The 53,729-nt window shown below is 45.2% G+C and overlaps 3 protein-coding genes, 1 long non-coding RNA gene and 1 pseudogene across 10 annotated transcripts; 2 read left to right on the top strand and 3 right to left on the bottom strand.

The window, feature by feature from the left end:
• Positions 1–1,124: 1,124 nt before the first annotated feature.
• Positions 1,125–24,394, bottom strand: TNFRSF9 (TNF receptor superfamily member 9). Of its 3 annotated transcripts, none has more exons than XM_047728378.1 (9): positions 23,713–24,394; positions 15,721–15,832; positions 14,859–15,028; positions 14,017–14,124; positions 13,460–13,597; positions 12,956–13,022; positions 10,712–10,842; positions 10,056–10,190; positions 1,125–2,563 (listed from the first exon to the last, which is right to left on the bottom strand). In XM_047728378.1, exons 3-9 carry the CDS (start codon positions 14,971–14,973, stop codon positions 2,475–2,477), a joined length of 783 nt encoding a protein of 260 aa, XP_047584334.1. In that variant the 5' UTR covers positions 14,974–15,028; positions 15,721–15,832; positions 23,713–24,394; the 3' UTR covers positions 1,125–2,474. The 3 variants fall into 3 exon arrangements, with proteins under 3 accessions (XP_047584334.1, XP_047584336.1, XP_047584335.1); XM_047728380.1 differs by having other exon boundaries at positions 10,754–10,842; XM_047728379.1 differs by having other exon boundaries at positions 15,759–15,832.
• Positions 23,952–26,686, top strand: LOC125097428 (uncharacterized). Its single transcript, XM_047724957.1, has 3 exons — positions 23,952–24,125; positions 24,216–24,951; positions 25,143–26,686. The coding sequence occupies exons 1-2, from the start codon at positions 23,952–23,954 to the stop codon at positions 24,858–24,860; spliced, it is 819 nt and encodes a 272-aa protein (XP_047580913.1). The 3' UTR covers positions 24,861–24,951; positions 25,143–26,686.
• Positions 26,687–28,689: 2,003 nt separating this feature from the next.
• Positions 28,690–30,804, bottom strand: LOC125097940 (brain acid soluble protein 1-like; annotated as a pseudogene).
• On the top strand, positions 30,045–46,392 carry PARK7 (Parkinsonism associated deglycase). 5 transcript variants are annotated; one of them, XM_047726175.1, is made up of 7 exons: positions 30,045–30,193; positions 31,111–31,223; positions 32,767–32,868; positions 34,996–35,055; positions 35,876–35,945; positions 39,339–39,425; positions 45,821–46,392. In XM_047726175.1, exons 2-7 carry the CDS (start codon positions 31,134–31,136, stop codon positions 45,979–45,981), a joined length of 570 nt encoding a protein of 189 aa, XP_047582131.1. In that variant the 5' UTR covers positions 30,045–30,193; positions 31,111–31,133; the 3' UTR covers positions 45,982–46,392. The 5 variants fall into 5 exon arrangements, with proteins under 5 accessions (XP_047582131.1, XP_047582135.1, XP_047582134.1 ...); XM_047726179.1 differs by having other exon boundaries at positions 30,072–30,187; positions 31,133–31,223; XM_047726178.1 differs by having other exon boundaries at positions 30,077–30,212; positions 31,133–31,223.
• Positions 45,355–48,753, bottom strand: LOC125097942 (uncharacterized). The gene is made up of 3 exons (XR_007126656.1): positions 48,715–48,753; positions 48,244–48,246; positions 45,355–45,557 (listed from the first exon to the last, which is right to left on the bottom strand). It is a non-coding gene; the product is annotated as an uncharacterized LOC125097942 (long non-coding RNA).
• Positions 48,754–53,729: the final 4,976 nt, after the last annotated feature.

The following is a 53,729-nucleotide window of genomic DNA, read 5'->3' as shown; positions in this document are numbered from 1 at the left end:
GATGTTAAATTAAATACTTGTCCTACCAGGTATCGAGAGCTTTTATAAACCTACTGTGACAAAGACAGTGTGGTATTTGCATGGGGACAGACCCCTTGACCAATGGAACAGAACAGAGAGCCCAGGAACAGATGCGAGGACATGTGGAAACTCGGTGTAGGACAGAGGCGGCGGTACAGATCCAAGGGAAAAAGATGGACCTTGGAATGAAGGGCATCAGGTCACAGAACTCATAGTTGGACCATGACCTCAACAACAAATGCAGGAGACAGTTCTTGATAGATTAGACTTAAATAGACACTTAAAACTCCCAGAATAAAAGGTGAGAAAGTATCTGTAGGGTACTGGGGCAGGGAGGGGCTTCTTTAATCAGGAGTCAAAAAAAAATGTTAACTATATAAGAAATGAGCTGTACATTTAACCAAATTAAGGTAAGAATTTTTTTGCTTATTACTCAAAAGACTGAAAAAACCACAATGCAAAAGAGAAAAAGGTTACAAACAAAGCAGACATTTGTAATATATACAAGTGACCAAAAATTATTATTTAGACTATGCGAAGAACTATGACCCAATAAGAAAAAGACAACCACGTTTTTTAAACTTCCACAGGACACACACACACAGGAGCATTCATATCAACATTGTCTATAATTGCAAAAAAACCCAGAAACAACTCAAATGTCCTTTGGTTCAGGATGGATTGATAAATTATGGTATATTTATGGGGGACTTGAGTGGCTCAGTGGGTTAAGCCTCTGCCTTTGGCTCAGGTAATGATCCCAGGGTCCTGGGATCAAGCTCCACATCGGGCTCTCTGTTCAGCAGGGAGCTTGCTTCCCTTCTCTCTCTGCCTCCCTCTCTGCCTACTTGTGATCTATCTGCCAAATAAATAAATAAATCTTTTTTTAAATTATGATATATTTATAAAATTACACAATCATCAAAAAGAATGCATTCTAGTTATATACAATAACATGAATGAGTCTTTATAAATAGAATTTTGAGTGACTAAAGCAAGTTACATGCAGCATAATACCATTTTCATAAAGCTCAAAAACAAGCAAAATTAAATAACATAGTTTTGGGGTACTTAAATATATGAGCAATGATTTTCTTTTTTTAAAGCAAGGGAATGGATGGAAGGGACGTTCCTGAGGAAGGTGCCTGGGGGCCAGGTGGGTATGTAGGCAGATGAGGGAGGAAAGCAACACACAGATGGATGTTCTGATCTTGACTCTGACCCTATGAAAGGTCAGATGTTAAACACTTTAGACTTCGTGGTCCTTACAGTCTCTTATCTCTACTCAACTCTGCTCTTGTAATGCAAAAGTGACCTGAGTGTGGCTGTGTGTTCTAATAAAACTTTATTTATGGACTCTGAAATTTGAATTTTACATACTTTTTCATGTCATGAGATATTAGTCTTCTTTTGATTTGTTTTTTACTATTTAAACATGTAGAAATCATTTTTAGCTCATAAGCCATACAGAGACCCATGACCGCTCAAATCCGGCCTGTGGGAGTTTGATGTACCAGATATTATTTTTAATGTTCTTAAGATTTAAAAACACATAAGCTAAATCTCAAAACTGGGCAAACAGATGAAGAGGATTAAGAGACACAAACTTCTAATTATAAAATAAATAATTCAGAGAGATGAAAAGTACAGCATCAGGAATATGGTCAGTAATACTGTAATAATGTCGTATGGTGACAGATGGGGACAGTACTCTGAGCGAGCTCTGAGTAATGTGCAGAATTGTGGAGCCACTATGTTGTACACTTGAAACTGATATAATGTTGTTTATCAATTACACTTCAGTAATAAATAAAAAAACTTTAAACAACCACAAAGAACCAAAACATGAGCCCCAGTTCAGAGAGGAGCAGTACAAAGCAGGAGATGTGAAGATGGAGGGGACCACAAGATGTGCAAAGACATTGGAACTCTTTCCAAAACTCTTCCTCAAGTTCTGAGCTATTTTTCCCTTGACCTCAAATCTGGGCACTGTCATAATATCCCCCCTCACATCAGTAGAACTCATTGTGTTGAATATCTGAACCAATGGAAAATTTGGTTGGCCGTTTTTCTTGCATCTTACGGCTTCTTGTCATATGTTCTATTAGCACTCAAAAAAATGGTATTGATTTTGGACTGTCATTTTAGCCAGACCATTGGGCTACATGGTGTGATTTTAAGCATAATTCTCTTTGGATTTCAAAAACAAACTAGTGAAGCCTATTAAGCATTATCTAGAAAATGCCCCTTTCCCACCAGCTCTGTCCCATACATATGCTAAAAGGGGTACATTTTTAAAGGCCAATCTGCTAACATTTTGAGGAAACTTAGGGGTAATCCTGAGTCTTATCTAGGATGGTATCTTTGATTTAGAAAGATATGATGGTGGGATCACTCATGTTTCTCCTGTGATTCTTCTCAAGACAGGCCCAGTGGCGGTTTGGATTTCTGCTTTACAGCTCACATTCTCCTTCTTCTTCTTCTGGAAATCGGCAACTACAGGCATCTTCCTCTTGGGCAGTTTGTACTGGTCTCATAAATGCTGAAAAGTAATTTAAAAGCAACTTATCTTTTGCTGTTTGTTTTAACCATTTAACATCCAATTTCTGTAAATCACAGTCACAGGACATCTCTAAGTTGCAACCATGCTCAACTCTAATTTGAGCAAGTTTATCAATAAGAGAGATGATAGCAAATAGGAACTTTTTCCCAGGATTATTTACAATTTCTTCTTACCATTTACTCTTACTTGTCCTGGAAAGCAATTTTCTTTATTTTCTGTGATGGCCCAAAATCTTGAGCATGAATCACTATAGCACAAAATTAGTCATATCCCAAACATAACCATAGTTTCAATTCAGCAGTATGGATTTTAATCTTGAGGGTTACTCACATTACACACTAGACAGTTTCTTTTGAGTGAAATGCTTATGGCATCAAGATATTAAAGATACTCCCACTACTTCCATCTATCGACAATTAAAGAAGTGATTTGTGTGTTGGCTTCCTGGTTTCCTTTCACATGTTAGCATGAAGTATTTGTGTTACTGTTGAACAATTTTTCATCTTTTAAAAAAAGATTGTATTTATTTATTATTTATTTGCAAAAGAAAGGGGGAGAGAGAGAGTGTGTGTGTGTGTGTGTATGTATGTGTGTTCAAGTGAGGCTTGGGGGAAGAGCAGAGGGAGAGGGATGAGCAAACTCTGTGCTGAGTGTGGAACCCAGTGCGGGCTCAATCTCAGAGCTCTGAGATTATGACCTGAACTGAAATTAAGAGTCGGATGCTAAACTGACTGAGCCACCCAGCCCCAAGCAACTGCTCATCTTAAACAGATTTTTTTTTTATAGCCCAACAAAGCAAAAGGGCCTGCCTCAATATTACATGCTTCTTACTGTAAAAAAAAAATCCAAGGGGAGTAATATCACAAGAAGGCAACATGACTCCTTCATGAGAAGAATAACTAACAACTATTCAAGAACAAGACACCCTGGCAGAATCCTAGAACATGGGGATGAGGGCTGCAGAAGCCCCACCTCAGCACTACAGAGACCAAGACAGACTGTATTAGGAAGTTAAGAGAAGCAGTTACCATTGACCATGTTGCCCCTCCTGCAGGCCAGTGCATCACCATACAGAGAGGTCTCCCTGAGCCTCTGGCTCCTCCAGTGGGAAAAGAGAACTCAAAGGGAACCACCAGCTTCTCCCAGCATGGGGGGGGGGGTCCCTTTACGGGAGCACCCAGTCTGATCTCACACCACAGGAAAGGTAGGGGAATATATAGGGTTCAACTACTAGGAATCTGACCATGGTGAAGGGAGAGGAGCTTGCAGCAACCAGCACACAGATCTTGGCAGACTGAGTACATACTTGCAGTGTCTGAGGAGCAATCTCGGCCAGAAGCTTTGTTTATCTTCAGAGCCAAGTTGAGGGCTCACCCTGACCAGGGAAGTTGATGGTGTGCAAATCTGCCTGCCTCAGACCCTCAAACAAGGAGTTTTGCCCACCATAGTGCCTGGTTTGCCCAATTCCAGGCAAGGAGCTGAATCACAACCCCACCTACTGTGTAGAATGTCTTCCAGCCCCGTCTAACCAGAAGGGCTGGTGGCAACTCTTGGAAGCCCAAATTCAATACCTGGTGAAAATATCTTTCAGGAATGAAGGAGAAATCAAGACGTTCTCAGATGAAAACTTAAGAGAATTTGTGTCACCAGAAGGCCCACCCTAAAAGGATGGCTAAAGGAAAGTCTCTAAATAGAAGAGAAATGATAAAAGAAGGAATCTTGGATCATCAGAAAAGAATAAAGAAGAAAACGAATGAACAAATATATGGGTAGATACAATAAACTTTCCTTCCCTTGAGTTTTCCAAATTATGTTTGACAGTTGAAGCAAAAATTATAACAGTGTCTAATATGGTTCTCAAAGTATGTAGTGGTAATATTTAAGATAAGTATATTATAGGGGCGCCTGGGTGGCTCAGTGGGTTAAAGCCTCTGCCTTCGGCTCAGGTCATGGTCCCAGGGTCCTGGGATCGAGCCCCACGTGGGGCTCTCTGCTCAGCGGTGAGCCTGCTTCCTCCTCTCTCTCTCTGCCTGCCTTTCTGCCTACTTGTGATCTCTATCTGTCAAATAAATAAATAAAATCTTTTTAAAAAAAAGATAAGTATATTATAAATTGGAGGAGGTTAAAAGGATGCAAAAGGAGGTAATATTTTTATACTTTATTCAAAGTGTTACAATGTTTATACTAGTAGATGGATAAATTATGTATAATAACTAGAGCATCCACTACAAGATTTATACAAAGAGATACACTCAAAAAAACTATAGGCAAATCGAAGTGGATTTCTAAAAAATGTTCAAGTAATCCCAGGAATGCAGAGAAATGAAAACCAGAGAAAGCAAACAGAAAACAAAAAATAAATTGTATCTTAAGTCCTAACATATGAATAATTACATTAAATATACATGGCTTAAATATACCAGTTAAAGGGCAAAGATTAGTAGAGTGACTGATATAAGTTGTCTACAAGAAATTCACTCCAAGTATAAAATGGGGGCACCTGGGTGACTCAGTTGGTTAAGGGTCTGACTCTTGGTTTCGTCTCAGGTCATGATCTCAGGGTCATGAGATCAATGTCTGGATCTGCAATCAGTGTGGAGTCTGAGATTCTCTCTCTCCCTCTCCCTTTGCCCCTCCCTTCAGTCATGTGCATGCTCTCTCTCTCTCTCTCTTTCCCTCTCTCAAATAAATAAATAAAATCTTTATAAAAACATATAAAATGTAGTTAGGTTGAAAGCAAAAGAATGCTAAAAGGCAAACCATGTATACATTAACTTTTTTTATTTTTTTTATTATTTATTTATTTATTTATTTATTTTTTTAAAAGATTTTATTTATCTATTTGTCAGAGAGAGAGAGGGAGAGAGAGCAAGCACAGGCAGACAGAATGGCAGGCAGAGGCAGAGGGAGAAGCAGGCTCCCCAGTGAGTAAGGAGCCCGATGCGGGACTCAATCCCAGGACGCCGGGATCATGACCTGAGCCGAAGGCAGCTGCTTAACCAACTGAGCCACCCAGGCGTCCCTATTTATTTATTTATTTGACAGAGAGAGATCACAAGTAGGCAGAGAGGCAGGCAGAGAGAGAGGGGGAAGCAGGCTCCCTGCTGAGCAGAGAGCCTGATGCGGGGCTCGATCCCAGGACCTGAGATCATGACCTGAGCTGAAGGCAGAGGCTTTAACCCACTGAGCCACCCAGGCACCCCCATTAACTTTTTTTTTAAAGCAGGGCTATATTAATATAAGATAAAGTAGATTTTAGAGCAAAAAAAAAATGATCAGCATGGAGAGGGAACTTTTGTAATTTTAAAGAAGTCTCTTTACCCAGAAGACCAGGATTTACCCAGTATTTAGCAATACTGTGTGTACCTCAGACAATCAAGCTGCAAAATAGATAAAGCTAAACCTGATAAAACTGAAAAGGAGAACACATAAGTCCACAATTATATTTGGAGAATTAAGTAAATAATAAGGGAATACTATGAACTTAAACACATACATTTCACAGCTTAGAGGCAATGGACCAATTCCTTAAAAAACATGAACAATCACAACTCGCTCACTATGAATAACCTGAACAGTCCTGTAATTATTAAGGAAATTGATTTTGTAATTAAAAATCTCCAAAAAGAAAGTCTTTGGGTCCAGACAGTTTCACTAGAGAATTCTACCAACTATCTAAAGAAGAATTAATGCCAGTCTACACAATCTCTTCCAGAAAATAGAGAAGGAACACATCCCAACTCATTTCAGGAAGCCAGTATTACTCTGATACCAAAATGAGACAAAGACAATTCTAGAAAAGAAAACCACAGTCTGCTATCCTTCATGAATATAGCTATAAAAATTCTTAACAAAATATTAGCTAATAGAGTTAAGCAGTATATAAAAAGGGTTATATACCATGACCAAGTGAAATTTAGTCCAGGGATGCAAGGCTGATTTAATATTCAAAAATGAATCTATGTAATCCTCCATCTTAGGCTGATGAAGAGAAGTCACATGATCATATCAATTGATGCAGAAAAAACATATGACAAAATTAAACACTCATTCATGATTTTACAAAAATATTAGAAAACTAGAAATAGAGGAAGGACTTCCTCAACCTGATAAAGAAGATCTACTAAAAACCTATAGCTTACAACATACTTACTGGTGAAAGACTGAATGCTTTTTCCCTAAGAGTAGAAGCGAGGCAGGGATATTCAATCCTGGTCCTGTTGAATAAGGATATTCAATCTTATTCGACATAGTGCTGGAAGTTCTAGTCAGCACAGTAAGTCAAGAAAAAGAAATAAAAGAAATGCAGATTGGAAAGGAAACAACGAAACTGTCTCTATTTGCAGATGACACTATAGTCCATGTAAAATCCCAAAGAGTTTACAACACACTCCTAGAACTAATAAGTGAGTTCAGCAAAATCACAGAATACAAGATCAATCTATGAACATCAGCTATCCCCATAGAATAACAATGAATGGGTGGAAACCAAAATTTAAGATAAAATGCCACGTGGAATTTTTTTAAAAATTTACATGCTAAAGCCTAAATTTAACAAAATATGTACAGGATTGGTGTGCTGAAAACCACAAAATGCAGATGAAAGAAATAAAAGAAAAAGAAATAAAAGAAATGTCTTTACTATGTTAAGACATAAATACTTAACATAGTAAAGACATCATTTCTCACCAAACTAATATACAGATTTACCACGGTTGCTATCAGACTCCCAGCTGACTTTTTCTACTTACAGATAAGATTATCCTAAAATTTATTTGGAAGTGCAAAGGAACTAGAATAGCTAAAACAGTTTTAAAAAAGAAGAATGAAGTGGGAAAAAGCCTCCTACCCTCTACGTAATTTCAAGACCTGTTTTATGGCCACAGTAATCAAGACAGTGTGGTCCCCGCAGAGAATAAACACCCAGATCAGTGGAACAAGAGGGAAAAACCAGCAATAGCCCCCGCACCAGTATAGCTAACTGTTTTTCAAGAAAGCCACAAAAACAATTCAATGAAGGAAGGATGATGTTTTCAGCAAATGATGCCAGAACAACTGGACATCCATAGGAAAAAAAAATTCTTGACCTACCTCTCACACCTTATGCAACACTTAGCTAAAACTAAACCACAGATTTAAATGTAAAACATCTAGAGGATGACACGGGAGAAAATAAAAATCTTTGTGATCCGGGACTTGAAGAATTCTCAGACATGACTCCATCCATAAATGGGGAAAAAAAAAACAAACACAAAACACCTGGCGAATTGTACTTTACCAAAATTAAAACCCTTTTCTCTGCAGAAGACTCCATGAAGAGGAAGGAAAGTCGAGCAACAGAGTGGGCAGAAACGCAAACCACACACATGCTGAAGGACTCATCTAGCTGGTACCAAGAACTCTCCAATGTCAATAGTAAAATAAACAAAAGTCTAATTAGAAAACAGACCAAAGACCTGAAGGAACATTTCACTGGGGGAAAACACACAGGTGGAAGATAAGTACGTGAGAGATGCCTGGGTGGCTCAGCGGGTTAAGCATCTGCCTTTAGCTCAGGTCATGATCTCTGGGTCCTGGGATCGAGCCGCGCATCAGGCTCCCTGCTTAGCAGGCAGTCGGCTTCTCTCTCTCTCCCTCTGCCCCTGCTTGAGCTCTCTTGCTCTTTCTCTCAAATAAGTAAATAAAACCTTAAAAAAAAATAAGTACGTGAGAAGATATTGTACCCTTAGGGGAAGGCAGATGACCAGAGTGGGCTATCACTGTACTCCTCTCCAAATGGCTGGGTAAGAAACTGTGGCGGTAGAAAATGCTGGCAAGGGTGAGGAGAATTGATGGCTCATATGCCATTGGTGGAACGTTAAATGGTACAACTCCTCCAGAAAATAGTTTGGCAGTTTCTTAAAACAACAAACCACGTGGCCCAGAAATTGCATTCCTGGGCATTTATGTGAGCAATATGAAAATCTCAGTCTGCACATAACCTCTATGTGATTATTCACAAAGGCTTGATATTCAACAGTTAAAAATTGGAAACAATCAAAATGTCCCTTAATTGGTGAATGGTCAAACAAACAGAGGTTGGTTCAACGATGCCACAGAATGCTGGTCAGTGGTAAAAGGGAAGAAAAAAGAAAATAAAAGAAAATTTAAAAAAAGAGTCCACTGTTGAAGCCTTGGGAGGATCTCAGTGGCATTAAGCTGAGTGAAAAAAGGCAATCTGGGGACGCCTGGGTGGCTCAGTGGGTTAAGCAGCTGCCTTCAGCTCGGGTCATGATCCCGGTATCCTGGGATCGAGTCCCACATTGGGCTCCTTGCTTGGCAGGGAGCCTGCTTCTTCCTCTGCCTCTGCCTGCCGCTCTGTCTGCCTGTGCTCACTCTCGCTCCTCTCTCTCTGACAAATAAATAAATAAAATCTTAAAAAAAAAAAAGGGCAATCTGAAAAGGTCACATGCTTATAATCAACTTATACATTGCATGCTTCTATTTATATAACATTCTCTAAGTGACAAAAGTGTAGAGATGGGGGACGCCTGGGTGGCTCAGTCAATTAAGCGTCTGCTTTCAGCTCAGGTCATGATCCCAGGGTCCTGGGATCGAGTCCTGCCTCGAGGTCCCTACTCAGTGGAGAGCCTGCTTCTCCCTTTGCCTACCATTCCCCCTGCTTGTGCATTCTCTCTCTCTCTGTCTCTGTCTCTGGCAAATAAGTAAATAAAAAAAAATTTTTTTTTAAGTGTAGAGATGGAAAACAGACTTATGCTATCAGGAAGAACAGGGAGGGAGTGGATGTGACCCCAGAGGACCAGCAGGAGGGGATCCTGGTGGGGAGAGAATACTTCTGTATTGGTTGTACTGGAGGTTATGCCAGTCTACACGTGTGATCAAATGACATACAGCTTGACACACACAACGTGCCAATGTCAACTGCCCGGTTTTCATATTGTGCTCTAGTTCCAGAAGATGTACCCCCATGAATGACAACTGAGACTTTTCTGTACTGTCTCTACAACTTCCTGTAAAACTTGTAATTATTTCAAAATAGAAAGGGTTTTTTTAATGGTCTAAAATATTTTAAAAATGCATTACGCCTTCATCACAACTCACTAATTACTCATCACCACTCTTGGCAAGGCATTTGTGTTGTAGGTGGGGGTGAAGGAGGGAAGGACAATTCTTTAAATCATAGATTTTGGTGAAAGCTGGAGGGGGGGTGGGTAACTGTTTTCCTGTACATTGTAGAATTTAAGCAGCATCTCCAACTCCTTTGACTAGGTGCCTTCCACACCCCCAAGGTTGTGACCACCAAAATGTCTCCAGACATTACCAACTGTCCCGTTGGTGACAAAACTATCCCTCCTTGATAACCTCTGTGCTATACTAACCAAAAAAAAAAAAAAAAAGAATCCTTTCCTTTCTATCGTAAAAAGTTTTGCCTCAAAAGAGCTCATATAGAATATGCTTATATTGGTCTTACGTTGTTTGAATAAATACTGGATTTTCTTTCTGCCACATTTAAGGATAGAGAAACGGAGCACTAGAAACAACACCAGGAACAGCACAGCAGCCGATGTCAGTGCAAGGAAGGAGACGATGATCTGGGGCGTACGACCTTTAAAAAAAGAGCAAAAGGAGAAATGCATGCAGATATGTAGTTTTGCAAATATGCGTATATTTATAGTTACATTGGTAAATCCCTAATCGCAAGGAGAAGTGGTGCCTTGGGCATCTCTAACCAGCTAACTTAATAAACTTCCCTGCATATAAGAAAACTTAAAAAAAAAAAACCCTAATTTTTTTTTTCCAGAGGCCCACAAAAATTAAGTGGCTTGGCCTCTCTAGAATATGGAAAATATGGGACTCTATAATCCCCTTAATCTGACATTATCAAAGGTGGAATGTTTGTCTGCGTAGTTTCACCTTGTTCTGATAACTAACATGCTTCTCAGATTGCGTGACAAACACTTGAAAAATTTTGATGGGTTTCTTGATCCCAGAATGAAAGAAGAAAGGCATGCAGGAGGTGCCCATTGCAGGCAGAGATGTGAGGCATCATAGTATTGGGGTGATATAAATTCCAATCAGAATAGCCATAATACATCCACTCTGGTTTGATAACAATGAACCAGCTACCTGGATCTCTTGCAGGGGCAGGCATGGTGGCAGAGGTTGTACCTGGAGAGAAGTCAGCCAACGCCGGTCCACATACTGCATCACTTTCCTTCGTCCCATTCACAAGTACAGACTTTCCATCCAAGGAACAGCTTAGACCGCCCAATGAAAAGAGTTTAAATAATTAATTTAGGTACAGGTCATTCTAATTAAAAATATTGACATTTTCCATCCAATAAAGTAGCCTAGTGACAAAGATGTGTGGGTCTGGGTATAAAGATATTATGGAAAACATACACTTGGCTGGCTCGTTTCCTCCAGCTTTCACAGTTCCGTAATTCACCCTATTCTACCCAACTCACTGGATTCTTCTTTCTTCCCAGGCTGGGGAGCCCTGTCCCACAACTCTCCCCAGACTGTTTTGCCTGGCTAGTCTCTCACCCTTGATTTCTTTATAGATGTTTTTTTGTTTAAAATCTTTTAAAATATTTTATTAATTTATTTGACAGAAAGAGAGGCAGGCAGAGAGAGAGGGGGAAGCAGGCTCCCTGCTGAGCAGAGAGCCCGATGTAGGGCTCCATCCCAGGACCCAGAGTCCATGACCCGAGCTGAAGGCAGAGACTTAACCCACGGAGCCACATAGGCGCCCCTCGCCCTTAATTTCTTAAGCATATTTGACCATATATGAAGAACAGACAACCTAGGATAAGGGTTAGGAGTTCCTAATCCAATGATGTGTTGGCATCAGACCGATGTGGGCTTGAGGCCGGGGTCTTTCCCTGTGCAGAATGACCATGGGCAGGTTAAGAAAATCTCTCTAAGCCTGTTTTCTCATCTGTAAGAGAAGGTGTATTTACTCCCAAGGACTGTTGTGAAAAGTAAACGAATGGTCCCAAGGACACACTTGCAGGGGCTGGGCTTTATGGAACCAGACCCACACATCCCAATAAATGGTAGCTATCATCACCATCACCACCACCACCATCCCCGTTATCACCACCATCCCATCACCGATGCCATCACCATCACCGTTGTCCTGTGTCTTTTCCCTCATCCTGTTACCTAATGCAAACTCACTCTCCCTCTGAAACAAGTTCAATCCCACTTTCCATGCAGACTCATTGACCTCTCTGAACTAATTATGTTAAAAGACCTTAAAAAAAAACCTTTCCCAATCTGTACAAACCAATATTTCTGTAAAACCTAAGAATCTAAATGTAAAATAATAATCAACATGATTTTCTAATAAGAAAATCGAATGAAAAATAGAACGAAGGCATACAAAATACAAGACCTCAATCTTTATGAGTTGACAGCCACACAGGACTCTGTCCGTTGCCTTACACATTTCTAAACGCTCACTCTCAGAGTGTGTCGTGTTCCTGCCACAGATGCCACAAACTGTCAGTGTACCAGCACCTGTTCTCAGCACCACACTCTGGGTAGCTCTGCTCCTGATCACACAGGTCAACAGGCCTATTTCCAGGGATGCCGTTGGCTGTTTTACTTCCGTGATGATCTTGTTTGCCCAAGTAGGTGTTGGGTTTTTGAGGGTAGAAAACATAGTTTACCCTTCTTGTATCACTCTCAGTGCTGGCTTTGCACCCTTGAAGATGGGCTCAGTGATCAGTGAGGAAAAGCAAGAGGCAGCAAGGAGATTGGAAGGAAACAGAACGGAACAGCTGGGGCAGACAGTAGCAAAGCTCCAGCAAATTTGAGCTAAGTGCTCTGGGCATTATATCTGGAGAAAATGCTCACTCTGTGTATCCAAGTACTACGACCTCATACTGTTCACACGCTGCCTATTTGTATGCTGTTCTATGCCTATACTTGATAGACTTAAGTAGGTTCCACGTCCACGTGGGACTGGAATTCATGACCCTGAGATCAAGAGTCACATGCTCCACTGACCGACACCAGCCAGCGCCCCAGGCAGATTTTTTTAAAACTTCAGTGATAACATTCTTTGTCTTTAAAAATGTTAACCCAGGGACACCTGGGTGGCTCAGTCAGTTAAAGCGTCTTCCCTCAATTCAGGTCATGATCCCAGGGTCCTGGGATTGAGGACCTAGTCAGGCTTCTTACTCAACGGAAAGCCTGCTTCTCCTTCTGCCTTCCATTCTCCCTGCTTGTCCTCTCTCTCTCTCTCTTCCTGACAAATAAACAAATCTTTAAAAAAAAAAAAACTTCATAAAAAATAGATACATAAACCAAAAAGGTTAACCCAGATTCTCTATTTTGAAAGCAAAAGGAAATTATATGTACTTTGTCCAGGGTTGACAGCTGCCATGTTTCTGATCATTAAATGTCCCAAAGCGACAGTCTTTACAACCTGCATAAAAATTAAAGCAACAATTAAAAAGGGGAATATTTTTAAGATTTCATAACTTTTCCTGTGATGAACATAATCACACAATAATAAAGTCATTTACAATACAATCGCTACAGTCTGTTCAACAATGCCTCTGGAAACGAAACCCGAAGATAACTAAAGTTGTTATTCTAATCGTACATAGACGATTGTGTATAAATGTATGAAATGTATGAAAATGCATGATCCTGGTGAATAACAAATGTTGTGGTTTCAAATTATTTCCATTGATCGAAAAATAATTCTGTAAATATATGCTTGACTCAGTGGTTCATTGCATGTTACTTTAAGGTTCTACTCATCTATGTGTTACTTTATAGTCAAAGGACCGAGACCTAAACTAATGACGTATGTCTAGATAAGCAGACTTGCCCTAGATTGAAGAAGAGCAAACCTACCCTCCTTGGCTAATTCTTGACCTTGTTTACAATCCGGTTCACACATGGCACATCCTGTCCCCAAGCAGTGGAACCCTGAGATGCACTCACATTCCGCATTGCTGATGGGGGAACACACCTTCTTGGTCCTGAAAACACCTACAAAATTTCCCAAGTTATATTACACTTGACCTCTGACTCCAGGAAGCAAATTGATGTTCTGCAGTAAAAATCATGCTAAAAAAAAAGAAAAACAACCCTCCCCCGCAAAAACCATGCTCACTCCTACAATGTTCTTGTTGACCTTAAAGTATAAAGTTCATTTTTAAATCTCTATAGAAGACATTTTTATATTTTCCTAATTCAATGCTTCTTTCTCATCAAATGAGTGTGTCCTCTAATATTTAAAAGGTCAATCTACAGATTATTGCTTTTACAGCAGATTATTTTACTGGATCTGCCTTGTGACAGAGGAGCCTGTTAATACTTAACATTCTCCAGAGAGGTCAACACACTAGGGAACAAAAACCTGTCATTCCAACACATGTCTGGATCAACATACATCTTTTAAATCATACCTTCACACCGCCTGCATATGACACAGGACTTTTGTCCACTGGTGCTGGAGAAACTATTTGGAGGACAAGGAATGCAGATCTGACCTTCGCTTTTCCCACAGAATGTCCCTAAGAAGGTAGATAATAGGTATACTGTTTGATAATGCACAGTCATCGCCCAAAGCATTCTGAAGTTCACAAGAAAACTAGAGTAAGAAACAATGATTAGTTTCTAGGTGCAGTGATACACTTTATTTCGATTGACTTTTATAATTATAATTACACTTTTGCAAGATTTCCCTTAGCATAGCCACAGAATTATAAATAACAAAGTATAGATATTGCAATAAACCAAAAGAAAGAAAACTGTTTCCTTTAACTATTGAACAAAAATGAATTTCTCTTGATTGATCCAGGAGACCCCTGTGATGGGATTCAGGAGATCAGCACCCTTCATCAGGATAGTAAAATGTACATGTGTCTGCTTCTCCCCACTCTGCGAAGCCCCCTGCCCCTTCTTAATCCCTGCTGTGCTCCCCAGGCTGAGCACAGGTCCTCACAGATAAGGCTGACATTTACTGAGGTCTTGCCCTGTGCCATGCACTGCTCAGAACCTAGCATAGGATCCTCCCAGCAGAGCTATAAGATAGGTTCTTTCATGATCCCCAGATCCCAAAGCTGGGGCACAGGGGATTAAGTGACACAGCTGCATTCACACAGCCAAGATACAGCATGCAAGGAATATTTGTAAATGAATGAATAAAAAAAAAATCAAAACAGAACTTAGTAACCCTGACTACTAGACTACCTGAACCATGAGTTCAACAGAACAGATCAAGCACACATATTAATTTGGATCTTACCAGCTGGGCATTTACTACAGGAATCCTGTATTGATCTTGTCCTCTCAAAATTCATGACCAATAATACAGCAGCCACTATGTTGTAATAGCCACTGCCCATGGTGAAATCTTGCATCGATAGGATACGACCAAAGAAGATTCCAAGGGTAGCTGGTGTCACAAATACCGGTCTGCAAAAGGTAAAAATTTCCAGGAATGAGGTGGTTTCTCCTTTTAGGATTATCTACATTTCAACCATTACCTATGCCATCCAGAGGATAACTCGGGGATTTTCAGAAACAATTAATGATGGGAGATTATGGAAAAGCTGGCAAATGCATGGACAGTTCTATGATAAGACAAACCTGACTACACACATAGCTTTGTGCAGGTTTGCCAAAATCTAAGCGTGCACTTTCCAACATGTTTTGCCAAAATGGAGAAATAACCATAACAAGAATTTTTGGGGACTTTCATAGACACTTAGCATTTCTTCCAGATTTCAACAATGCCAGCTGTTTGCTGGCTCTGAGATAGGGTTCTTCAAATGACAATCTGTCAGTCCTATCTAACAGTCTAGCTCAGTGGGGAGATATCTCATGACTCTTTCCCCATTGTCAGAACAATATGTGAACATTTCAACACCCAGTTGTTAAAATGCTGAAGCTCCGCTCTGCTCAACTCAGGATCACATTTTCTTAATTGGCATATATTTGCCCATTTTGAGATTTGAAGCTCATATAGTAACAGAACTAAGAAGTAAGAAATCTCTTTAGGCCAGGTGCTTGATCTTTATTTAATAGGCTATGGAATAAAACTTATTAGAAATTAGAAGGGCAAAAAGCTTAGACATGGAGAAACGGAATAAAGCGTCTGTCCTTACCCCAACTCCGTTCCCCCGACTGGCCCAAATGGACAAACCTTGAGGTCTCAGGGCTGGTGAAGAACTTTCCACTCCTTCAACTTCAGAGCAGTGAGGTTCTGCCTCTCGTTCTCTGCAAGTCAAACACAGGGGTTTGGTGACTCAGCTGGGGGCGGGGCCTCATGGGAAATCCCCAACACGACTCTGTGAGGTCGCCCATTTGTTGTTTGCTGACCCCAAAATCCCCAGAGCCCCCACCCCCCCTTGATAATGGCTCTTAAAAACCATTTCTTGGAAGCAGGTGTGTACTATTAGGATATCTCTCAGATGACTTTGGGACCGGGATGTTGTCATTAAAATCCTTGTCAAAGCCTTTCATTCGTCCTACACATATTTGAGATTTGAGGGATGAAATCCACTTCTAAAGAAATGTCAGTACTTTTGCCGTACCCTACCCCTGGCCCTATAATAATATGATGCTCTAGCCATAATCATTGAGGCTGCTGATGTACCAGGCATCACTCTAATAAGCACTTAAATGAATACTATCCTCAAAAGAACCCCAGGAGTTGACATTATCATTATCATTAGAGTAGCATTATGCAAATGAGAACATTATGCCTATGAATCTAGCCAGATAATCAGCAGGATGGGGAGCCGGGATTGGAACCCACGGCAACCAGAGCTCTACTGAGCTCCTTGCTCTGTGGGTGAGATGGGGAAAGAAGAAGGGAGAAATGAAGAGAAGTGGAGTCAAGGAAGACATAGAAACTTATATGGCGGATGGCTTTGGATAAAGTTGAGACCTACGAGGGTTTTTTGATTTTTTTTTTTTAAAGAAAACCATTGTTTCAATTTAAAAAGGTGGGGGGAGAAAAGGAGCAACTGGCTGGGCCAGTTGGAAGGGTATGCCACTCTTGATCTCGGGGTCCTGAGTTCAAGCCCCATGTAAGGTGTAGAGATTGCTTAAGTAAACAAATAAAAACTTTAAAAAATTGAAAAGGAAGAAGAAGAGGAAGAGTAGTGCAGGAGAAAGAGAGGAAGGAGGGGTGGAGAGGAGGAGGGAGGAAGAGGAGGAAGATGCTCTAGGGACACTAAGATAACCTGTCCAGCATTGAGAGGCTAGGGCATCCTTAGGAAGACAACCAGGGAAACTATAACAAGAGTGGTTTCAACTAAATCAGGTGGCTTTCCATTAGGATCCAAACAGAAAAGACCTATTTTCTCCCAGGAGACACTCTAGGGCTTAGTGTCAAATTGGGGAGGAAGAGAGGAGAGGAGGGAGCTAATGTTTATTAAACACTTGCTCTGCGGTAAGCACTTTACATGTTTCCACAACCCCTATCATGCCACCATCCTCCTTAGAAACTTTCAGTGGCTACCTGTTGTCCACTAAAGGAAAGCTAGATCCTATAGCCCACTATCCAGACTACTGGGACCTCACCAGAAGTCACCTTAAAAAAAATTAAGATATAACTCACACAACATAAATTTTATAATTTTAAAGTGCTTGTTTCACAGAATTCACTGATATTCACTATGCTGTACAACTATCATCAGGATATCATTCCAGAACATTTTCATCACTCCCCAGAGATACCCATGAGCAGCCACTCCCCACTGCACCCTAACCTTGACCCTGGTAACCACAAGTTTGCTTTTTGTCTCTATGAATTTACCTGTTCTGGACATTCCACATCCATAGACTCATCCAAAAGACACCTGGCACGTAGGTCTCAAGAAAACAGTAACTGTTATTACAAGACTTACTGCTTTAAAATTTTCCTTCCCTAGCTCTCAGGCTGGTGATCAGTAAGGGAACCAGGGCAAGTAGCCAAAGAGAAGGAAAATGCATGGGTTGTCCACAGAACTTATTCCCAAATCCTGATAGTCCTCGGAGACTCACTTTACCTGTGATAATTATGGGATCTCCTCCACTGGTTTCAGGAGAATTGGCCTCATGTAGGAGTTTTCATACCATATAAAAATGACATTGCTGATCACCTAACACTTTCAAAGTCACCCCTCTAACCAAGGTGCCTCCTCATTTACATGTGGTCCTCTGTTTAGCTTTGCTGTGTGACATTTAACTGGACTCTATTTTCATTTAACTAAATGTTACTAATGTTACTTACTAATCTACCTTTTGGATAGTCTGTGGGCGGAGACATTACCTCCTCTGAAAGTGACGTCTGTCATTTCCCAGCACAGTAATTAACTCACTTTTTCAGGCAGGGCTAGTGACATAAAAGTCTTCACCGAGAGGAAAGATTCTCAAGATTAGTTCACCCGCCTGTGTTACACAAAGTCAACTGCTTCACAGTCTGCTGAAGGCTATGCACAGTTCCATTCGAGGGTTTAAGGAGTTGTATACTGTTCATTTAACATACTCTTGTTTGATAAAATCATCACAGGAAGCTAAGGCAAATTTTGTAGTTAACCTGAGGCACGTGCTATCCACACTAACCAAAGGTAAGCGTGGCTCTTAGTCTCTGGCCTAGAAACACATGGTGATAGCATCTCTGTACTGGGCTGTGGCCTCGGAGTGGCAGGTACAGTGTGAGCCCCAGAGTGCTGCAGCTGGGAAAGGCAAATTAGTTAGCCACATCCTTGGAGTATAATAGATTCTCATATAATCTATTGTTTTTGCAATACCTGGGATGTAACAGATTCTCATGTAACCTATTATGTTGCAAGAATTTTATGGCAAGTAGAGTTTCCAGAAGTCCCAAGTGTCCATCTTCTTGATCTTATTAATGTTCCTGTTTGCGGTTCTGGGAGTTCTTGTGGATTAGTGTGGAATTCACAACAGTTGCACATGAAGTCTGAGGATCCCTTTGCAATATTTATTCATAATACTTTTTTTTTTTTTAAGATTTTATTTATTTATTTGGCAGAGAGAAATCACAAGTAGGCAGAGAGGCAAGCAGAGAGAGAGGAGGAAGCAGGCTCCCCGCCGAGCGGAAAGCCCGATGTGGGGCTCGAACCCAGGACCTGGGATCATGACCTGAGCCGAAGGCAGCGGCTCAACCCACTGAGCCACCCAGGCGCCCCTATTCATAATACTTTTAAATATGTATATGCAGATGGGGGCGCCTGGGTGGCTCAGTGGGTTAAGCCGCTGCCTTTGGCTCAGGTCATGATCCCAGGTCCTGGGTTCGAGCCCCACATCGGGTTTTTGGGGCACCTGGGTGGCTCAGTGGGTTAAAGCCTCTGCTTTCGGCTCAGGTCATGATCTCAGGGTCCTGGGATCGAGCCCCGCATCGGGCTCTCTGCTCAGCAGGGAGCCTGCCTTCCGCCTCTCTCTCTGCCTGACTCTCTGCCTACTTCTGATTTCTGTCAAATAAATTAAAAAAAAATATATGTATATGCAGAGTAAGTAACATAAGAACTGCAGGGTTGGGGGCGTCTGTACAGTCTGTATAGAATGTGACTCTTAATCTTGGGGTCATGAGTTCAAGTCCCATGTTGGGTACAGAGATCCCTTAAATAAATAAACAAATAGGGGCACCTAGATTGCTCAGTCACTTGAGTGCCCGACTCTTGATGTCAGCTCAGGTCATGATCTCAGGGTCGTGAGAACGAGCTGCGCGTTGGGCTCCATGCTGAGTGTGGAGCCTGCTTGCGATTCTCTCTCCCTCTCCCCCTACCCACCCTAGCCCCGCTCACATGCTTTCTCTCAAAAAAAAAAAAAAAATTAATGAAACTTAATTACATTTCAAAATTAAAAGCCTCAGATAGATTGAAATAATTTTGGCTATTTGATATTTATCAATTATCTTTTTTTAATTTTAATAGATAATTTTAAAGCTTTTAGTAGAATAACTTTTTAAAAACAAACATGAAAAATAATTTTATTTTAAAAAATTCTACTTGCATTTACATTTTACACTGCATGCATACAAATCCCGTGCGCTTCGAGTACGATTATACGGCTTTTCACCCTTTTGTCAGCTCTGGTGACAAGACACAAATTATGTGAATTTCTCAATGACAACAAATGAAATAAAGGCAAGAAAAAAGAAAATTTTATGGAGCAAATACATAAAACTTATGAATTATCTGTCTTTACCACCCATTTAAACATTCCCAGACCATCCAAGTACATTCAGTTAACTGCAATAATTAAATTCGGTTATCATTGACATTTTCCCAACTTTGTGACATAAAAACAATTACTATTGTTCTTTTGAAGACATCTCTGTTGGAGTAGAAAAACAGAACACATTTAACACATCTTTAGCTTGATTTGCCACTGTTAAATATTCAGACATATGGTATGTGAGTTCTATTTCTACTCCGGCTCCAGACTCCACAAGTGTTAGCAAAAGCGTTGAGAGGCCCGTGGGAGGCATTCAAGAAACCTTTATTGAATGAATGAATGAGGACATGAATGCATGAGTTTGTTAACTCCAGTCTCATAGCCCACCTACCTCCTCATGCCCTAACCTTTTCTTTCTCTCTCTCCCTTGGGAAATCATTCTGGTATGTGTACCCCCACCTTCCTTGGGTCTCCGGTAAGATGCTTTTCTGCTGATGGCTGACATTTACAGAGTGCTTACTCCCTGTGAGGCATTATCCTACATGTTTGCATCATTTTCCCAATTATACCTTCTAATAGCCTTTGTCCTTACTTTACAGATGAGAAAACTGGGGCAGAGAGAAGCTGGGTAACCTGTCCAGTGTCACCACGCTGGTAAGGAGCAGAAAAAGGGTTCACCTGACTGGCTGGCTCTGGAGTTAATGCTCTTGACAAACATTCTTAACCTTTTTTTGTGCGCGGTGTCCCTTCATCCTGTGCTCTCTGTCTGTGTTTACCCCTCACCGGATAATGTTCTTAAGTTTGTAAAATACGATACAAAGGATTACAGAGGAAACTAAGTGTTTTGAAATCTACTCACGAAACACTTAAAAGGCCAACTTGCAATGTGGTACTATGTGGACTTCGTCATTAACACACACCTGTCACAATTTCAAATTAACCATGAGTCATAATTTCAAATTAATCATGAGTGTAAATGGTATTTGGGTATCTGCAATAACTGTAACGTGATATGAAAATAACTGATTTCCACTGGTGTGATATCATAGATACCATGCCTCTGGCTATGCTCTGTTGATTTTTAAATTCAAGATTGAAGGAAATGCTAGATTTCTGCTGGAAGTTAGTGAAAATAAAAGATGTAATTTTTCCCATCCAAGTTCACAGACCCCTGAGTTTTATCAGTGCCCCTTGGTCTTCCGCAGACCCCAGGATCACAAGCCCCGTACCTAGCCTCCTTGCAGCCTTTCATACCTTGCATTAAGACGGATATACTCAATACTTAGTTTTAGCTCTGGGAACTTGCTTAGTCTTCAATTCATTCTTCTTTTGAATCCATCCTGTCACTGCAACTTAAGGCAAGAGCTCATCGATCTATGCAACTTGTATCCCTCATGATCCCCATCAAGATGGCATGTTCTTATGGTCTATCACTTTCTATGTTCCTCTCCTATGGGCCCTTCCCCAATGAATTTAAACAGATTGTGACCATGACAAATGTTTTCTAGTACTTGATAATAGCCAACACTTACTGGTTGCTTCCTGCATTTCAGACGTTGCACTTAGCGTACTATTCAGCCTCTTAGCAATTCTACAAGGCAAGAACTATTGTTACTCCTCCAGTGTTGAAGCTGGAAGAAATTCAAGTGACCAAGCCAAGTGTCAATGACAGCCTTGGAGTGTCTACTACGGGCCACTGTTGTAACTTCATCTCTGTTAACGCCTTTCACCCTCAGAATAACCCTGCGAAGTTATCCCCATTGTATAGGTGGGGGCCGAGGCATGAGGGTCAGCTGATCTGTTCAGGATCATCCAGCTAGCACGGGGCAGAGCTGGGCTTAGACACGGACAGGCTGGAATCAGGACAGCGTATCTACTCGGCACACCAACAGCCGCAGTTAGGCAAAGAAGCCAGGGCCAGAACCCTGCTGTTCTCACTCCGACATTGGAGTCATGACTAACTCGGGAGCTACTCATTCCTGTGAATGAATAAAAAGATCTGTTGACTCAGCAGCGGAGCCTGAGACTGCCGATGTCGTGGTTTGAGAGCTGAGTCGGAAACCACATTTGAGCTCGTCTATGTGAATGATTGCCAATAAACTGACAGTCGATTTCAACTTTGAGAAAGGTGATGAAGAGTGCAATCAGTAGTAGCCACTTTCTGGAGGAAGCTAGATTGACTTCTAAAAATTTAAGAACATGTAACCAAAAATTATTAACTACACAAGTGTTCCATATTTTAAAATCCCACTGAAGATCGCTGCCACAGGCCACTTAGGGGGAAATGTTCTTTGGGCTGCAAGTGACAACTGTGATCAAAGAAAAATCATCCCAGCAAGCAAAGCTGTCTTGAAGCTTATGACGTTCTGCTGAAAGCCAGCTTCTGCATGTGACCACTCTCCCTAGCATTCACCTTAGCCCTGGGGAAGGATAGTGAGGTGTTTTTGTTTTTGTTTTTTTAAGGATAGTGTTTTTATAATGAACAAATACACAAATATATCCAATTATTTCACAAACTCAACTTTTGTCAACTAATATACAAGTTTTCTTTTTCTTCCAAATCAAAAGCAAGACAACATCAGAAGATGGATTTTGTTTCCTTCTGAACTTTTTTCTTTAAGATTTTATTTATTTATTTATTTGACAAACAGAGAGAGCGCGCGCGCACAAGTAGGCAGAACAGCAGGCAGAAGGAGAGGGAGAAGCAGGCTCCCTGCTGAGCAGAGAGCCTGACCCCAGGACCCTGGGATCATAACACAAGCCCAAGGCAGACACTCAACCAACTGAGGCACCCAGGCATCCCCTCCATCTGAACTTTTCAATGGTGATCGCTATTCTCTACCAAGTAACTCCAGTCACATGTTAATCTATTTCCTCCTTTAAAATCTGTGTCCTTTTCTTCCAGATTGCCATTACAACGGCAGACTGCTGCATAAACCATCGGTTTTCATTGAGATATTTTCAGTTTCAGTTAAATGCCACCGCACTAAGTAAGAGTTCTAATGGACACACATGTAAGTTGCAAACGCCTAGTATGTGCCTAGGAGGTCTATTCCACTCTAGCAATTTCCAAGTCTTGATGTTACTATCATTACATTATTCTCTATCCCTTATCAAGTCAATAAATTAGATTCAAAGCATTTACTGAATGTCTGATGCAAGCGTGCACAGGATTTGACCCGTCACTTCTCCCACTTTGCGTCCTTCCACTCCCCTCAAGGGTGCCTGCCCTGCTGTTCTTTGATGGAGGGGACACACACTAGCTTCAGGGCCCTTCTTTGCTGCTCTCTCATCTAAAATCTCATCGTCTCACTTTCTAGATGACTTGTTCCCCCGTCTCACTTAGGTTTCCTCCTCTCCCTGTTACTCTCCGTCTCCTTTCATCCCTCTACTTTCCTTGATTGTACGTATCACCACATGACACACAGTTATCGGCACATTTGCTTATTTTCTCCCTCTCAGGGAGGTGAGTGCGGTCGGAGGATGGGGTTTTTCACTGTGTCCCCAGCTCCCAGGGCAGCGCTGGGCACATGACAGGCACTCAAAGCTTCTTGAATGAGTTTTGCTGTCTTGTGAGGTGTAGCTAGGTAAGGCCCCATGCCAACAGCCTTCACACCCTAGTGAGGGAGGAAGTTCGCACAGATAACTATAAGGCCGCCCAGCCTTACAGGTACTGTAACAGGAGAACAAAGCACTATAGAAATACTTTAAATGGTCTCCTGGATCGCTCTGCACTGCAACTGGGTTTTGCAAAATGGAAAATACCTTGAAAGGCTTGTAGGGACGCAGATGCACTCCAGTTAGAGGGAACTGCTTTGTGCCAGAGCATGGAAAGGACAAAGTACAGGGTACCTTCTGTACCAGCAACAACAACAACAACAAAAAATGAGTGAGGGAGAGTAAGAGATTAAGAATGTGGAAGATAAGGAACCCCAGCGTGGAGGGAGAGGGACTGGAGCACCGTTGCATACCTTGACTGAAATCCCTTGCTTACGCAGGCGCTGCCCAAGCCGGCAGGTCCACAGCACTAGGCAGCCACGCCAAAGGTTGCCGGGAAGTTTTCACGGTGGGTGCAGCCCCAGCTTAACACTATGTGCAGTAAGGGGGATACAGGATACAGGCAAAGGGCAGCAGCAAGGACTCAGAAAGTTCTACTAGATCCCAAGGTGTGCTGCTGGCGGAATACTGACCGCTTCGACCACTGAGAAAAATGTCGCTGTGGCTCGTGGATCACCGTGTTGCCAAGATCCCTGGGATCTGGAAACACCGCAGCAGAATTAGAATAAAGGACCACGGCACGACAGAGCCCGATGGAACCCCACATTTCAGTTCCTCGGACCTCTTGCTCTACGCAGGATCTCACGAGGACCTCACCAAACTGCGGGCATTACTATTCACACTTCACACATGAAAGGTGTTTTTAACGCTTTTGACAACCCTATATCGAAATCCTAATCAGACCCTAATCCGTTAGGATGGCAGTGAACAGCAGAGCAGGGCGCGGTGTTCCGCAGAGCGCCAGGGAGAGAGGAGAGCGGACGGGGCCCACCGCACGGCCGCGTTTCCGACGCGGGGCTCCGCAGGCTCTCCAGAAAGCCGCCGCTGGGCGACCGGCCACCCGCACGCAGCGGCGCTCCCAGGCGCGGGAACCTGCCCCGCCTACGCTAGCCGCAACCTCGCCCGGAAGTTCGGGGGGTCGCCGAGGAGTGACGGCGACCTCGCCGCGGCCGGGAGGCCGTTGGGATACTTCCGGCCGGCAGGGCCGACCGAAGCGGGCCGCCACAGGCTCGAGCGCGCCGCACGGGTGGCTGGGAACGCGCGCTGCCCCGCCCCCTGCGGCGCGGCTCGGCCAATCCCGGGCGCCGCCGGGGACCGCCGGCCACGGCCGCCGGAAGCGGGCCTAACGTCACTGCGATCGGCAGCCGGCCTCTGGCCCCCGGCCGGCCGTGGGGGTGGTGCCGGCTGGCCCACGCTCGGGGGGCTTTCACACAGTTTGCGAGCAGAGGCGAAGCCGTTCCCCAAGGCCCCTCACACACCTCGGTGTCAGAATTTCCCCCTTGCGCCAGCGCTGCCTCAAATGTCAGGGCTCGCCCACTCTTCTCCTGTCTCGCCGACCTAACCTTTTGGGGGCTCAGAGGGGAAATTCGCCGTTTCTGCCGGACCTCTCCGAGGCTTGCCCGCGCCAGCCTTTAGTGACAGTCGAAAAGTACCCTCAGGGGCGCCTGGGTGGCTCAGGGGTTAAAGCCTCTGCCTTCGGCTCAGGTCATGATCCTAGGGTCCTGGGATCGAGCCTCATATCGGGCTCTCTGCTCAGCAGGGAGCCTGTCTCCTCCTCCTCTCTCTCTATGCCTACTTGTCATCTGTCAAATAAATAAAAATCTTAAAAAGAAAAGAAAAGTACCCTCACTCACTGTGGCAGAGGCCTAACTTATACCCAGAAACTGCAGTTCAGCCCCTCGCCCTTTTCGGTGAACCTGGGAAAGGATGAAAATAGAGGGACCCTATTCGCTGCACATAAAATTTCCCATTCGGTGTCCGGCGAAATGAATTTAATGTGGAAAAGAAGATAAAAAAGGAATGAGAAATTGGTTGGAGCCCCATTGTAAACTGTAGTGTTCTACAAATGTAAACCGTTGATCTATAGCGATAGTCGAAGGAACATCTTTAGGGTGAAACTAAGACACGGCTTAGCAAGTATTTACTGAGCACCTGCTCTGTGCCAGGGGCTGTAGCAGATGACAGGGATTCAGCAGTGACCAAGACAGGAAGGTCCTACTGAATTCACAGGATTAGAGGGAAACAGATAAGTAAACAGAAGACAAAATGCTAAATAAGTACTATCAATGAGGAAAAAGATACATCCACATTCATAGAAAATGAGTATTTCGTGAGATGAGATGTGAAATGTTAAGTGATGAGCGGAAAAGTAATAAGTAACCCAGCGCCAGTTTCTTTGCTATTTATTGTGATCAGGCTACTTTGGGGGAGGGTTGTTTTTTGGAACCAGGATCAGAATGGCCACGGGTGGCTGTTGTTAATGTAGGGCAGGCAAAAACTGTATCTCTATTTCCTTAGGGTGTCTGGCAAAGTCTGAGAATTAAATGGATATAAAAAGGTTAACAGAACAAAAGCGTACAAGTTATTTAAGTTTTAGGAGACCCAGGAGCCTTCATAAGAAAATGAAGACCCAAAGAGGTGGCAAAAGGTAAGCGTTTACATACGGAGTTGAGCAAAGAGTGGCAACTATGGAAAAGTAGCTAAAGTAAAACAGAGAGACTGAAGGAAGATAAGGGTTATTGTAACAAGGTCTCCATGTGCAAATTCTTCCAGACTCAAGTGCTTCTCTGGTGGTGGCTCTTTCCTCTTGGCACTGAGAGGGCAGCTCTCACCTGAGAGTTTCCTCTTCTGCTTTCAGGATGAAAAAAATGGGAATCTGAGTGCCTTTCTTGCACCTCTTGTTTAAAAAAATGCCTTTAACTAAAAATAATATGGCAAGGTGACATTTGGAGGTAGCATGTCCTGAACTCCTTCACACACATTATCAGTATCATTTCTCCATTGCTGGATGAGGAGCTCATCAAGGCAGAACAGTATCTTTAAATGTTTCAAGCCCTTCAAGAAAAAGATTTCAAGCTCTCTGAGAACAGCCAGAGACTTTTAGTTTGCACGTCCTGCAATGCATAAAGACTTACCAAATGTAGAATTAAATAGTGAATAGGATGAGGTTTTCCTGCCTGGAAATCAGGGACTGAATTAGAAGGTGTCTTCACTGACAGTAATAAAGCTACATTTTTTGGTGAATGGTTGAATTTTTTGTTTTATTTTGCAAATTTGTGATGAGAAATAGCTATGAGCTAGAAAGTTAAGATGAGTGTCATGGGTGTTATGGACTTATTAAGAAATACTGATAGAGTTTATGGTGGCTAGAGTGTGAATTTGGGTATCAGAATATCTGAATTTGACCAAGACTGTGTAGGACCTTTTAGTCATTTCACCCCTCCAGACCCCAGCCTCTGCAGCTGTGAAATGAAAAGTATGTTTTCCAGGAAGTTAATATACAATGTCTAAAACCAATAAGGAAAAATTACAGTATAGAATATTGTTTAAAAATACACTTGACTCTTGAACAATGTAGGGCCAGCAAACACTCTCCCACCCACCAGCCTGTGTAGTCAGAAATTTGCATATAACTTTGACTCCCCCCACAATTACTAAAAAAAGTAATTGTCCACTGCTGACCGGAAAGCATACCAATAACATAGTCAATTAACACACACTTTGTTATATTTTATATATACTGTATTCTTATAATAAAATAACCCAGGGAATAGAAAATGTTAAGAAAATCATAAGGAAGAGGGACACCTGGGTGACTCAGTTGGTTGGGTGTCTACCTTTGGATCAGGTCACAATCCCAGAGTCCCAGGATTGACCCCCATGTTGGATCTCCTACTCAGTGGGGAGTCTGCTTCTCCCTCTGCCCCTCTGCCTGCTCGTGCTCACTCTCTTTCTCAAATAAATAAAATCTTAAAAAAAAATCCCAAGTAAGAGAAAATACATTTAGAGTACTGAACTGTGTTCATTGAAAAATATGTGTGGACCCATGTAGTTCAAGCCTATGCTGTTCAAGGGTCAACTATTGAGACAATTACAAGAACTAATTTTAAAGAGCTGAAAATATTTGCCTCTGGAAAGCAGGGTTGATGGGTAGGAAGGACTGAGTCAGAAGACTGCTGTTTTTCATTATGAGCCTTTTAATGCCATATCACTGAGCTGTTATGTCATATCAAAATCTGAGTACTACAGTCTGCCATTTGGCTGTGGTGACTGCCTTGGGCACAGGTACAGCTTGGCCGAGGGAGCACATGTGTTCATTCTGAAACCTAGGTTGAATGGGCAGGAGTAGCAGCCCTGAAGGAAAGTCCTTTATATGACAGTGCAAATGTACAAGAGAGCAAGCCTGGTCATCAGGTCAATGCTTTTCAAGGCTTCAATCAGGTCTCATCTGTTAAAATTCTTAGCTAAAACAAGGCCAGCCCCAGGATGCCTGGGTGGCTCAGTTGGTTAAGTGTCAGCCTTCAGCTGAGATCATGATCCCGGAGTCCTGGGATTGAGCCCCACATCAGGCTCCTTGCTTAGTGGGGAGTCTGCTCTTCCCTCTGCCCCTCCTCCGTCTCAAGTAAATAAAATAAAAATCTTTAAAAAAAATAAATAAAACAAGGTCAAACCCAAAGTCAAGGGGCAGGAATTATCCACCACTCATGCAGATGAAAGAGGAAAGAGTGGATATTTCTAAAAGATAATCTACCATAAGCAATACTTGAGTTGTAAACACTATGTGCAATGTATTCATTTGATAAAAATCAATGCTGACCCAGGTCCATTTCAGATCTTGATGGTGATGCAGATGTCTCAGGAGTGTTAAGTCAGGTTTGTTCTCTCTCTCCCTTTCACCACCAAGACCATCTGTCTTGCCATTGTTGTTCTATGCTGGCTATCTCGTGCTGCAGCAGGCCACCAGCACGGCTGCCTCCTTCCAAGAGTTTACTGGGGGCACTGGAACACAACAGCCCATCTTTGCTTGGTCTTCCTTCATCTACCTAAATTCCTCCTTGGTTTCTGAAACACGTCTGACCACTTGCCTATTTCCCACCATACTTCAAAACTGAAAGGGGGTGGCTTTTTCCTGCTTCCTCTGTAAACAGCCGAAGATAAAGTCATTCCAGAACTCCCAAAATGCTTTCTTAGAATGCCAAATGATTATTTAAAGATACTTAGGAATTTTGCACAGTGCAGTGTTGCAATTTATAAATCTATGTACAATTCTTAGCAAAAACCACTCTCACCACCATTGTAAGGATCTCATGAAATATACTAAAGCACTTTGTAAACCAACAAAGGCACGCAAGTTATTTCTTGAAAATACATGTTTTTAATAGCTAAACTGAAACTTCAAAAACACCCAGTGTATTTAAAATACTGTTTGAGCTCACATATTACTGGCGAGAGTGATAAGTGACTTAACTTGTATGGAGTTGATGGATGTATCCACCACTCCTGGGAATTTACTCTCCAGTTTTGCCTATACAAGTAGGACATATGAATAAGGTGATTCAGCGGTTAAGCATCTGACTGTTGATAACATCTCAGGTCTTCTTCATCTCAGGGTCGAGAGTTCAAGCTGCAGGGGTTTGGCTCCATGCCGGGCAGGGAGCCTACTTAAAAAAAAAAAAAAAAAAAGTTGGAAATAACCTAAATGTTTATCAGTAGGGTACTGATAAACTCTGAGACATGTCACAGTGGCATATTATCTGGAAAAAAAAAAAAAAAAAAAGGAAGTTCCTTTTGAGAAGGAAAGGTCTCCAATATAAGGTGGTGGCAGGGAGAGAAGGACAGAACAATACAGTCTGCTACGTTTCTGTTAAGAAAGAAGTAAAACTGTATTTGTTTGTGCTTGAACAAGGAAATCCTGGACAGATGCTCAGGAAACTAATACGTTACCCGCAAGGGAGCCTGCGAGCGGGGACGAACTGGATGGGGACAAGGATAGGAGTCCATCTGTTCAATGTAACTTTTATCACTTTGGTTTCTGAAAGAGGTGCAAGTATCAATATTCAGTTCAAACTTTTAACAAAATTTGAGTTTCTAACTTAAATAAGTGTCACCGATCAGGTCCATGTACTCAGCAGGGCTCGAATCCTGTGGCTGCAGCAGCAGCATCGGGATCTTGGGGGAAAAAACAACTCTGAGAAACTAACACACGTGAAATGCTAAGAGTCGCCCAGGACTGGGGGACGAGTGGCCCACCGTGGGGACACGAGCGGGAACAGGTCGGAGGGGACACAGAAGGCGCTCCAGGAAAGGGACCTCGAGCGCGCATAAGAAGCGTGAGGACTCAACTCCGCTCCACGAAAACGCCTCTTCACAGCAAACCGCTAGAGCTCCCGAAGGGAGCGCGCGCCTCCGGGCTGCGGCCACCAGCTAAGGGTTAACTTCGTGAGCATGCATGAACCAGCGGGATTCTCGTGATGCTGGCGGTGCCAAATGGAAACATCCCTGGACTCACAGGAACGACTCGGAAACGCCGGCCATCCCCCCACGCCGGCTCTGGGTGGGTTCAGTCGGATGTGACGTAAGCAAGCGAGAGGCGCCAATCTGTGCACAGCAGGAGGAGGGGAGGCCGGGGCGGCGTGCGTCTGCGCAGTGCAGGGCCGGGTGGGGGGCGGGTGGAGGTGGCGGGAGGAGACCACGGAGGGGTCTGCGCGGCGAACGTCTGCGCAGAACCGAGGGGCGGGGCAGAACGAGAAGCCTGGAGGCGTGCGTCTGCGCAGTGCGCGTCTGAGGGCCCGAGCTCGGATGACGTGCGTACGTGCTCGTGTTCGTCCGCGTTTAGTCCGCTTGTGGTTTGGTCGTCCCCGGCGGGGAACTGCTGCGAAAGGGGTTGAGGTTCGGCAGTGTGGGCAGAGTCGAGGTTCGGGTTGGGGGTTGGGGAGCGCTGCGGGCGGCGAGGGGGCCACGGGCAGCCCGGCGCGGGCTTCGGAAGGGGACGGCGGAGGACGGGGTCCCGCCGCGCCTGCTGCGCGGGCGGCCTTCGGGCAGGAGCAGACGGGACGGCCTCGTATTCTCCGGGTCGTGTGCACGGCATCCCGGCGCCTGCTGGTCGATGCTGTGGGGGCTGAAGTGCTTTCATTAGCGCGCGTTTTGCGTGGATAGCAGACTCCACAGAAAGCACAGGCTAAAAACGGCTCGGACCACCGCTTGGCAACTGCCGTTTGCAACAAAAGAGCCAAGTGCGAAGAGCGGGTCCAGTTAGGTTGAGTCTAGTGGGGGAATTCCCATCTTTCTTCATCATTTTTAAAAATGTGAAATATTTAGCACTGTTAACTTTCCAGAAATTCTTAGTGCACTTATTGGAACTTAAAAGAAAATCCCCTCCAAAAATCTCACCGGCTAATTGCTAAAGACTGTGTCTGTAGCTTTTTGCACGTGAGATTAAGTTTAGTCGTTTCTCTGAAATAGTATTTCCAAAAATAAGACTTTCTCCCCGCATTGTGTGAAACGCAAGACCCATGTATTTGTGTTTTAGAAAATTTTAGTTGCAATAAGTCATTGTATACTGGGTTTTAAAAAAATGGTAAAAGAGAATCCGAACAGTACTAACGTGTTAGCAACCTTACCATGTTCGCATCTCAAAAAGTACAGCATTGAAGTTCTGTGTAAACCAGTATTACCCCAAAGTGCTTCTTTACGTTCTCTTTATCAGTACCTTTTCCCTAGGAGGCACTTAGTCACTTTGCTTACAGAACCTGAACTTTTGGGCTATTTTAGGGTTGCACTGCCAAGATTTTTGAAATTCTTCTTCTTTTAATTCTTTTAAAAATACAACATAAGAATGGCTTCGAAAAGAGCTCTGGTCATCCTGGCCAAAGGAGCAGAGGAGATGGAGACAGTCATCCCCGTAGATGTCATGAGGCGAGCTGGAGTAAGTCCCCCAGTGTTTTCTACTCTCACCTTTTTCAACTTTCTGGGTTTTAAAGTCATTCTTAATAAATAATACTTGGTATACTTTATAAGATATTTCAAACACACAAAAATAGAGTGTGTAATAATTACCTGCTTATTCTCTGTCCACATTTAATGCTTATTAACATTTTGCCATATTTCTCGTAGACCCACTTCTTGAGGAACAGGTGCATTAAATAAAGCGTTGCCCAGCCCTCTTTGTATATTTCCCTGGTATTATTCCCCTTCTGGCCCCAGAGATAACTGTCTGCTCATTGATGTGTATCCATCCCATGCATGTCTTCAAAATAGCGTTAGACTGCATTTGCATGTCTGTCTGTCTGTCTCTCTATATATATGTCCATAGTGAGCACTTAAATAGCAATTACTGATCCTAGATGTCATTCTAAGCACTTAATAAACTTGCTTAAGTCCTGTAACAACCCTGTGAGTTACTGCCATCCTCATCATACAGTTGAAGAAACTGAGGCATACAGAGACTAGCTAAGGTGTCCACGTCGTAGACTTAGTGAGGATAAGAGCCAGTACTTTGACAGTCCTAGCAGTCTGACCCCACAGTCTGTTAACCCTTCATTTCTCTGGTTATCATGAATGAAGACACATCCAGATCCGGTTTGTTTATTTAAAATTGCTGCTTATTTGGGGGCACCTGGGTGGCTCAGTGGGTTAAGCCTCTGCCTTCGGCTCGAGTCATGATCTCAGGGTCCTGGGATCGAGTCCCGCATCGGGCTCTTTGCTCTGCAGGGAGCCTGCTTCCTCTTCTCTCTCTCTCTCTGCTTGCCTCTCTGCCCACTTGTGATCTCTCTCTGTCAAATAAATAAAATCTTTAAAAAAAAAATTGCTGCTTATTTTTATGTTCTAGGAATATGCGCTAGTCTACCCATTCTTCTGTTACGCTGCTTCAGGACATTATAATACTTTAATAGTCTTGTACAGGTTTCCTTATGCAAACGTGTGGATGTGTTTCCTGATTTTATTCCTGAAAGTGGAATTGCTTGGCCAAAGAACAGCCCATAGGTGACATTACCAGATTTTGGCACATGGTTCCCCAAAGTACCAACACGTGGGCCCACCAGCAGTATAGGGAAATTCCCATTTTCCCAATACCAGCTCTTGGTTTTATTAACTTCATAAATTTTTGCAAGCTAAAGTAATATTTCATTGTTTTAACTTGTCTTTCTATCTTTAGGAAACACCGTGATATTTAAATAGCAACAATAACTTTGTAAGATGGATTATTAACATGATGATCGCCCAAAGCAGAACACTTGTGGGAGAAAGGACACTAACCAGACAGGGTTTACCAGGACAGCATCTGTAAATCAAGACTGTCCCAGGCAAATGGGGACAGACCTAGTTATTATATTTAGCTAACTTACTAACTTAAAGTCAACATGGTTTTGTTGCAGTATTTCCTGCCAAGTTATTTTAAAACAGCAGCTATGAAAATGTTACTCTAAATTTATGTTTGAGTGTTTTATCTGATGCCCTCTTTCTCTTAGATTAAAGTCACCATCGCGGGTCTGGCTGGGAAAGACCCAGTACAGTGTAGCCGAGACGTCGTCATTTGTCCTGATGCCAGCCTGGAAGATGCAAAGAAAGAGGTTTGTTCTCCGTACCTGGAGTTACTCCTTCCTGTGGCTTCCTTATCAGGTTCTTCATATGTCTTTTGATTACATCTCAGACTGTTAGCACTGACTTATTTTTAAAAAGTTACTTTGGTTGGATGTCTTCCCCACTATAATAAGCCCTGGGAAGTCGAGGACTGCCGTTTTTCGCTCTGTATCCATGGAAGTTGGTAGTTCCTTGCTGCCTGTGCTCAGTGAGTAGGTGCTGTCATCAGTGTTCCTCGGGCCTCGAAGGCTGCTTTGCTTCCTAATACATCCTGATTCATCACCTGATACAAGGAATCACCTGCCACATTTCCTGTTTCTTATTTATTCAAAAGTTGCTTTTTGCCTTTCCATTTTCAGTGACACGGACGTAATTGTGTGATTCATTTTACGTGGGACAGCTCATAGTTGATTAGTGGTGGGGTTAAGGGAGGAGTAAGAATTCTAGTTAAATTGTGCAACTTTATCGGCACCTAACACTTGGGAATCTTTGAAGAGCTAAGGTCCCTTTCCTCAGAAGCAAGGCCACCCAAACATGCACAGGAGCTTTGGCCCACCCTTCCTTGTGGTTCGCTCCTTAATGGCCATGTGATGGGGCTGTGGGCCATATACTCTTGGAGCATAGACGTGGCAGGAAAACCAACAGAGGCAGCTCATCGATGGCCATTCGTGCCCTGCCAAGGAGCCCAGAGTGTGATTGCTGTGCTTGGCTGTCCTCCCTCAGAGAATGGTTTATTCCTGTCTGATAAGTTCACATATTTCAATGCCAGATTGTGGAGGATAGGAATATTGGTATATATGTAGGAGGTGTTGAGACGTTCTAAAGAGCATATTCAAAGTGGCTGACTAGAAGTAGGTACTCCCTGTTATCTGTTCTGTTTCATCTTGTGTCTGGGTGTCTTAGAATAGTGGTCACCTTTTGTATCTGTTTATTCAGATTCTAAAAGGAGTGAAAGAAGTTCTGTACTCAACACACTTTCTGTTTAGTTTGTAGTTTTGCTTGGTTTTAAAGCAACAGTAGAATGTTCTTTGTCTTCAAGAGTCATTCTAAGCAATATGTGTTACCCTAAGTATGTACTAAGTTGTCACTTGGTGATCTGCTGAATGACTAAATTTTTAAAACTCTTTTCACATCTTTAAAGTATATTAAACCAATTTCCCTATCATTAATTCAGCAAGTGTGGACTCAGTAGATTTCTGGGATGTTGGGTGCTTGGAACACGAAAACACTGCCCTTGTTTCCCCTCCTCGCCCCCCCAAGTATCACTTTTCATAGAGTTGGAAACTTTTTTCTGTGCCTTTCACTTAAAATTTGTTTTCTTTTCATTATTTTTATGACTGTACATTCTTATTTATTTACTTATTTATTTTTTAAAGATTTTATTTATTTATTTGACAGAGAGAGATCACAAGTAGGCAGAGAGGCAGGCAGAGAGAGAGGAGGAAGCAGGCTCCCCGCTGAGCAGAAAGCCCGATGTGGGGCTCGAACCCAGGACCTGGGATCATGACCTGAGCCGAAGGCAGCGGCCTAACCCACTGAGCCACCCAGGCGCCCTGTACATTCTTATTTAAAAAATAACTCTTATACAGCATAGACCTACAAAAAGTCCCAAGTGTTGAAATGTCCCTTTCTCGCTGTCCCCTCGCCACCATCCCACTCCACACCCCAGTAGCAGCTGGGCTGCCTCTTTGGCCTGTGAGTATCTGCAGACCATACATGTGTATCCCATGTATGTTGGGACTACATACTTAAAAAAAAAGTTTTAAAGTAAGCTCTGCATCCAACGTGGCACCCAAACTCCCAGCCCCTGAGAATAGGAGTCACGTGCTCCACAGACTGAGCCAGCCAGACACCCCTTTTTTTTTCTTTTACAAGAATGAGATCATGTTACACCTGTAATTCTGCAACACGGACATCCTTTTGTGTTAACTGTGTTTAGATTTTTTGCTAGTTACGACAACACTGCACTGTGGAGAGAGATCTTCCTTTATGTAACTGCTCTTCTGTGAACAGTGTTTTGCTCAGACCCACATTTACAACAGGGAAGTGTTGTTGAACTATCACTGTAGTGCGCATTTCAGATGAAATGTTTTACCATTTTTTCTTCTTAACTACAGGGACCTTATGACGTAGTGGTTCTGCCGGGAGGCAATCTGGGTGCGCAGAATTTATCTGAGGTAAAAACCATATAGAGGAATTATTTCAGCATCTGCCTGGGTTCTGTTGGTTTTGTTACTGAAATATTTCAGGAAGGAGACTGGGAATAAAGTAGGAGCAGGTGAAATGAACAGAATGGTGTTCTGGCTTAATTAAGGAAACATCTCTACTAACATTTATCACATGAGTAAGTGAAATTGGTGGAACAGTTATCTGTGAACAGATTCTGTGCGGTAGAAGAATGAATCTAATTCTGTGTTTCATGAAGGTTTAAGCATAAAAGGGGCTGGGGCCTGGGAGCTGCAGGGGACTGAACTGCCAGTGGGGGGTGAAAAATAGCTTCAGAACAGGCCCCTGCTTCTTCACTGAGGTCCTCTGTGAGGAGTCAGCCTGCAGGAAGAGCGGGAGAGAAGGGAGGGGCACGGCAGACAGAAGCTTACAAAGCAGGTCGAATCTGACTTGTGGACTCTGCTGGACCCTGTTCCTTACTGGGCCATCTGGAAACACCCAAAACACCACATACCCTTCCTTTTCCTTCTTTGTCCCAGGAGCACAAAATGGCAGGTGTCCGTTTGCCCAAGGGAAGTTACTTTTCTCATCTCATCTTTAAACATCTTTTTAAAAAGGATGCCCTTCTCTTCTATTAAATGCCTTGCTTAGGTCTAACAATGTAGAAATGGCATGAATTTGGTAATTTTTCTATTGATGATTTAGAAATGTTAGAAGATAGATTGAAGATCTTGCAGTTTAAACTAAAAGCAGATTCTCCCAGGGTTTCCAGCTGGAGACTGAACTCGTGGCTTCATGATAACTTGATGTGTTTGGGCTTTCTTTGCACAGTCTCCTGCTGTGAAGGAGATACTGAAGGAGCAAGAAAAAAGGAAAGGCCTCATCGCCGCCATCTGTGCAGGTAACGTGCAGACCCATCCTGTGTTAAAACGAGTTGTTGGGTTTTCTTCAAAAATGCGTGACGGGTAGTCTTGAATCAGAAGATTTTGTTCCACATACTTGCCCTTCACAAAGCATGAAGGGCATCCGTATTGGCCTGTTTAGTTTGGGTGGCATGAAGTTGGTGTCATTTCAGAAATGAGTACAGTTGTTCTATTTTCTGCCTCTCTGTGCTTTTGGTCTGTGTTCCGTGAAACTTAATGGTTTCCGTGTTTGGTTGACCTCTGAGGAAAATAATGCCCTCTGGAATTCAGTGAAGGGCTTGTTACCGCAGATCTCTGTGCCAGGAAGTATGTCTGCCAGCACCCAGTCAGCAAGAATCGGTCCGACATAAACATAACAGCGCTGTCCTGTGCTTGCCCTGCAGATTCGAGGCCTCGGGTTGCTTTCTGCCTGATCCTCCATGTTAAAGTTTAGATCTTAGGCACCGTGTTATCTGTCACGTAGTTTAGAAGGAGGTTGTTAGTCCTTCATAGATGTCCCCACATCTTTGAAACTTGGTAATATTTTGTTTTCTGATTCCACTGTAAAATCCAGTCTTAATGCTCCAGTGTCATGATACTCTGCCATCTGCATTTTTTCCATATAACTTTGGCCAGTGCCTTCTTCGTTATTGGTCTTTATGAAGTCTTTGTCAAAAGAATAAATAAATAAATGAATGGATAGTTAGATAAAATGACATGATGTTTTGTTCAATACGAGGGACTTGTTAAAGAAGTTACAAGCCAGGGATCCTGGGGACTTTGCCTAATTCCAGCAGAGATTCTCGGGATTCTTTCAAGGGGGTCATAAGGTGGAAGCAGATATTAAGACGTTATTTGCCCTTTTCCTTCCCATTCTCACAGGAGTGACATGAGAGTGGGGTGATGCCATCATTTGGGCGTGGCATGGATGCTCAAGTATTGTGTTGTAAACGTTTCCCAGTTTTAATTTCTAACACAAGGCAGTTACTGATTGACATAACCCACGTAAAAGCTCAGGGTTCCAAAGACCCGGGTGTTTAAGGACCTTAGAGATGACCACCGGGGCAGGCACTGTCCTCGGGTTCCAGTCAGCGCCAGCCCCTTGACCTGCCCCCGGGCACAGAGCTTTCTCCTCCCTAAAGGATGCTACAGTCACTGAGGCCGCAGCCTCATTCTTAGGTTCTCTAACCAAAGGGAGAAAGGAAGTCTGGGGCCGGGTTTGTTCCCTTGAGACTGCTGAAAGTAAAAAGCACATGTCAGTGTGTCCTTCTGTGTCACTGAGGTGGCATAATCATTAGCCAAATCTGGCTCACTGTCGGGGGCCCAGGCAGCTTGAGTGCCATGCTGAGGAGCTCAGGCCGTGTAATCACTTAAATCGACGTTAGCCCTAAGCACCTTAGGCCTTAGTGTGTGTGTTGCTGAACACTCTGTACTGCTCCTCTGGGTGCGGCCAAAATAGGAAGAGTGATGAAAAATAAGAAGATTCAGAAGTGTTGCAGTTGGGAACTGCGTACTGTACTGGGACAGTGTTTGCTTTGCCCCTGGTATTGAGGGATAATATGGAGTCACTGAGACAAACTGGAAGGGAGACTGTCTTGATGAAAAGATAAAATGACCTTCACTCTAGGTGGGGAAGGAAAGGAGCCTGGAGGTGAAGGGCCCAGGAGTCCTCAGATGCCTGGCTCCGGGTACCAGCTCCGGGACCTGGGGGCGGGGGGTGACCTGTTCTCTCTGCACATCACCACACGGTGGCGCTGTTGGCTTCTGTGTTGTGGTGGCCCAAGGGGCTTCCGCCTGCAGTGCTCTCTGCTCTCCGCTCGGCTGGGTCCCTGCTGCAGACTCAGCAACATTTCATTCGCCAGAATTTCAAGTAATGGCAGGTAAATATCTCTTCTCGAATTCTCCAAATAGGATTTTTAAACCCCCCAAAGCAGTAATTTTGGGCTCACCACGATGAGAGAGGCATCACGGAATTCCTACATCCAACCGAAACACGAGTTTATTAACGTTACCAGAGGCAGTGATTTTATCAGCTGAAGGGAGCAGCTGAAAACCCCTGACTCACTGTATGGTCACCTCTCAGGGTCTGCTTTCAAGTACAAGGTCATATAGGGAGTTGTTTCTTATCTCTTAAAATCTTAGAAAGATTCAGGGTAATTGATGAGTCCGTTCAAGTAAAATTTGAATGGCGATTACTTAGACTTTACAGACTTAAAATTTGCCACCATACATGGCCGTCCTGTGTGTAGCATAAAAGTAAGGTGGAGAGAGACCTCACATCTATTTGACGCTTTTGATTTAGGAGATAGAAATTGGGACTTGGCTTGATGTCAGGCGGAAGGCTTATGTAATTAAGTATTATTTGTTGATCTTCCTGGGAACAGCAGCTGTGATCTAGCCGGTAAGTAGAGTCTATAACTCCCTTTTCCTTGGAACTGGGTTGATAAATGGAAGGTCAGTGAGAGCAGGTGCGTGCGTTGGCTGAAGCTAAAGCTCGTGAGCTCAGTCCTCCCGGTTTAGCCATGGCACCCCAGCCCCTGCTGAAGGTTACGTTGCTGTCCCGAAGCACGTCTTTCTAGGTGTGGCATGAGGCTTAGAGGAAAAAAAGTTAGAATAACTACTTTTTTTTTAAAGTTTTAAGGTAACATGAAGTTATAAGATACTACTGGTTTTGGTCCTTATTTGAGGACCGCTACTTACAAAATATGCTTGTGGTTATCAATGAAATTGATTGCTTTCAAAAGTGAATACATTTGGATAAAAGTCTCAAGTTAGCAACTGCATGTTTCAGAGGATCAGAAACAGACATTTGTGCAGGATCTTAAGTGGTTTTTAATAAAGAAATGCTAGTGTCCTTCTATCTCAGACTTCGGGCATTTCGCAGGGCTGGACAATGTCCTGTTCCTTGTAATAATCCTGCCACCTGGGATGTCCGGGTGGGTAGATGGAGGAATGAGTGCTCATCTTTCATTTTCAAGTAGAAAAAATTAGTCTGTGAGGTCGCAGTCAAGCCCAGCAGTTGGGAGAGCACCAGCTGCCTTTTATGTGTTTAGAGGGAAGCCTTGGTGGTCTCCCCTCCTCCGACCCCTGGGACCCCTTCCTACAGTTCCTTGAGGGGCGCCACACGCCGTTTATCTGGATGCTTCTCGGTGTGATTGGTTAGGCGGGTACTGAAGTATTTTGGGTTCATATTCGTTTGCCAGACGTGCCCAGCAGATGGTTTCTTACAAACATACTTTACCTCTCATATGAAAAAGTGTTTAACTTCAGAATCATAAGTATATTTTAGGTAAGAGCCTCCTGGTTTTGAAGACTACTTCTGCTGTTGCAGTTTTTAAACCATTGGTTTTTCTGTGTCCACCCTTAAGTCTTTCTGTTAATCTTCTTTTTAGGTCCTACGGCTCTTTTGGCTCATGAAATAGGTTTTGGAAGCAAAGTTACAACACACCCACTTGCTAAAGACAAAATGATGAATGGAAGTAAGTATATGCTTCTATTTTAATGTCTAGAAAGACCTTCCAGAAAGCTGCCATTTAGCGTTGTTTCCTGCCCAGGTTAGCCCTGTGCAGAGAGACTCTGTGGGTTGAGGCGCGGGCTGTTCCTAGCTTTCTTCTCAAGCATTCCAGCTAGAGAGAGGGGAGAGAGAGGGAGCAAGCAGGGGGGCAGAGATGGTGTGTGCCTGTCTCTGTGTGCGCCCTGACAGGGACGCGGGCTACGCAAAGGCCAGCCAGATGCCCGATTGTCCTAGATGGGAATGGTTATGAAATGCCAGGTTTACTAGGATTTTTTACTAAACACTTTGCCAGATGTCTGAGGGTAAACTTTAAGCCTTGACAGCAGTTTCAGAAAGTGCCCTTTCGCCTGCAGTCCAGAGTAAAGTGAATATTGCTCTCTTCCTGGGTGGTGGGTCTGTTTCCTTGGGTGACATTGTTTTGGTTTTTTTTGTTCCTTCGTTTAGATTTGTTTATTTTTAGAGAGAGAGCACGAGAGGAGGGAGGAGGGGCAGAAGGAGGGGAACAAGCAAACTGCCCGCTGAGCAGGGAGCCCGATGGAGGGCTCCATCCCAGGACCCTGAGGTCATGACCTGAGCCGAAACCAAGAGTTAGTCAGCTGACTCGGCCACCGAGGTGCTCCCTTGGGTGGCATGTTTCTTCTATAAATAACAGCTAGACAGCTAACTTTTATTAATTTATTTTTATAAAAATTTATATTCGTGGTACAGAGTGTAAACAGTACAAAAGGGGGATGAAGTCAAAACCTAAAGATGCCTTTTCTTACTTCCTTGCCCCCTTTCTGCTTTTCAGCAGTAGCTTCTGTTAGAAAGTTCCGTGTGCAACTCTAGAACTTCTCTGCACATACTCATTATCCTTTGTATTTTAATGGTTTGGGTTTTTTTGGGTTTTTTTTGTTTTTTTTTTTTTTAAGATTTTTATTTATTTATTTATTTGAGAGAGAGAGAGAATCATAAGCAGGCAGAGAGGCAGGCAGAGAGAGAGGGGGAAGCAGGCTCCCTGCTGAGAGGAGAGCCCAGTTCAGGGCTCGATCCCAGGACCCTGAGATCATGACCTGAGCCAGAGGCAACGGCTTAATCCACTGAGCCACCCAGGTGCCCCTGTATTTTAATGTTTTTACTCAAATGAGATCTAGATACATTGTTTTGCTGCTTGCTTTTTAAACCTAAGATTGTATCCTTTGGGCGCTGGGGGTGGGGGTCATCTCTCAAGCTTTTCTTTAACTAGAAGGCGGTGTGTAACTCCCAGCAAAGCAGGGTGACCAGGCATCTGAGGTACGAGTCCGTACTGATGGAGCCTTCCTTGTGACCACCGCCGCTCCCAGCACGAGCTTCAGAACACCAGTCCCGGACTGTGTTCTGTCAGACAGGTGGCGTCTTCCTCTGCCATCTGTCCCTGGAGTGCCTGTAGCAGAGAGGCAGAGACCTGGGAACTTGGCAAAGAGAGAGAAAACTCACACTCGTGGGGGTAATTGCAAGAGCACCTGAAATTTCCAGTTAGAAGCCAGAAGTGGCTCCGCTGGCGCTCAGCCCGCAGGGAGGCGAAGCGGCTGGCTCTGGGTAAAACATCAACCAACCTCATTTCGCTGAGCAAACCAGAAGACAACACGGTAACGTTAGCAGCTGATTTCGGGGTTACCTTTTTTCCCCCTGCCTCAGGCCTGCTGGAGGCTGATATTGAACTAAGACAAAAAGGAGGGCAGGTAGCATCACTTTTGTGGTCTTTACAGCCAAGTCGAGTTGTGCATTTTCACTGTATTTTTCCTTCTAAGTAGCAGACCTTGCTTTTCAGAGCAGTGTTAGGCCTAGCACAACAAAATGAAGCTGGATGTGCGGAGTCTGAGCACGCATCCTGCCTGGGCGCGTGCACCGTCTTCCTAGCCTTCCTCTCCCGCACCCGAGCAGTCTCTTGAGTTACGGTCTGTGAACCTGCCCTGACGCATCATTATCACCCCAAATCCATCATTTATGTTAGGGTTCGCTCTTGCTGTTGGACATTCTGAATATTCTTTTTTTTTTTTTTTTTTAAGATTTTATTTATTTATTTGACAGAGATCACAAGAAGGCAGAGAGGCAGGCAGAGAGAGAGAGGAGGAAGCAGGCTCCCCGCCCAGCAGAGAGCCTGATGCGGGGCTCGATCCCAGGACCCTGAGATCATGACCTGAGCTGAAGGCAGAGGCTTTAACCCACTGAGCTACCCAGGCGCCTCTATTCTGAATATTCTTAAATCTGATCCAAGGTAGTATATTCTTAAAAACTTTTATTTTAGTTGCTAGGAAGATTCTAAGTTATTGATAAAACCATCTGGGTGGAAAGTGATTTTTTTTTTTTTAAAGGCTTTTGCTGCTGGGCATTTTTAAATATAAGAATAGAATTTACTTGGGGTGCCTGGGGGGCTCAGTTAAGCTTCTGCCTTTGGCTCAGGTCTTGCTCCCAGGGTCTGGGGGTCGAGTCCCACATTGGGCTCCCTGGTCAGTGGGGAGTCTGACTCTCCTTCTAGCCCAACCCCCTGCTCATGCTTGAGCACGTACTCGCGCTCTCTCTCTCACTGTTAAATAAATAAAATCCTTAAATCTAAAATCTTTAAAAAAAAAAAAAAAAGGAATCTACATGGAGCTAAAGGAGAGGTTTGGAAGAGTTGGAAAGATCGGAATCAGGCTTCGTTTAGTCCTTACGACATATTGGGGGAAGGGTCGAGTAGTAGGTCACAGTTCCTCCTTTATCTGAAGGTAATCTGTTGTGTCTGTTCTCTTGTAATGCCTCAAGAACACTGAAGTTGATTAGGAATAGAAGCAGATTAGATTGTTAACTCTTGGAGTTTATAAAGTACATTCACAGACATTATCTCCATGGAGCCTCGCAGGCCCTAGTGCCCAGCGAGGCAGGTACTGACTTCACAAATGAGGAAACCGTCTCGGAGAGGCCCGGCGACTTGCCCAGAGTCAGGCTGGAACTCAGGCCCCGCCTCTGTCCCAGTGAGGCTCCCACATGCGTTTAAGTTACGAGGTATTGAGTTCAGCCAGTAAGTCCTGCTGTGAAGAGAAAAATGCTGGAAGCATCTGCCCCTTCAGAGGCTCCAAGAGGCGGAGCTCTCATCAGCTCCTGGGTGTCTCCTCTGGTGTGCTCAGTATATAAGAGTGAAATTTTTGCTCAGATAAGCAATCCAGTGAGAAGACTGACACAGTCTTCCCATTTCTCAGTTTTTAAATGAAGAAATTGTGACTTTAATAGCCTTTTCAGTTCCTCCCCATTGGTGGTGCTGGCAGGCATCTGGAGGCCCAGTCTGGAAGCTGAGCCCGGAGGAGCTGGGCCCTGGCCAGGCCGTGTGGGCGCGGCTCCCTGCTGGGGGCGGTCTCCTTCCCCCACCGAGCCTTGGTTTCTCACCTGTCCTCTGAGGATACCGGTGGCCCCTGCTTCGCAGGGCTGTTGACAGGTCCCGTGAGTTACTTACTATGTGTAATGCCTGCAGAATGTTGCCTGGCACGAGCCCGCGCAGGGGAAGGGAGAGCTGGTAAGTGCCCAGCTCTGGGCCGAGTGCTGGGAGCCCCGCAGTGAACAGACTGTCCTCACCAGGCCGCCGTGTGTTGTAATGACACCACCCCCTGGTCCTGCTGGACCTACTGGAGGTCCTACTGGACTCCCACAGCAGGCTTGGGCGGGTGGCATCCTCCCCATTTTACAGAAGAAAAAAGTCAGGCTCAGAGCAGTCAGCTGACTGCTGAGTGTCAGCCCTGGGATTTGAATCCAGAGCTGCTGCGCTCAGAGGTCAGTGACTTTTTCCTTAAAGGGCCAGAGAGTAAATATTTCGGGCTTTCAGGACATTGGGTGTGGATGGCAACTACTCTGCTGTCACAGAGCCACTGACCAAGTGGGTGAGACGTGTGCCAGTAAAAGCTGCGGTTCGGTGCCGACCCCTCAGGTCCAGTTGCCTTTCCTCTGAAGAGACTTCTGGATGTGGGATGCTTGCGTAAAGTTAAAAAGAAATTAATAATTAATGCTTCGTGGCAGTTGGCTATGGAGTGTCAGTTTGCAGAGTTCCCAAATCCACATCAGCTGAACTGCGTGCACCCGGCTGGGGCTCGCGGGTCCCGGCGTGTGCGTGTTGTCCTTGTCCGTCACTGCCGCTAGGTGGAGGTAGTCGGCCAGTATGGACTGTTTGTTCCATCTGGTGGAAACTGTGGAAAGAGCTGTGGAGCCTTGAAAGGTCTTTAACCAGTCTAAGCTGTGTTTGTAACATTTGCCCACGAAGGGGTTGTTCGGTGAGCCGTTTAGAAATCGCCTCACCAGCAGTTCATCTGTGAGCTCCGGAAGATCCGACCCAGCCAATGTTCTGGTTTAGCATCTGACGTTGCCTTGGCCCGGTATAACCATCAGTGAGTGAGGTTAGAGATGAAAACCTTTTCTCTTCAAACTGGAGATGATCTTTTTTTCTCTAGTAGGGTAACTAGGAAACTTGTGCTGTGCTGTAGGCAGTTATTTTCGTGAGTGACTTGATTTCTAATAAGGATAATAGGACATAAATTGTGCTAGGTGTTCTCGATCACTCGCAAAGGACGTGAACATGAGTGTGTGGTTTCTAAAGCCCGAGAATGCAGTGGAAGCTGACTGGTGTCTGTGTGGCGCCACCAGCGGCCCCGTCGCCCAGGACAGGCAGCGGGGAGTCCTCATTGCCACCCCACGTTTGGTCCTGCGTGTTGTCTCTGAGGTTTCTCAAACTTTCATTTCTTCTCTGTCCCCACTGTCCCCACCCAGGTCACCTTGAGCTCCCACCAGGATGGCAAGTTCTTTTCTGTCTTCCCCTTTGGTTCCTTCCAGCGCAGTCTCTGCGTGGGTCTGACCCAGAGGGTGTGCCCACCAGGATGGGGAGTACAGAGTCACCTTTAGGTGCTGGAAGAAGTTGGTGAAGGCTTCTCCTGGAGGCAGAACCAGATATGCTCTGATGTGCACTTTGGAAGGGTGACCTTTTGTGGTGCTGAGCAGCGAGTGGCGGGGAGGGCTGGGACGCGCAGATTGTGTGTGAAGGGGCAGGTGCGGAGAGGAGAGAACAGGTGTGTTCATAGGTTCCCCTGACACGTGGGGGCACCCCCAGGTACCCTCAGTGTTCTAGGCCACGTGAGGTTGATGGCGGCCTAGCCTTTTGAAGAGCAGGCAGTAAACAAGGAGACTGTTTGTACCAGGTCAGTCCTGGGAGGTGCTGGTGTAGTGAGCCGAGCAACCCGATCTGGGGAGGGATCACGTATACCTCCTCTGAGGGGTGGTGGGAGGAGGTGGGAAGAGCTTCCTGTGCAGTGGAGGCGGGGGCCTGGGGAATGCCAGGTGGGAGCCCGGTGGGGACAGGTTGGGGAGGGTGGGGGGCCAGGTCGCGGGGGCACTGCTGCTCCTGAGGAGTTCGGGCCTGGTTAGTCTGTGCACAGGGACGTTTGGTGATTGCTTGTGTGGACGGTATGGCCTTGGGGAGCTGATGCTGAGGAAGCCCAGCTTCGTGGCTGTGATTTGCCCAGATGTCACATTCACTGAATTCAGATACAGGGGAAGCACATTCTTGTTTTATTGTATTTGCCTCCAAAAAGCCAATTGGGGAACACAGAAGGGGCCCCTGAGAAGTGAATATGGTTTCTCCCTCCACTCATCTCCCTCACCCCGCCCCTGTGTGTCATGTCTAGTTTTTGCTTCTTTGTTTTTGAGACAGTGCAGTGTGTGTGTGAGAGAGAGAGAGATACAGGCAGTCTGAGGGGGAGTCTGCGTGACAGGAGTCTGTGTGACAGGTAGCCTGTGACACGGCGTCTGCGTGATAGGAAGTGTCGTGGCAGGCGGTCTCCGACGTGGAGTCTGGCGTGCCGTCCGCGGGGCGGCAGCCTGTAGAGAAGGGGAAGAAGGTGGGCCTCTCAGGAGAGAATAACTGGCTTTCAGGAAAGAGGAAGGGGCCCTTGGGAGAACGCTTGGGAGGGGTGATGGTTTGTGACAGTCTGGGCATGGTGTGGACTTCTGGTCCCCTCTCCTGGGACACGAGTCCGTCCTCCCGGTTGATGGACTCCCGAGGGGACAGGACAGCCGAGGAGGACCGGGCTTCAGGCAGGAGCGGGGGGTCCAGAGGAAGCCCCTCCCAGTGCCGGCCGGCCTCCGTCCCCCACGCGGCCTCACGCGGCCTCACGCGCGCGAGGGCTTTCACAGGTGCGTTTGCCCTGCGTGAATTGTGGTGTGTCCCTCAGCGGCTGGGCGTCTTGGCCGTGGGCAGCTGCTGTCATGGGTCCGCGCGGTGCTCACCGGAGCCCGGCCCGCCTCCCGGCGCCGTCCCCGGAGCAGTGCTCACTGCTGTCCCACAGAGCCCGCTGCAGCGTAACCCCTTCTCGTTCGACTTTGCAGGTCATTACAGCTACTCTGAGAACCGCGTGGAGAGGGACGGCCTGATCCTCACGAGCCGCGGGCCTGGAACCAGCTTCGAGTTCGCACTCGCCATCGTCGAGGCGCTGAACGGCAAGGACGTGGCTGACCAAGTGAAGGCCCTGCTCGTTCTTAAAGATTAAAGCAGAAATCTTTGATCACGAAGTAGGGAAACGGGCCATTGGTAATCGTTGTCAGCGTGTTCACTCGAAGCAAAATGGGCAAAAGGGGCGCTGCCCCTGAGCGGACCTTCCCCGCCTGTGCCCGGTCCCCATGGTCCTGAACCTCGATGACAGAGTACATGGCATTTAGCAAACTACCGATAGTGACCTTGTCTCTGCTTTCCCCTCGGTGGTGTGTGTGAAACCAAAGTCACGGTCAGCCTCCCTTGCATCTGTTAGCTGTCGGTAGAGCTGCTGGGCTACACGAGCACAGAGCTCACTGGACACAGCGAGGAGGAAAAGCGGAAAAGCCAAGATCTAAGAAGCCTGTGATTTTCTCCCATTTGTCAACTGTGTATTGTTAATGTGCTATTAAAAACACTGATGAAGTCAGCTGTCCTAGTGAATTTTTGTTGACCAGTTCCTTTTTCTGTTGCAGAAAGGGTCCTCAGATGGAAGTGAAAACCTCTCGAGGCTGGTCCAGCCTCTGTTTTCACTTCTTCGGGTAACAGACATGAGGGGCTGATGTGCACGCAGCCCCGGGCCCATCAGCCAGGGTCACCCCCCCCATCCCTGCCCACGTGACCCGGGTGAGACCCACCAGTGCATGCGACTCCATTCTGGGCCCTCTGCTGTGCCTGCCACTGCCGTTCTGTCTGCTGAGTGGCCAAGAGGACAGGCAGGGAGCCTGGAGCCGCTGGCAGCCAACCTGTCACTGAGGAGAGCCTGGCCAGGAGTGCTGGGAACTGTGCTTGGCTTGGGATCCCGTGGGACCTGAACAAGAGCGACTCTTGGTTGTTCACAGAAGCCAGCAGATTCCCTGCGCTTTTTTGCCTCCTGATGAGTGACTGCTGCATCTCCAAAGGTGTGGAATAGGGTTAAGGCTTTTTTTTTTTTTTTTTTATTTGACAGAGATCACAAGTAGGCAGAGAGGCAGGCAGAGAGAGAGGAGGAAGCAGGCTCCCCGCTGAGCAGAGAGCCCGACGCGGGGCTCGATCCCAGGGCTCCGGGATCATGACCTGAGCTGAAGGCAGAGGCTTTAACCCACTGAGCCACCCAGGTGCCCCTGGATCTTTTTTTTTTTTTTTTAAATGCAGACATGTAACTGCACATTTTGATAAACTGTGGTGCTACAAAGACACCACTAAGAGAGACAGGACGATTGAGACTATTCTGAGAGAATAGGGGAAGGAGGCAGTAGGGTCACTGCAGCTGATTAGAGAAGCCCTCTCTGGAAAGGGACCTTGGAAACCTGGGACTTGGGTGTGAATGAGGCAGGTCTGGTAGCATTCCAGGAAGGAAAAGCCGGAAGTGCAAAGGGCCTGAGGCAGGAGCACTCAGGGTGTGGAGGGACAGCAAGGGGGCCGGTTGTGGGGGAACTCAGGGAGGTGAAGTTGGGGAGGCAGCTGGAGCCAAGGCTTGGAACTTAAGAGAAGGAGCCATTAGGGAGGGACCCAGTCTTACTTGGCTCAAAGAGCCTGCTGAGAAGGGCCGCTGCAGGCCCAGGGGTGGGAGCTCTGAGGCATCGGGGCGGAAGGCAGTGGTCGGGTGCCTGTGCACGAGTGGGAGAAGCGGCGCTAGGGCGCTTGGCCACATCTCTGACTTGAACACAAGGTCATATGGAGCTTCTGTGTCTGGAGCCGGAAGAAGTGGTTGAGGGTGTAGGGTGACTGGAGATGAGATGGACAAACGGGGTGTCTGTAAAACACACTTTCACTGAGAAACGAGGAACCAGAAAGTCCCAAATTACTGACCGGAGAACACTGAGCATTTGTAAACTCTCTGAAGTTCCCTGGGTTTTACCAGCCGCCCCTGGCTCTGAATAGGCCCCCTGGAATTTCAGAGGATCCACAGGAAGGGAACCAGCGAGGATGGGGGATCATTTGAATTTTTGTGCCCTTAGGGCAGCCAGAAAAGGTGGTTCCAGAGTGGCCGACAATGGAAGAGCATTTCTGAGAGGATCCTGAATCCGAGCTCAGGTGTTACCGGGGAGGGGTTTTCCTGCCGCGGTTTGGGGCAGGGGCGGCCACCTTGCCTACACCTCGGGCCCCAATGGCTGGGTCAGGAACCACTGGCTTTAGGCACGTCGACAGGCAGCGGCTTCCACCCTCTCCAGCTGCGGCTTTCGGTGCTAAACACACCTGCTGTCCTCCGAGGGAGCTGGGGGCGGGGAGCAAGCCGCACGTGGGAGCATCTGAAAGCACCTGGAGTTGGAGGTTAGGGCTGTGGCCTGTCCGGCTTGACTGGCTGAACCCTCCTAGGCCTGGGGGTCACCGAAGGTCAAAGTTGGAGGGACTTTGGCCCCACTTCGTCCACTCAACCTTGGGGACACTAGCCACAGCTTTGGGAGCCCCCTCAGGCTGCCCACGTGGCCCAGATGGTGAGGGAGGAGAGCGGGTCCAGGAATCAAGCTCCAGCCCAGAGCTCAGTCCTGAGAAAGGAGAAAATGACCTGGAGGGACGCAGCCCCGCGCTGGGCGGGAATGGCAACTCTCGAGGGAAGTGACGGCCAGACTGCTCTTCGGGAGGGGAAAGCAGGGACTGTGTTTCTGGTGTGATTTAGGACACTAACGTGAAAGGTTTCATGGGGCGCCCAGGGGCTGGAGACCGGACCGCTTGTTGAGCGTCTAGTGTGGACCAGGTGACCCACTCCTTTCACACGCCGTGCAACGGGGATTGCGCTGCGCGCCACCCCGTTCTGCCCCTTGTGGGGCACCGGTTCTGCCGGAGGGATTCGCTGTGCCCCCTTCGACCCAATCCTCAGCGCCCACAGCCTTACGTCGAGGCTGGAGTTGCCATCCATCGTGAAAAAGGAAAAAACCTCATCTCTTGAGCGGTCGAGAACTTGTCTGTCCCGTGCAGTGTAGGGCTGCTGCAAGGCTCGGAGGCCACAATAAAAGGGAAGTACCTTTTCTCAAGCTACGAAACATGAAATGTAAAGTACTATTTTCAGTGCGGCCGACTGTCTCATCTCAGAGTCTGCTGATGTGTTCTCTGTTCTAGGGTGTTCGTTCCCTAAGGAATAAGGAGAACATTAAATTTTCCTGCAGAATAATCTCAGCTTTTTTTTTTCCCCTTTTAAGGAAATTCCCTATCTTTGCCCTTAGGGGACCTTCCTAAGTCACACCTGCCTGCCGAGTCGAGTCATCGGGCAGCAGTGAGGTGTGCAGGAAGGGGCCGCAGGAAATCCTGTTTGCATCTGGCCCAGACACACCCTGTTTGCTCCCAGCGTGGGGTCCTTCTGGAGCTGGCCCTTCGCCCTGTCCCAGCTCTGGCCTGAGGCCCCAGGCCCGGGGCTTCTGGGGGCCCTGGAGAAAGGCTTCACCTGCTCACCGTTTCCACCATCGCTATCGTCTTCATCACCACCGTCCTCTCTGCTTCCTGCAGCCTGAAGGGGCTGTTCCAGGTTCTCGAACCAGTCCTGGGCCAGCGGCCACGATCGTCAAACCTGATGAGGTCTGCCCGCAGGGCTTCATGGCTCTACGGCTTTATTTTTGCTTTTTCAGTTCTGTGTGTGACCATGTCCTCGAGGCCTCTCTTTCTTGAAAAGTATTCTGTTTTTGAGTTCAGCCTGCTCTTGGAAATTTTTGCTTGGCTTAAAAATAACATGAGAGGAGCACCAGGCGGGTGCATTCAGTGCAGTGTGCGAGTTTGATCTTGGGGCGTGAGTTTGACCCCCACGTTGGGGGTAGAGATTACTTTAAAAAAAAATTCAAATAGAAGTCTTTAAAAAAAATTCGAATGAAAAGTTCTTTGTCTTCAGAAACAAAGACAAGAACAAAATTGCAGGTAATGCAGGAACCACACATAGACGCAGCTCTTGGGCTGGGGACAACAGACTCTGGGAAGCTGCCTGGTAAGAGAGCCACCAGGATCGGGGCGCTGGGCCTCACTGGACCCACATCTCTGAGTATTTTTTTTTAAAAGCTTAACAAAGGTGAGTATGCCATAAAAAGTATGCTCGGCTGAGGTTTCTTCTTTCAAAGGGAGGATAATTTCACCAAGTTGACTGAAGAGAAAGTGGTGCTTTGTTTTTACAACCAAATGGAATGTAGCCAGTGTCAGCCCTGAATTCCTGTGTTCCGAGGATCTGTCCGGCCGTTGGGTGGAGGCCTTGGGCCCTGCCTGCCCTGAGCCCCAGGGCCCCAGCACGGTGTGTGGTCAGCTTCACAAACAGCACATTTCTCTCCAGTCCTGTTGCTGAATGACCAGCCCTGGCGATAGGGGCGGGGGTGGCGGGGGCTGTAAGCCCGCAGCCTTGCGAAGGATGACTTCACCCGGTGAGAGGCAGGTGGAAGACGGTATGGAAGCTGAGAGCCAGAGACCATCCCTTCGGATTTCCTTTACGCGGCTAATCAATGCAGGAATAAAACGTGCCTGTTCACCAGCAGGAATGAGATCACCCTCTTTTCTAATACTTGGTTATGCGTCTACGTCCCTTATCCAAGAATGACAGCCGCTCGGCATGCTTAGGGCAGAGCAAATTACCTCCGGATTGCGGATAATACTATGTCATTATTCCGTGAGGCATCTAGCTCAGTGCCACCTGGGTCTTAAAACACTAAAAAAAATTTTAATTACACAATGGATACGGATACGTCAATACCTGCTCGTTGGAAAAGACTCAGATGAAAGGTGAACACACAAAGTAGGGCTCAGAAATGTACCTTCCCACCCTCACTCCCCCAGCCTTGGCCCAAAGCCCCACATTGGGGTCTCTCTTCCAGTCCAGTTTCTATGAACTTCCCAACGTCTAATAATACACACCCACACCCACATACATTCTAAGAGGTTGCACATACACATGGATAGGCACATTAGAGTTTTAAAAATTTTTCTGGAATAAATAAAATGGGATCCTATTGTGTACATTGTTTCGCAGATACGATTTTTTCTAACTTCAGATGTCTTAGAGATCTGCCCTTACCAGGTCGACCTTGTCTATGTGCCAGTTGATCGGCACAGATGTACGGTGACCAGTCCTCTACTGATGGAATTTTTCCCCCCCAATTTTTAAAATCATCAAAATTTAAAATCATCACATAAACTTTGTCATCTTAGCCATCTTTTAAATGATTCTTTAAACACCCAAGGAAGTTCTGCGTCTCGTGTTTCCTCCCTGCCCCCCCTTTTTTTGAAGGATTTTTTTTTTTAAGATTTTATTTATTTATTTGACAGAGAGAGATCACAAGTAGAGAGGCAGGCAGAGAGAGAGAGAGAGAGAGGGAAGCAGGGTCCCTGCTGAGCAGAGAGCCCGATGCAGGACTCGATCCCAGGACCCTGAGATCATGACCTGAGCTGAAGGCAGCGGCTTAACCCACTGAGCCACCCAGGCGCCCCAGGATTTTATTTTTTTAATATATATATATATATATTTTTAAGATTTTATTTATTTATTTGACAGAGAGAGAGATCACAAGCAGGCAGAGAGGCAGGCAGAGAGAGAGGAGGAAGCAGGCTCCCCGCTGAGCAGAGAACCCGACGCGGGGCTCGATCCCAGGACCCTAAGATCATGACCCGAGCCGAAGGCAGCGGCCCAACCCACTGAGCCACCCAGGCACCCCGGATTTTATTTTTTTAAAGTAATCTCTACACCCAACAAGGGGCTTGAACCGACAACCCAGAGATTAAGAGTTGTATGTTCCACTGACTGAACCAGCCAGGACCCCCTCACCTTAACCTTTAAAACTATACAGTTGAGTAGCATTAAGCACATTCATTATTGTGCAAAATTCTGTCTCCAGAACTTATCTTGCCACACTGAAACTCTGTCCCTCTTAAACTCGAACTCCCCATTTCCCTCCCTCTCCTAGCCCCTGGCGACCATCATTCCATTTTCTGTTTCTATGAATTCGACTATTCTTGGTAACTCATAGGAGTTTAGGAATCACTGCCTTATGTCATTCAGTGTGCAAGGTCCTCAAGTTTCATCCATGTTGTAGCATGTGGCAGAGTTTCCTTCTTTTTTAAGGTTAGTCATATTCCATTGTGTGGACGGACTGTGTTTTATTCATCTATGCATCTGTGGATGCACAGGCTGCTTCCACATCTTGGCTACTGTGAATAGTGCCACTGTAAACACGGGTGTACAAGGTCTCTTGGAGAGACTGCTTTCAATTCTTCTGGGTACACACCCGGAAATGGAATTGGCGGATCACATGGTAATTCCATTCCTGATCTTTTGAGAGACCACTAAGTTGCTTTCCACAGTGTCTGTGCCATTTTTACATTTCCACCAACAATGCACAAGGGTCACAGTGTCTCTGCATCCTCCCCAACATGTATGCTTTTACAGAAAATGACAGCAGCCATCCTAATGTGTGTGAGGTGATGGCTCTCTGTGGTTTTGACTCGCACTTCGCTAACGATGTGTTTGTTGAGCGCCTGTTCATGTGCTTCTTGGACATCTGTATGTCTGCTTTGGAGAAATGTCTGTTTAGTCTCTTGCCCATTTTTGAATCAGGTTCTTTAATTTTTTTGTTGTTGATATTAAAGGATTTTTAAGTTGGCTGGTTTTTTTTTTATAGTTATTCAATATTTAAGAAAACATTTTAGGGGACAAATTTTTGTGTACATCTTTGTACAAGTGTGACTACTTTTAGAGAGTTTTTTATATCAAAAAGCAGGGATGCTAATTTTGATGGATATGGCCAAGTTGTTCTCCAATTTGCTGCTTCCCCCGTCCTCAACCATGCTTGTTATTAACTACCTTTTTTTCTAAATTATAATTCCAATATATTAACATACAGTATTATATTACTTCCAGGTGCGCAATATAATAAGCCAACAATTCTATACATTACTCAGCGCTCATCATGACAAGTGCACTCCTTAACACCCTTCATGTATTTCCCCCCTCCCCCACCCACCTCCCCACCTTTCCTTTGGTGACCATCAGTTTGTTCCTCATAGTCAAGAATCTCTTTTTTGGTTTGTCTCCTCTTTTCTTTGTTTGTTTGTTTTCTTTCTTTCTTTCTTTTTTAATTAAGTAGGCTCCATGCCCAGTGCAAGGCTTGAACTCACAATCCCAAGATCAAGAGTCACATGTTCTATTGACTGAGCCAGCCAGATGCCCCTGTTTATTTCTTAAATTCCTCTTATCAGTGAAATCATATGGTATTTGTCTTTCTCTGACTGACTTACTTAGCATCATACCCTCTGGATCCATCCATGTTGTTATAAATGGCAAGATTCCATTCTTTTTTACAGCTGAGTAATAATTCCATTGTATATATATACTACCTCTTCTTTATCCATTCATCTACCAATGGACATGTGGGTTACTTCCATATCTGTCTTTCTATTTAAAAATATTCATTATCACATAGCTTATATACAAAGATTGGATAAAAATGCAGATGTGCATGGGACACCTGGGTGGCTTAGACATTTGGGCTTAATTTCGGCCCAGGTCATGATCTCAGGATCTTGGGATCAAGCCCCACGTTGGGCTCTGCATTGGGCATAGAGCCTGCTTGGGATTCTCTCTCTCTCTTTCTCTCTCTTCCTCACCCTCTCAACCACTGCTGGCACATGCTCTCTCTCTTAAAAAAAAAAAAATTAAAATTAAAAATTAAGGGGCGCCTGGGTGGCTCAGGGGGTTAAAGCCTCTGCCTTCGGCTCAGGTCATGATCCCAGGGTCCTGGGATCAAGCCCTGCATCGGGCTCTCTGCTCAGCGGGAAGCCTGCTTCTCCCTCTCTCTCTCTGCCGGCCTCTCTGCCTACTTGTGA

Source organism: Lutra lutra, chromosome 4, assembly GCF_902655055.1.
Source record: "Lutra lutra chromosome 4, mLutLut1.2, whole genome shotgun sequence".
NCBI lineage: Eukaryota > Metazoa > Chordata > Mammalia > Carnivora > Mustelidae > Lutra > Lutra lutra.
Note: the sequence above shows the minus strand (reverse complement) of the source record. Positions and strands in the feature narration are given on the sequence as shown.

Bases quoted from the DNA above. Each gene is read 5' to 3' on its own strand.
- TNFRSF9 (XM_047728378.1), bottom strand. From the start codon at position 14,973: ATGCAAGATTTCACCATGGGCAGTGGCTATTACAACATAGTGGCTGCT. The intron at 13,598-14,016 runs GTATGATTTAAA...GAAATTTTGTAG, and splicing joins CATATGCAGGCGGTGTGAAG to GTGTTTTCAGGACCAAGAAG. The intron at 2,564-10,055 runs GTAAGACCAATA...ATTACTTTTCAG, and splicing joins CCAGTATTTATTCAAACAAC to CATTTATGAGACCAGTACAA.
- LOC125097428 (XM_047724957.1), top strand. From the start codon at position 23,952: ATGTCGCTGTGGCTCGTGGATCACCGTGTTGCCAAGATCCCTGGGATC. The intron at 24,126-24,215 runs GCATTACTATTC...CTAATCCGTTAG, and splicing joins AGGACCTCACCAAACTGCGG to GATGGCAGTGAACAGCAGAG.
- PARK7 (XM_047726175.1), top strand. From the start codon at position 31,134: ATGGCTTCGAAAAGAGCTCTGGTCATCCTGGCCAAAGGAGCAGAGGAG. The intron at 35,056-35,875 runs GTAAAAACCATA...TTCTTTGCACAG, and splicing joins GTGCGCAGAATTTATCTGAG to TCTCCTGCTGTGAAGGAGAT. The intron at 35,946-39,338 runs GTAACGTGCAGA...TCTTCTTTTTAG, and splicing joins CATCGCCGCCATCTGTGCAG to GTCCTACGGCTCTTTTGGCT.